Source organism: Homarus americanus, unplaced genomic scaffold (genome assembly GCF_018991925.1).
Source record: "Homarus americanus isolate GMGI-L3 unplaced genomic scaffold, GMGI_Hamer_2.0 scaffold25563, whole genome shotgun sequence".
NCBI lineage: Eukaryota > Metazoa > Arthropoda > Malacostraca > Decapoda > Nephropidae > Homarus > Homarus americanus.
In genome coordinates, this window is record NW_024721786.1 from 98714 (window position 1) to 170802 (window position 72089).

The following is a 72089-nucleotide window of genomic DNA, read 5'->3' on the forward strand; positions in this document are numbered from 1 at the left end:
CGTCGCCAGCAGCCATCAGGGATCCAGTGGCAGTGGGTAGCCAAGCTCACCTAAACATAAACAAACACAGACGGTGGAGGGGGTACGGGCTGGCTCCTGTGGCTATGATCATGCAACGTTGACAGAACGATTAATGATCCAAGTGCCAGGTATACAAGTCCTGAATCAGTTAATAAGAATTTTAAATGTAATAATGTTAATTAGGTTCGTTTTAGTATAGGTTGTTACTCTTGAAACTGAATGTCCCAATCACCCCAGACTAACCTATTAATGCCATTCCTCCTTGGCTGGATATATCAGTTCCTATTAATTACATTCCTGTTGGTAGTAAGCAAATGTTAAACACCGATGTGGTGAGATGTGTCACACTAGAAACTATTAACAGACACATAGAGAGTATTAAATCAAGTGAATGTTATGCTTTTACTGATGGTTCTGTGCAGACAAACACAGGTAGAACAGGCTGTGCAATTGTAATATATAAAGAAAAAAAGATGATAGTGTCAAACAAACAAAGGCTGAACAACTGGGCCAGCACAACACAAACTGAACTAACTGGAATCTACTTAGCCACAGACTACCTCAAAGAAAATGGAGGTGGGGTGATATTCTGTGATTCTCAAAGTGCTTTGGAATCAATGAACAGCCCGTCAGGCTCTATGTCTAAAGTTGCATGTGATATTAAAAGGAATGTGATAACTGCCAATGAGAACAACTTTCGTATCGAATTTGTGTGGATTCCGTCCCATGTTGGAATCAGGTATCATGACCGTGCTGATAGACTGGCCAATGAGGCATGTAAGAAAGAAAATGTTGACCGTGACCTTGGCCTGTCCAATGCTGTAATTAAAAACATTCAAGTCAGAATCATGAACTCTGATCTAGAAGAAGTGAGAAATGCAGAGAGACCTGACAGTTGTAGCATTAGTAAATATGACAAATTTTGTGACAAGAGGTACCGGTATGGCCAGCATAAGGACAGAACCAGACAATGTGATGTAGTCGTGGCCAGAATTAGATTAGGATACAGACACATCTGGCAAATTAGTAACACTGTACCCATACCGGAACACTCAGCATGTAAACTTTGTGATAAACCTCTAAAGCAGTGGTTCTCAACCTTGTTTGCCCCATGCACCCCTTTCACCATATGTCAGAATGTCATTCCCCCCTCCTTTCCAAGATTGTCTGCCTCAAAAAGTGCATTCCAAATAATATGCATATAATACTGAAAATCCTTTATTTTTTTCCATATTAGTATCAGTTCCCCCCCCCTGGTTGAGAACCCCTGGGGTATGAGATGTTTGGTTCACACTCAGGATGGAATGGAGAAAGGAAACTCACAATGTGCTCTCTATATACATGTTGTATTGGATGTACAATGCAGCTTGGTGCTGGGTCATAGGCTCGCCAGCGGGAGAGAGGACCGCCAGGCAGGCGGAGGAGCGAGGAAGGCCGCCAGGCAGGCGGAGGAGGAGGTGTTGCTGGCTGGTTGGTGTAGGTAGAAAGAGAGAGATCACCACGAGGTCAGGTCTTAAATAGCGGGGGTAGGCGTGGCTTAGCAGTTGACCCCCGCTCCGTGGTGTATGGCGGCGCTGGTTGACCCAGACCACGAGGCATACACTGGGGAATTGGTGGGGTCGGCTAGGCAGCGACAAACAGCGTTTGTAGGGGAGAATTCCATACAACCCTGCTCTAAAGCATACACTTGAACACTATATTATTGAATGTGACACTGTTAAAGACTTCAGGCCACCTGACTTATTGTATCTTGAACTATGTAATTACTACATTGAATCAGGGGTGCTTGAGGACATTCTTGCTGTTTATCCCAAATTTGCTAGCCCACACTGATTAGTCTTCAATTAGAATATGACTTCAATGTATGTGATCCATTGACCTATATATACTGCTAATGAATATGATGTATTTCCTTCTTTGTGTACGAACCTCTGTCCTGTATGGCAGTGAAGAGTGACATTACCCACATGAATCTGACCTACGTATATGTATGTATGTGTGTGTATGTGTGTATGTATATGTGTATATATGTGTATATGTATATATGTATATGTATATATATGTGCATGTGTGTGTATATATATGTATATGTACTGTCAATGAATATGATGCATCTCTTTGTGTACGAACCTCTGTCCTGCATGGCAGTGAACAGTGACATTACCCACATGAATCTGACCTCTATACATTTATAGCTGTTAATGAATATGATGTATTTCTTTGTGCATGAACCTCTGTCCTGCGTGGCAGTGAGAAGTGATACCACCCTCAGTGTCAAGACCTGACTGAATTACTCAGAATAGGCAAACTGTACTACAAGCTTTGCCAATAAATTTGTTAAACTAAAAAAAACCCCGCAAAATAACGTAATTAAACGAAGCCAAAACAAACCTGGCATTCAGCATCACATAGCCGAAGTTTGTGTTAAGTTTAAGAAGTCGGCATCACTAAAGATGAAAAAAAAGGGGGGATTTTAATTTATAACGCAATATGTGTGTGTGTCTTTATATGTGTATGTGTAGTGAACTCTTGGAACAATTTGCCAGAGAGTGTTTTGACGACACCGTGTGTGAGCTATTACAAGACCAGGAGACTTGACCAACACTGGAGCAGGTTCAGACCGTTCAGATACATTCAAGAGCCAGTGCATGCCCATTATTTGCCAACAATGCGAGACGTGACCGACCGCCCAAGCGGCTAACGAGCCGATCAGTAGCGAAGAGGATAAAAGTAAAAAGTAAGTAAAAGTGTGTGTGTGTGTGTGTGTGTGTGTGTGTGTGTGTGTGTGTGTTGGAAGTGGAATAAAGGAAAGAAAGGAGGATATAAGGATATAAGGAAGGAAGGAATGAGGGGAGGGGGGATAGAGGGAAGGAAGTAAGGGAGGATAAAGGAGAGATCACAAGGAAAGGAGGATAGAAAGAAGGAAGGAACGAAATAATAAGCGGAAAAGGGGAAGAGCAAAGTGAAGAAAGGTAGGAACAGATAAAGGAAAAATAGAAGGAATAAGGTATGGATAGAAGGGAGGAGAAAGAGGTGGAGGGAATGGAAGAAGAAAGAATAACGGGAAGGAAAATATGAAGGTAGGAGAAAATAAAAAAAGGAAAGAGTGAAACATTAATGTAAAGGAAAAAGAATGAGGAGAGGAGTGCAAGAGAGGGAGAGAAAAAATGAGTGAACGAAGGAAGGAATGGGTTACATTGGGAAAAGAAGGAGGAGGGAAATGAAGAAATATTAGCGAAAGAGAGTTTAAGAAAGGAAAAGAAAAAACACAGTGACACAAACAAATACGTCTCGTACATTCACACGCATACACGCCATACTTGTATGTTTAGAAAAGCAGTTCATAGAATTACTCCAGCAATTTAGAGACTCATTCCAGCAACCACAGAGGAAAAAAATAGTTTATTTCTTTCATAATCATTTTTCTTTTAATCTGGAATATTATTTGAAATCACTTGGTCTGTGATGTACGGTTGCGGCTAAAATTAACTCGACACATACAAAGATTCTTTAAATTTTGCTCGAGACTTGACATTTGACATTTATTTTCACTATGAAAAGTAATTTTGCAGTTATGGTACTTCATTACAAAATATTTATAGATGTTTACCATTGAAATAAAAAAAAATATTGCCGTGTTGATATACTGCGATTAACTCGAACTGTGTTTATACCCTGTACCTCACGTACAAGACTCGAGTAAAAGTCACGGCCTCAGAACTATTTCAGAAACAAGTTCAATACTGACTGAATAGTTTGTTATTTTCACCTGTTACTGTTTTCCTCGAGAACTTACGAAAGTTCAACAATTTTATCTGACCAATCGACACAAGCAGAGGGTGTTCAGCCCACTCACACTCTCACACAGGCTGGTGAGTTCAGGTCGAACCTAAGGGCAGCTCTGGGTTAATACTTTAATTTTTTTTACTTTTGTCTATTTTTTTGTTTTACTTTTGTCCTCTTCACCATTCATCGGCTCGTTATCTGCTTGGGTGGTCGGTCACGTCTCAGTTACGGACTGTTGGCAACTTTGACAAGTACTGTACTGGGCATAAGCAACTTGTTTGGGGCAACTGGTAAGTATAGGCATATCAGGTGAGCTATGTCATGCAACTTGCCTCCTTTGTCCTCGTGATTTTTTTTGTATTTAAGAGTTTTTGAACTGATATGTTGTTTCTAAGTTCCTCTATAATCTATGAATTAAAAGAATGCATACGAGAAATCTCGCCTGGACATATTCTTACCCAACCGATCATTTATTTCTTGATTGTCAGCATTGTACTTCATTGCAACTTCTTACCTCCTGTGTGTTAGTCCGCCTGGGTGTCTGATACTGCACTGTACCTCTACAACTATTACAGACATAATATTACTCATTTTACTGAATATTAACTTTCTATAAAATCTATTAAAAGAGCTCCACTGTATATGTCACTGCTGCATTATAACTACTACAGTATATCACCAGGATACTATATTTCCGAATGGTACATCTACCACAGCATTTTTAAGTTTATCTGTAATGTCTTTCTCCACCATGTGAATGTCTTTGTTACTGTACATTGAAAATAAAATTCCCGAGGTTTAATGTATGAGGTGTTGAAGTGATTTTTGGGCATTATAATGACAAATGTGAGATATAACTACGTTTTTCCAATGCTGGTATTTTTCCGGATTCTCGTGAAATTTAGATGCTCTGGGAAAATTTGGGCATGTGGAGTCTAAGAAAATAGATGAGACTGTGGGGGTACGAGATATTTCTCCTCCATCCTGTGTGAGTGCGTCACTCCGGGGTCACCATTTGTGGGGGTACGAGATATTTCTCCTCCATCCTGTGTGAGTGCGTCACTTCGGGGTCACCATTTGTGGGGTACATGATATTGGTTCACACTCAGGATGGGATGGAGAAAGGAAACTCACAATGTGCTCTCTGTATACATATTGTATTGGATGTACAATGCAGCTTGGTGCTGGGAAGGCAGCATGGTTTCAAGCATTGAGTAGGGAGAGCTGGTTGGTGAGGGTGACCAGAGGAGGACCAGCTTGTGGGTCGCCATGGTCGCCGGCTGGAGCAGGAGCCGGCAGGCAGGAGCGGAGGAGGAGGTTGTGTCGCTGGTGGCTGTAGGTAGAAAGAGGTAGGTCACCACGAGGTGAGGTCTTATATAGCAGGGGTAGGCGTGGCTTAATAGTTGACCTCAGTCATGTAAGGCGGCGCTGGTTGCTGACCTTGGACACGAGGGCAGGCTGGTGAATTCGTGGGTCAGCTAGTCAGCGACACACGGCGTTTGTAGGGGAGGAATCCACTACAATACTCCCCCTTCCTTCCAGGCGGTGTAGGAGACTTGTTGTCTGCAGGGTTGTATGTCACATGTGAGACAACGGCGAGGGTTTGGATGAGTCGGCCGCTAGGGGAGACAACTTTGTCTAGATACACGAGATGTGTGGGAGAAGAGAGGGAGAAAGAGGGTTGTGGAGGCGATGAATGTTGTGCTTCTCTCGCAGCAGGTACAGAGTCCTCAGATGTGCCTGCTGGGGTGTGTGGGTCTGGGTCAGGAGCAGGGGCTGCGTCAGGAAGAGGGTCCATGACAGCAGCAGGGTTCACGACAGCAGCAGGGTGCAGGACAGTAGCAGGGAGTACCTGAGGGAGAGAAGAGGGGTGTGTGGGGCCGCATCAGGAGCAGGGGCTGCCAGGCAGGAGCGGAGGAGGGTCCAGGACAGTGGCAGGGGGTACTGCTGGGCCGGGGGCGGCGTCTGAGGCAGGACGGGTGTGCTGGGGTCGGTAGGACATGGTGCTTGGGGCAGGAAGAGGAGCTGGTGTCTGCTTAGAGAAGCAGTGCTGCTCTAGGGTGTCTAACCTGCAGTGTAGAGACAGTAGCTGTAGAGCCGATGAGAGCTGCCTCTGTGTGGATAAGCCAGTCTTCCATGTTGCTTGAAGACTGGGTTTCTCCTCCAGAGTGCGTGATCAGTTTCTCCTCCATCCTGTGTGAGTGCGTCACTCCGGGGTCACCATTTGTGGGGTACGTGATATTGGTTCACACTCAGGATGGGATGGAGAAAGGAAACTCACAATGTGCTCTCTGTATACATATTGTATTGGATGTACAATGCAGCTTGGTGCTGGGAAGGCAGCATGGTTACAAGCGTTGAGTAGGGAGAGCTGGTTGGTGAGGGTGACCAGAGGAGGACCAGCTTGTGGGTCGCCATGGTCGCCGGCTGGAGTGGGAGCCGGCAGGCAGGAGCGGAGGAGGAGGTTGTGTTGCTGGTGGCTGTAGGTAGAAAGAGGTAGGTCACCACGAGGTGAGGTCTTATATAGCAGGGGTAGGCGTGGCTTAATAGTTGACCTCAGTCATGTAAGGTGGCGCTGGTTGCTGACCTTGGACACGAGGGCAGGCTGGTGAATTCGTGGGTCGGCTAGTCAGCGACACACGGCTTTTGTAGGGGAGGAATCCACTATAAGATCAATTGCATCAAGATGTGCAGAAACCTAAATGTGGAGGGGAGGAGAGCCTGGGATAGGCCAAGAATGACTTGAGGAGGGATTGTCATATAAAAATAATTAGATGATTTTAAATGAGTAGGTAAAAATAAGGAAAAAATTGAAATCTCCAGATATCTGCATCTTTATTACTTCATCTCAGGAAATTAATGGAATTGTGTCCATATGTGTGGCAGGACTAACCTTGCATCTCTGTAGTGGTCCAGCAGCAACATGCAAGCATTGTTGACCATACTGGCAGTGGCAGTGAGGGTGGAGATGTGCAACCATCTTAATGCCACATCAGTAGAGCTGTACATCAGCCAAGGCCGTATCTCAGGGGAACAGAAGCACACTGATGATGGTCATGTCTACTACGCCTTCAAGGGGATACCTTATGCCCAGCCGCCTGTTGGGGAGCTCAGGTTCAGGGTAGGTACTAACTTACTGACTGTTTTACTTATCCACTTGTAGTTCACTAGCCAGTTGGGACTTGGGAGGTTGTTCTCCATAAAAAGTTGAGGAATTATTCCTCAATTCTCCACGATGAAACTCAAGCTGTGACTAATATTACAAGTACTGTACAGTATGATGAAAAGTATTCTACCAGATACAATATTAATATTCAAGTCACATAAACAGCCCGACAACGTATAAAATATTTGAGGACCGAAATAATATTTGAATTTTATAATAAGTCATTTCTTTTACAACGCGTGTTTTGTCAACGCGAATTGGCTATAACACGATTGATGAATAGAAGAACAATATTTGTAAAACGCAAACGCGTGTTGGCTGTAACGCGATTCCACTCAAACGTTTTAAGTGTACTGTCGCGGGGTTATGCAGTGTTTACAGTTTACGTTCGACATCACATGTTCAATTGATTCATGTGTTTTGTGATAGGAACAATATAAATTTCATCCATTTTTTGCAAATTTAGCTGTTCCCATAAATACTGCATGAAAAAAATAAATAAAAATAATGTTTCGCAGTGCGGACTAATAGCGTTTTACACCTGCGCTCTCTGTTTCCATCACATGATCAGTTGAAACACGTGGGTTGTTTTGAAGCGTCCTCAGTGATTTTTGCTTACTATTTCTCCAATTTTGTGGTATTAACTGTGAATATGGAAAAGAAGAATATCTCCAAAAAGCGTTCTAGTGATCGCATTCCCGGCGGTGATCATAAAAGAAAGGCTATAACACTTGAAGAGAAGCTTGATGTTATCAACCTCAAAATCACCCTTCTCCCCCATCAAGTTATATTCATATTTTTTCAAGGTAAAGTGTTACATTTACTGTATGATTTCATTATTAGATATGAATGTAACAATTATTTAGACTGTGCTATCCTTTGTGCTAGGCTAACTACTAAATTTTTTCGATTTCGAGTAATCTGCACCTAACCCTATTTTCTCCATAAGCCCTGTTATTTCTATTGTGCGAATTTCTACAACGCTAGGTTCTACAAGAACACAACTCTCGCATTGTAGCAGAACTGACTGTATCCCTTTTTTGTCAGATTGTTAGTTTGCAAAATATGTTCCATTGTAGAATTACGTCTACTGCCCAAAACAAAAAATAAGCAAAGAATATATTGGCGTGACTATTTTCCCTCAGGACCCTGTACCCCTGGAGCAATGGTCTGGTGTCAGGGATGGGTCAAAGTCACCACCCAAGTGTCCTCAGGTTCCCTTTTCATTTAATGCCTCCCATGAGGTAGAGGGCAAGGAAGACTGTCTGTACCTCAATGTGTTTACTCCACAGGTGAGTTTTTTCTTGGAAACGTCTCAATTTTCATTCTTCCATGACACAGTATTTGTAATGAATATACTGTACTGTAAAGCTCAGTGTAGGAAATTTGATGGTTTTGGTGGCATTTGTTCACTACATACACATCTTCTTTTCTTGTAGTTTGAGACAGCGAGTTTGCCTGTGATGGTGTTGATCCATGGCGGCGCCTTCCTTGCAGGGGACATGGCCTTTTTCCACCCTATGCCACTTATCACCCGGGGCGTGATAGTTGTCACCATCCACTACCGCCTTGGTGTGCTCGGTCAGTAATGTTTCTACATACTGTATATCCTGTATATAATCTCAAATAACCAGTTGTAGACAGAATTTCATAATGCTCACAATAAAAGTTCTTAGATATAACTGTAACTGTAGCAAGTACAGATACAGGCTGATCAGTGGTGAAGAAACTAAAGTAAAGTAAAGGAAAGTAATAATTCACATTTCATAGTTATTCAGATGATTGAATTGTTTTTTAGGAAAAAAAATATTCATAACAACACTATAATCTGGAGAAATGCGTCTCTTCAGGTTTTCTTTCCACGGAGGATGAGGTACTACCAGGAAACCTGGGGCTAAAGGATCAGACACTGGCCCTCCAGTGGGTGCAGAACAACATCATGTACTTAGGGGGAGACCCAAATAGGGTTACTATCTTTGGCGGGAATACTGGAGCTGCCTCCGTCCACTTCCAAATGCTGACCCCTTTTGCCAAGGGTAAGTAGCCCCCCCTCTAGGTAGAAATATTGTACATACCATAAATTATTTAACTGTAGTCAGGAGATGAAACTGTTTTCTGTGGTACAGTATTGCATTTCTTCTATAATATAATTAACAATATTCTTGCTCTTATTTAAATTATGGCATTGTATATAAGTTTGATAAAAACTTTTGCACCTCCAGATGTTGTCACCTTAGGCAACCACCTACTTGCAGAGCCCTTGTGAAAAGTGCCGACCTGTGTGTAAGCTCCTCTATAACATTCCCATAGATTGGTTAACACACTGTAGAAAGGGGACTCTGAATTTCAAGAAGTTAGAGATAATGGGAACATGTTTCACCATTGTAAATGTCTGAACTGTATAAGTAATGTTTGCAAATCATCTATTAATTGTTTCATAGTTCATTTAAGGTAAATTGTCATTGGTGAAGTAATTATCATTTACTGCCCTTCCTTTTTCTTTCCCCACTCCCCAGTCTTTGATATTCCATACCTGTTTGTCTCTTTGTGAGACTACCACATCTTGGCATTTCAGTACTTGTATACCGTATTTGTGAGAATATCTTGTATGTTACTGTGGTGTCTAAGTTAATGAAGGGACCTAATCAGTACAGAAAATTACAGTACCAAGTCTGTACACTTAGTGGGGCAGGCAGTGTGTGTTCCTGTGACCCGGGATTAGAAGAAGATCCTAATTATTTACTTCCTATTAAGCTTCATGTCCAAATCCACAAATAGTATCCTGAATAATCCATCCATTTGCTGAACATGTAAACACTTATAACAGTTATATTTTCTCTCCTTAGGTCTATTCTCACGGGCTATCATGCAGTCTGGGTCAGCATTGGCTCCCTGGGCAATGTGGAGAAAGCACAAGGAAGTAGCTGAGAGTATCGGATATATGTTCAACTGTAACATTTCCACCTTGCCAGACATAAACTCTGCCAAAAATAGTGTCAGACTTTTGCAGTGTTTACAAAAGGTCTCAATTAAGCACCTTATACCAGCTATTAATAAGTTTCATGTAAGTGTTGAGCCGTGGTAATTTACTTTCTTGTTCTGTAACTAAAGTTTTATTTGAGCCATGGTATACCCGGTAATATGAAATAATAACCTCTGCAAATGAATTATGTAAATCAGAAGACACAGGCAGCTTTTCTTATTCTCCAGGTGTTTATTAATCTGCCATTGATAATGACACCCCGAGTGGATGGGAACTACCTGCCTGAAGATCCAGCATTGCTCATGATGAAGGGAAAGTTTCACCAAGTGGACATCATGACTGGTATCAATACACATGATGGAGCTATCATAACACAAGGTGACCTTTTTTTTAATTATTCTCAGTTAGGTCAGTATTATGATTGAAACTTTTCTCACAGCCAGAAACTAAACACATTCATTTTCACACAGAACAGCTAATGTGTCCAGACTCTTAATCCATTTTCCTCCTTCATCCACAGTCTTATATGGTATCCCAAAAGAGCGATTAAAATTTCTACAGAACTTCAACACTCTTGGCCCAAAAGGAGTCATGGCCTTCCAAGAGGGAGATGAGTTTCCACTTTTCCTGACCCATTTGGCATTTCAGTGTTATGTGGGCGGCATCCACATCAGGGAGGAGGACGAACCATCAATTACACAGGTGGGTGGGAAGATAAAGTATACCATTCCCAGGTGAGGTCTGGCCATAAGATATCCTGTCCTTACCAGTCACTGCTCTTTTAGTTCCCCCAAGTTATGAGGAACTATGCACAGTAGACATAAACTGGAGGGGGTGGAAGCCTCTTTGAATTAATTTGTTAAAGTTTAGAAATATTGATTTTCTTTTAAGGCTTTATTCTTAGCAACATTTAATAATGTACGATATTTAAATAAGACTTATGGTAATTCTTCTAGCTCACTTTATATAATGGTCACATTACTAACATTAACACCCACCCCCAAACCTGTACTTCAACAGTTACTCACTGACCGTTTATTTGCTGTGAGCAATGATGAGACATGGCGGTTAGCTGAAATGGGCCTGACCAATAAGAGTGTGTTTTCCTATGAGTTCAAGTATCGTGGAAAACATTCCTTCCACCACATCACCAACTTCACTGTCAAAGAAAACTGTGAGTACAGAGGTTAAACAGGATTTGTAGCCTTTGTTATTCCGACTCCCATATGTTTAGGGATTAAGGATTTACTAAAATATCATCCATTTAACTTTATTAGATGGTGAATCAACCCTTTGGTATATTTGCATGAAGCCAATAAGGTGGCGTGATCCACTAGCTGCTGAATGCTAAGAAACAAATCACCATTTCCCCAATTTCATGGCAGGAAAAGCTTATATTGTATGGAGTGAAAAAGTAGTATGGTTTATCTAACTAATTACAGTCAATCCTCAAAATACACTTATTTTTTGTACACAGTGTGGATTTGCCTATATTGTACCGTACTAAGATTTTGCATGTCCATCACTTAGGCTCGAGAAGTGCACTCCTTTTGTTTTGCATGTGTATTAATAATTATACCTGTAGTATGAAGTAAATCTAAGTTAAAATAGTGATTTTTTTTCCACACAGTAGAGGTAGCCACAGGTTTGTATTTTGCAGTTTAAGGGTTAATATAATTGAAAAGGAATTAAAGTGTACAATACAATGGCTGCACATCTATGTGCTTGTCATTATGGACCATACACCTTACAGCCATTTCACATGGCAAATAATTTTTTGTAATGATAACCAGCTTTATCTGATTTTGATTCCAATTTCTGTGTTACCAGCTGAATATAGTACTCAATACACATTCACCTTTATCACTGTATACCAACAAAACTAAGTTCACTGGTAACTATTATACAGTAGTTAACTTTAATGTACTTTCATATTTCTAAAAATTGTTTTATCATGAAATATAGATCTGTCCTATGTTCACTTGAGCAATACATACTGTACACTACATAGCAAGCATATTATAAGTGGATGTAAGACTGATTTACAAACAGTATAAAACACCTCCTTCATTCTGGGTCGTCAGGGGTTAGTCATGGAGATGAGTTCCAGTACCTGACCTGCTTACAAGATAGGCCACTGCTGGAGGGAGATGATCTAAACATGAGTCACATCATGGTTGATCTCTGGACCAACTTTGCTTATACTGGGTGAACTATGTCTTGTTTCTTCATAATACCCTATACATATACCATAATAGAACTAGTTGTTTGTATAAGCTGTAATAGCATACAATTAAGGTCCTTTGTTCAGTTTTTATAAGAATTAGCCTTATAGTATTCTCCAAAGTACTGTATATGTGGGTTGTAAGAGTTAGCCTTTAAGTATGTGTAGGTTACTTTTAAATACTGTACTTTTGGCTGCATAAGTACAAGCCAAAAAGTTGAGTCAGATTATGACGTCTAAAAGAACCTCTGTAACTTTTAAAGATTCAAGGGAAATTTTTGCCCCAGTGTAATTAAATTTTCTACTGTGAATCATTTCTATAACTTTTTTTAAATACGGTAATTTCCTGAGAGTTTAATTTCAACAATTTGTAATACTGTACAAGTATACTTTACGCAAATCAGTACATGAGTAATTTTTGTTTTACATAATTTTTAATTCTCAAATTCCCCTTTGTCTGTTTCCCATTGGAGAGTTAAGCATGTAAATTGTCTATTTCATGACCCTTATACCCCTCTTGATATTTGTTTAATATACTGTAATACAGGCTAATTTTTTTATTAAAAACCCTAAATGATTACAGTACACTATATTTTAGGATGTGCAATAAACAGAAAACCTAAAATCTAATAATTGTGAAGAACAATTATCTGTATGTTCTTCACAATGGTCAGACTATAGTCCTACTGATTTTTAGGTTCATGTTTATTACACATCCTAAAATATAGTGTACTGTAATCATTTAGGGTTTTTTAATAAAAAAAATTAGCCTGTATTACAGTATATTAAACAAATATCAAGAAGGGTATAAGGGTCATGAAGTACATGGAGTTAACTAAAAAAACATAACTACTGTATTATTAATATTTCTAAAATTATTTAATTGGTCATTATTTTACCTAACGAACTAATCTGAATATGGCTTTTGGTGTAGCGACCCTACTCCAGACAACACACTTGGATTCAAGTGGAGGTCTGTCATCAGCCAATCTCCTCAACACCTGGAACTCACTCTCTCTCCAACCATGTCTCCTGATATTCAAAACATGGTAAGTCTTTTCAGTTTAAGGACTTTGATCTATAACATACTTCATTATGAAACTGAACATTATGTCTGTGTAAAAAAGGATTCATAAAGAAATGAGATATATTACGACAGTATCTGTGTCTGTGATTTGGAAGTATAATAGCAAGATGAGCCAGATGTGACAACATTAACATGTTAAACATCTGACAATGCTGCTTTGACCTTGATCATCAATGGAGATGAAATGAAGAGATGGAGTTTGAAATTAATTTTATGTCCAAGAGGAAAAACCTGTAAGATCTGTACTGATATAATCTTTCCCTGGCAGAGCCTTCCTTTCTCAGAGGGTGGCGAAATGTTGAATGGTAGCAGCTCCTCTCCCCCAGTTGAATCAAGGCCAATACTGTACAAAGATTTAAGTCAGTGAGGCTTCAAGTCAGAGGTTGAAATCCATAATAGATGCACAATTCAGGCTCCTTTAACCTTGATTTATTGGTAACCAGGTTAAAAAATACTGCTAACCATTCAGCATATCAAGGCCCTCAGGCAAAGACAGGTTCTATCAGTGGGCAATTTAGCAGTATGGATTTTACAGGTCTTTAATCCATAACATATAGATCATAAATATGAATTTTACAAGTTGCAGGTTATTTAAAATAGTAGGACAGTTGAAATATTAAAAGTAGAGTATTTGTATATACAGTATACCTGTATATACATGTACAGTATATATAAAGATGGACTTGATAGGATGTGTGAAGTATTGTACACCAATGGAAGTAGTAGTGGAATTGGTGAAGATGTGGGATGATAGGGTAGAGAGGCTGTTGGATCTCTTACTGGAAATACGGAAAGATGAGAAGATACTGGAAGCCTGGAGGAAGTGTGTGATACTGTACCTGTAGTGACATTATCAAAATACATTCAAGTGGAAGGGTGGGAAGTGCTGGGGGCAAGATATGAAAGCAGTGAGGAGGACAGTGACCCAGAGGTTATGGGTTATTCAGAGATGGCTTGTTCATGTGATCCTATAAGAAGCTAATCCTTAACTTTTTGGAATAGCTCAAGGAAGAGGAACTGTGTAAATCTAAGTTTTGATATTTAACCACAGGAAAGAGCTTGGCAATTATATCCTATGGTGTAAGATATACTGGTAACTCTTTTCATTCCATTTTAAAGCTAGGATTCCATATATGCATTTGCAGTGCGGTATGCATTTGCAGTATGCGTTAAATTGCCCTGAAAAATGAACACCCCTATTTCCATATGCATGCAGCTGTCTTTCTAGCGGGAACAGGACAGAAAAGATGGCGCCTAGTGCATCGAAGCTATGATGCTATTAAACATCCTGGGTTTGTATAAGATCAGGCAACAAGCAAAGGAAAATGGACAAGGAAACATAGATACCCCCTGTAGTGGGTTCATAGATTGCAGCTGAATCAGACCAAATATGGACCTTACAGTACTCTGGTAAAAGACCTAAGCTTGGATGAAGGAAATTCAAAGAATATTTTCGTCTGAGCAGACAACAGTTCGCACATGTTCTTTTCCCTGGTTGAGGAGGATTTGGTGAAATACTGTAGGAACAGAGAAGTCATTTGCCCAAGGCAGCGACTTGCAATCTGTATAAGGTGAGTCATGCGTATAAATAAGAAATAATAGGACCCGTAGATAAATATTAAGCGACACAAAAATTAGTATTCCAGTGAACCTTTTATTGAGACCACAAACCTTCATTTTAGAACAGTTGTGTCAAAATTGTATGCATCCCGTAAAATTATATATAAAGGCTTTTAAATGTATTATATAAATGCATTACAAAAATAAGTTGGGATATATTCTGAGTGAAATCAACTTCACAGTCTCCTCGACAGAAAACTGTTTTTTTCCTCGAGGTATTTTGCTGGGTGAGGAGAGCAAACACAGGGATAGTGATGTCACAGTGGGATTCCCATGTCCGTTTCTTTGTGGTAGCATTTTCAATTGCTACAGTGTGTGATTGGAATGTACTGCAAACGCATAATGCTAATGCAACTGTGCCAATGGAAACAACCGTGCACATTTCAATGTGATCTATTTTTGGCACTAACACTACCATTGCCATGTAAATGGAATCCTTGCTTTAATGAGAAACACAGTATTTGATGTGTTGCAATAATTAGTAAAGTGAAATGCTGAAATCACCTAAACTCACATCATATTTTCAGAGACGGTTGTTCTGGACATCAATCCCCACACACCAAAACAAGATCCTTCATAAAAAAGCTGTGAGACGCTTCCAAAAATTTTTTGGTATAAATAATTCACCTAAATAATGTATAAAAGTGTGTTAAATTCTGATATATGTGTTGGTTGTAACATGTTCTTTGGATTTATTTCATTCTTTCATAGAATATTTACACATTAATTATTACTGTAACATTTCTCTTGTCTGTGCCAGGAACACCTTCACTCACTCACTGTTTAGTGAACAGAGAAGCTTTATTTACTGACTTGGGTTCATTCTGGATGAAAGCATCAGACCCGAGTCTTGTTCTAAACCTGTTTAACACTAATCAGTTGTAAAACAAGTGGCCTTATTACATATGCTCGGAACTCTGTAATTGTACATGACAGCTTGATGTGCTTTATGTTTGTGCCATCATCTCGCATAAATCAACACATTTAAGACCTGGTCTTTTATTTTTCAACATTTGAACCCCTACTTTTTATTGTAAAAAATAATTCTGAGGTTCATCTACAAGAATAGGCAATAAAACTAAACTGAAGTGTAAGTTTTAAAGTAATGACTTAAAAATATAAAAACAATTTCTTGTATGTAAGCATCGATTAGGGAAAATGTAAGAGACTTAAGAGTCGAGCAAATGTTCTGAGTCACAAGATTTGATATTAAAGAACTTAATTGATTTCTCTCACAATGAATTACAAATATTAGAAATGCCTCTTCAGTTGTCATTGTGAAAAACAGGCAGTGATAAAAAGTATCACTGAGGTAAGATTGACCATGGTAGAAAATCATGCCATTCTGACTTACCTAATATACATAGAAAATTCTGATCCTTTTATACACAACTCCTGCAGACATTATAAAAATTTTTATGAAGATATTTCTAAACTCATTTCTTTTGTGAGTTAAGCCAGTTAAGGATGGTGGTGGAATAAGACTTCACCCAACGGATGTTCAAACGGATGGATTCAAGCGCTTGCTGCCGGTTCAACTCCCCTGCACCAGCATCTGGATACTGAGTAAAGAACTTCTCCATCTGAAAAATAATTAATGGAGTTGGCAAAAACTCTACAGTATTCACAGTACAGTATTAGAAAGGCAACAGGTCTACATCGAAAATGCCTAAGATAAATGTATTAATAAGGTGTCATATTTGTTTGAACACTTGTATGACTAAAATAAGATGGATTATGTAAATAACATGTAAAAAAACTTATGCAGCAACTACAATACAGTATACTACATATGTTTATGTCACAAAGCAGATTAATATAGTGTTGACACAAACACTGTATGAACAGGTTACTTATAACAAAACAGGAAGGATAAAACCCGGGTGATAATCATCATGCTCCCATGAAATATATATTGAGTTTCAAGGACCAGGACATCATAATGAGGAATAAACTGTATCAACAAATGGAGATACCAGTGGCGTGTCGTGAGAAAATGCTAGGGTAAGCAAATGACGCTTTCGTACTTGTAAAGTCACGAGATCTAAAAGAATTCTTTAGTAGATCACATACAGTCTGTGATCTAAAGATACATATAATTGCAGTGTATAGTTAGTACATGTAGATAGTTCAGATGTTCTGTAATGGGAAGTTTCTCTACTACTTTTACCAAGACAAATTAATGGTGGGTGTGAACACCAGTAGGATTACCTGAGTCAGCTTTTCTGATGTGGAGAAATATTTGGATATGTTGAAGATGAGTTGGCCAAGATACCTGTCGTTTAGGGTATAACGGTTGACCAACCATTCCCAATTTGACCTATAGAGATACAAATCCATTTAGTCACAAATTCACATTCTAAAATTGTTCAGAAGAAATGATGTCCTCAAAATTTCATCAACTAAATATAATACTTTACTCACCTAACCCAATCCCAGACTAGGTCAGTACCAGCAGGGTTATCCGAGATGTATAACAGCACACTGTACAAGTTTTGGCTGCGTACATTCTTTTCATCTTGGGCTAGTTCTATGTACCTTTGAGGGAGATGAAAATAATAAGAAAATATTGGAGATGTTTAATACACCTTTGAGGGAGAAAAAAATAAGACAAAGTATAAGGATGTTTTGGATAAATAGGATTCATACACTGACAGTTTTTCATTAGGTAATAACCCTTTATTGCATCTGCTAAACTGGGGCTACTTTAAGGTTATACTGCACTTAAAATATCTGTTGCAGCTCAATGCTGGAGTAGATACAGACATGGGATCTGGAATAAAAAGTTGAACAGAATGGACACCAGAGGGAGACAAGGTACTGAGTAGCAAGTACAGTACAGTGATCCCTCGGATAACGAACGCCTCGGTTAACGAAGTTTCGGTTAAAGAATTACCTTCCATAAGAATCTTCAATTCGGTTCACGAAAAAAATTAGGTTAACGAATTCCTTACAAATTCTTCTCAACATGTTTTCGCTTGCTCACCAGCTGGAGTATTAGTCCACCAATACAGTAATCGGTTCTAGGGTTTAAATTCGTTCCCATTTGAGTAAATATCAAGAAGGTTGTACTATTCAATAATTTTAAAAGTTTTATATTAAATTTTTTAGTCATTTTAACAATTATTGAACATAATTGAAGTACAGGAAACTAGTTTTTAGCGCGCCAAACAGCCACTTGACTCACCCAGCAGGCGTCAGTTTGTGTCTCTGCTCAGTGGAGAAAACATCTTGCTTGAGACTCTCTTGAACATAAACTATTTTTACATTTTTACAGTACCGTGTACAATTATTGGTCATTCTGAAATTTATTTTACATATTGACAATATATAGAGCAGTGCAATGTTGATTTAAAAAAAATAATCTTGAATTACACCTAGTGAACTTAAAATTTTATGGGTGAAATGGCAGCATGAAGCATGGGGTGATTTCTCTTCCACCCCCACTTCCTTCTCTTCTCCCTTCTCCTCCACCCCTACTTCTAATTCCAATCATCATCATCATCAACCAGGAGCCTTCTACATGCACACCTCAAAGTAAGTGTACTTTACTGCATTTATTTTTAGTTTGTATGTAATTTTCGGTGAGCTGGAACCAATTACCCAAAATCCCACTGAAACAATGGTTTCGTTTAACGAAATTTTCTGTTAACGAACGACCTTCTGGAACGAATTGTGTTCGTTAACCTAGGGACCAATGTAGACAATAAGGTGTAAAAAGGCTGGGTATTGAAATGATATAGGTATATAAAAAAAAAAAAGCTTTTCCGATTAAAGTAAGTAATAAATAAATTTACAGTATTGTTCAACCAAATAATAACTAAATGGCAAAAAGGCTTTACATTATACATGTAGTGAAACCATTAAGCTTAGCAACCAGCATTATTGTTCTATAAAAATACAGTACTGCAACTAAAAAAAACATTTAGACAATTGCCACACATGATTTTTACTTACCTCTGCAAAATATTTTTATCTTGAGCATTGGCTAAACCAAAGTAGAAATTGTCTTGTTCAGTGGCACACTGCTCGACCAGTGAACGCTGCCACATCACTTCCCAATTCTCCTGGGATCCTGACTGTACCATGCCCCACCGATACACCTTGTTCACAAACAAAATTTGTCAATTTATACATAGTGCAGAACCTCTATGGGAATTTTCTTTGCATTACATTCTACAGTTAGTGTTTGCTTATGGAGAAAAAGAAAAGAGGACCTAAGACATCTAAAATAGCAAGTACAGTAGATTATTTAATTTTTTGGGGGGAGGGGGAACAAAAGTTTTGTGGAGGGTAATCACAACAGGAATCTCAGACAAACATAAAACAAAGAGTACAAACTGTAAATCTATTGTCTTCACTCTTTCCTTATTCTTCAGTGTGGTAAATCAAAGGATAAAGAAACCTCATAGAGGATATTTAAGGTACATAAAAAATCCTTATCCTTCACACTGATTCACAAGGTTTCACATCAAATCAATCTTTACATCAAGTATAAAGGTAATTACAAAGGAGAAATATTATGACATGATAATGAAAAGCCAATTAAAAAACACAATAAAGAACTTCTTCTCTTCCTTCCTTCCTTCCTAATAAAATTATTCTGATATTTTTTTTTATCATTAATTAAATTTCAATTTTGTGAGCTTGGTGTGCGGAACTTACTTGTCTACGAGTGCCGGGAGGCAGAAAGTGTGAAACATCGGTGATCCATCTCTCTAGTTCAGTGGCAGCTTCCTCAAGACAAAGTTTGTTGCCATTTACACAGGCCAAGGACAGGACATCAACCCGTAGTAACCTGGTGGGTAGTGGAGTATGAATGTGAGTGAAATTTTAGGATCTGAACATAAATACAGGTACAGTATCCTATGATTTATGATCTCCCTATCTAAGATATTTTGCTTGAATGATGGTAATGTATGAAGACCACCCCACTATTTACGATAAAAAATTTGCATGAGCAATGGTCATCATCCAGGCAAAATATCGCTGCACTCATCAGCTGCGGTCTATCCATGCGCTGCCACGTGGCTACCTGGTGCACTACAGTCCAAGCTTTGTTCCATGATGATCGCACATGCCTGTGATCGTGTAGCTCAACAATTATTGGTCAGTATTGGTGTTGCTACTTATCATTGTTTTTTTACCTTACAGTGAGAGGATATCACTAACATTCTCATTTTATTCTGTTTTAGTAACTGTGAAGTGATATTTGCTATGTTTTTTGTGACTGTAAAGTGCTTTGCCTCTTTTGTTGTAAACATTATGTGAGCAGTGTCAGCCGCTATCATTGTTTTTACCTTATCGTGAAGTCTGTTTTTGTGACAAGTGCATTTGCTCTGTTTTTGTGACAAGTGCTTTCGTTCTGCTTTTGTAACAAGTGCTTTTGCTCTGTTTTTGTGACTGTGAAGTGAGTAGTGTAATTTTGAAAATGTTTGGCAAGGCCAAGGCACCCAGAAAAACTGTGTCTCTGGAGATGAAGCTTGACATTGTGAATCTGTGTGGGAGTCTGAGTGATGTCTCCACTCCAGTTTCAAGAGTCCCTTTAGCCTCGAAGGGGACATGTGATGATGACCAGGTTTGTTCTTAATGATGTGGTGAGTTTTGTTTGTGTTTTATGTCTATTATTATTATTGCAGGATTTTTTTTTTTTTGTGAATACATGTGGATGTGGGTGTTGGACTGGCTGGGAACATATCCCATTGAACCCCATGTTATAATGATCCCGATTCATGATATTTCGACTTATGATGGGTTTTTCAGTAACGTAACCCCATCGTAAATAGGGGGATACCTGTATGTACAATACTCCAGTCGCTGGGCACTTGTGTGGTGAGGAAAACATGTTAATAAAACATTTACAGCATGAACACCAATAAAAATTTCATTCACTTTACTTTTCTCACTGGTGCCATACTTCTATAGGGTCATTTTTTTTTTATTTGAGAACCCTAAATGACAACTAGATTTTTGGATGTACAATAAAAAGGAACATAAAAATCACTAGGAATAAAATCCAATTATATTGTGAAAAACATTTATGTTCTTCACAATGATCAGACTTTATTCCTACTAATTTTAGGGTCCTGTTTATTGCACATCCTAAAATATAGTAATCATTTAGGGTTCTTGAATAAAAAATGACGGTGTATTACATGTCTTTTCTCAATATTCACAAATCTACTCTCTCTAATCCTTCAACCAAGTGAATACTGTACAGCACAAAATTGGCTATCACTCTGTTATCTTTTCTTCTTTTTCACACCTATAAGGGGTGGATCAAGAGATGCGGGAACTTCAAGAAAGAGATAAATGGTAGAGGATGGTGGTGGTGGAAGACAAGTGGAGAGAGAAAGAGAGAGAGCAAGATTTGTAATACTGCAGAAAACTTTCAGTACACTTACTTCTGTAAATGGTCGCCTTTGTCTGCCCATCCAAGGCTAGTGTATATAGGCTTTACTAGGCTGGACACATACTCCTATGAGAGAGTTCAATAAAAATTATACCTGCAGTGATAGAATTTAATAATTTATTACATATACTTAAGACAACTGGGAGGGCATATAAAAAATCTTTTCTTCGGTAACAATTTCTAGATTTTCACGTGAAACACTAAACCTGTACAGTACTGCACACTTTACCTGTCAACACTATATTACAGGTATTTTGAAGCAAATTCCAGTTTAATCCTGTGAAACATTCTAAATTATCTTGGCTCATACTGCATAAAAACTGTGCCTATGGTATATGAGAAGCAATCATAAGCACCTGGCAGCTTCGTTGACTATCCTTGGTCAAATGCCTTACTGTTTACCATTGCTGTATACCTGCACTACCTAGGCACATAAGAAACTGTATACCCCCACAGCCCACGTACAGTGTACACCTACATTGTTTGTATTCATGCTGAACTGCATAACTGCATAGTTTATATACATGCATATTCAATTGTAAACCCGTGTGACAATTTTACTGAATATTATTATAATAATATTCATTATTATTTATACTACAGTGGAGAAAACTTGTTCATACTACCAAGTTATGCTTTTATCTTTCCTCTTCATCTCTATCTCTTGTGACCTTTATAATTATCTTTAAGATTAACAAAACAATGATAAACAGTATCTTTATGCATACATACTTGTACATATTTTATTCTCCATCAGTAAATTATGTTCCCAGCACAGAGAAAGATAAGTGTCCACCCTCAGAATATTCTTAACAAGTGAGAGCCAGTTTCTACTGTAGCTAGGTGTTCTTTTTTCCTTTAAGACTCAATATTTACACTGCATAAGATCCAATACGTTTAAGATAAAAAATTTGAAAAGAACAATACAAAAATACCTTACCTGGAATGGCTGACAGGCTTTTGTTTCTGCTAATAATCTTGTCATAACAATGAGGTGCGTGTATACCGAGTCCCAGGGCACGTAATCTGTTTCAGACGCCAGACCACGACTGAAGTTGAGAGCTACAGAATAATCCACCAAGGCAGCATCAGCGAGTGCAAAGACGTCATTGTAGAGGTTCGCTCGTTCTGCAGTGCCCACAACCTGCAAGAAGTTATATATGTGCGGTAGTGTTTAACTGTCACATAACTCTTCACAATATAAAAAATGACCGTGTGTTATCTTCTGTGATTGAGTGGAAGCACACTGTTTACATAACAAGCAATCAAATAATAACTACAAAATAAAGTACGTACCCTAGTATACAGTATAAGAATTGTATGAACAAGATTAAATGCACCAATGGACAAATACAGACACTAACAGACAAGACTAAATATGATAAACCAGTGGAAAAGCTCAAACATAATTGGACAAATAAAAAACAGCAAAAAACAAAATTAAAAGCCATTTATTTGGACTGAGGTCAACATAAGCCACTCTTATTACACAGCCAGAGAAGATATCCATATGAGTCAAAGTACTTTTAAGTGCATAAACTTATCCAACTCACCTTATCGGCACAAAGTTTTTCTAGCTGTTTCCACATGTTAGTCTCATAGTTGACACGGTAGTAGCCCTTCTGTTGAACATTCACCTTAACCCATGTTACTCCTGGATCTATTTTCAATGTCACTGAAAAAAAAAAATAAATAAATAAAAATAAATAAATAACAGCTGGTTATCTTATCTCTCACAAACTTTTTCATCCTGGGATATCATCTTATATTTTAGCTATGGGTAATGTCAAGAGTTTTTGGTAGGGGGAGTTACTGAAGAATTCTATAAGCTCACTTAGTTATGTTAGTTATAACAAAATAAAGAAAACTGATACTCAAACTTCAATCCATATTTGTTAACTTTATGTACAGTGAACTTGTGATTCAAAGCAGAGAAGCCATCACTTGGATTAACACAAGATATTACCCCATTACTGCACTAAAAAGAATGACGACCTTTATGTGTACCATTACCAAAGAAGATGAAGAAGTGAGAAGCGGAAAAAAAAGATAAAAAGAAAGAATGAAAATAAAGATCTGGGGAAAAAAATCTGTATTTTGGCTGTTACAATGTGGATAAGTTTAAGGGGAATAAAAATTTGTCACAAATTATATTCCCTCTGTAGACTAAACTGTACCTTTGTTTTTCCAAAGATACCACTTCTAAGTTTTTTTGTAGGGCTACTTACAACTGCCATCTTTCCGGTAGAGCCAAGCCCTCTGGGTAGTGGAGTCTGATGAGGTGAAGTAACTTATTGGGATGTCCCATTTGTACTCAAACTCTGAACATGATCGACTGTACGGAGAAATTATTAATATTTAGCACTTCAAGAAATTTGGCTTTCCTAACTACCTTTAATAAACAAATTTAAATGCAAGAATCCATTAATGAAAGAAGTACAAGTAAGATTGAGTTAACTGTAGACACACTGATGACAATATGTACTAGAAGCATGCTCATTTTATTTCTACTTTGATAAAAACTGGTGTTTAAGGTACCATTCGATATATTTTATGCAAGATTTTCCTCACTCATGTTTTGCCGTTGGGTCCTGGAGGAACCTCTTCTGGGTCAACACCAGAGTTTCAGGAGATGTTCGCACCATAGTGACTACAGGGTAACCCATCTGGCGTGTCCAGGTGTCCATTATCGCCCCTACATCACTCTAGGGAGGAAGAGTCATTCACATACATATGTGAACTTTGCTTTCAATTGTAATTTATCACATGCAAAATAAAGAGAGAGAGAGAGACTTTTCCTACTTTAACAATAAGTGGATGGGATTAATCAAGAAAAACAGAAACTCCCTCCCTTCACCTGCTGTTATTCAACCATTCTAAGTGCTCTAATACATGAGTTATGCTAAGGAGTTACTCTTACAAATCAGGGCCCCCAAATTTCCATTTATTTTACCCCTTGCACTTCAAATATTATAAAAAAGATTAACAAATAGATACCGGTACAGAAACTAAATAAGAAAATGCAAAAGGTTAAATATTCATATCTAATTGTTTTTTCATACTGCTTCCTGCCCACATCACAAGAGTTCTAACATAATACTGAGAATACTTTAGTACTAGAGCTTAATCCTCCTAGTAAGCTAGATAGTTATGGAACAAAACAATAATCATTAGTATAAATAAACACAACTGTTCCAACCTTCTGTCCATCAGGCACACAACTAGACCAAGCTGCGGTAAGTTCTGCCCACAGGTCCTGCGTCACTGCATTATCATAGGCATATTTTTTGAGGAACGAATTAATGCCCTTTTGGAAGGCAGCCTCCCCCATGAAGTTTTCCAGCATCCTCAACACAGATGACCCCTGCATGAAGAAAATGGAACATGTACTTTTATTAATTGGAAGAAGTTGACACACACAAAGGCTGAAACAAGAACATGATACCACAGACTAAATTATTTTCTACGCAAAGGATATACAGTCGTTTGCACTTATACTGTACCTAGTACAGTGGTAGGCACATTTTGTGAGATGTGGCTACTCTCTGCTTGTTTACATTGTATTAAAACTCCTGAAATGGTTCAATGGAACCACCCAATATTAGTCAGATTAAGGATGCTAGATAAACATTCCACAGAGGTGCCTCATCTCACAAAATGTGCCAGCCACTGTACCGAGTATAAGTTTAGGTGACTGTACCCTTTCAACTGACAATATTAAATCAATTACAAGTAAGTTATTAAACTAATTCTTTTTTTATATGTACACTCGCTCCAAGAAGTATCTTCACTGAGGGCCTGATGAATTTCAAAATGGGCCCCGCGACTCCTGTTGTCTCGGTAGGGTTTTCAAAATCCTTCGTCCTTTGTGACATGTTGTCTAATACAAAATCATAAGGATACTTTTGGGAGAGTGTGTACCTATATATTTCTATCGATTCTTGTAGTGAAGCTTATTACAGTACTGTATTAATTATGACTTTTTATTCTATTATACGTAATGTATTTCACATTCAGTATAAAAAGTCTTTGTTAAATCTACAACAGTAAATATAACTTCTCTACATTTGTAAATAAAGTTACCACAGTTATGGGACCATTTATCCAGCAAGCTTGGGTCCTCGGGCTTGCCGGATAGGGTTTTTCCAGAATCTGGAGAGCCAGACCTAAAATGTACAGCTTTAACTGTGTAAACTGTATACAGTAATTGAAACTAAACATTTTAGGCATATAAACATCAATAGTAAAACCAGAAAAATAATATAGCAAAAATGAAAGCAAAAAAAAGAAGAAAGATACAAGTTCGTGTACACACTGTCACAGTTGGTCGAAACTCGCCTGAGTAATGAAACAGTGTCCTTAGCAAAGGTGCTCCACTGTGGACCCTCCTACCTCTCCACACACGCACTCACCACACAGCTTCACAGATGTAAATTCGTAGATATGTAAAACTTTATACCTTATGACAATTATTATGTTTATTTTTTTTAACTTTGTATGCAAGATTGAGTGTGCATGTAACTGTGTAAAGAAAATGAAGAAAGTTAGATATACTGTATCTATCCAAAATTATGATTTGAAAAATAATCATAACATAACATATAGCTCACAGATAGGGAAGAGTTGGAAATATCCCCGCTTCGTCCAGGAATTACTTTTGGCCGAATAAATGGTCCCAAACTTGTACTCCACATTAGTAAAAAAGGTTACAAAGAATTTCATCATTATCTCAATCAGTACTGTATAAAACTCCTATACAGTACTAAAAAGATAAAGAATAAACATGGATATAAAATCTATGACTTATAAATAAACTTGTCCAAAGTGAAGAATGACAATCAAACTAGGGTAAACATTCTTTACTGAAACTTATGCCACAAGCTGGTGTAGTCCCTGAATATCACACTAAATATATAATACTGTGCAGTGTTAACAGACAACACGAACCTTTTTGTAAGATATGACATCAAACATGGCATTAATCTGATCAGTTGTATCCACACACTTGACAATTGGGTGAGAACTGAGGCAAGAGTCACTTTTCATCACCACCTGCAGATTCCTGGTCAGGAACTGAGATTCCTGTGTCACATCAAATACTTGGTTAAATTATTATATTTCTACAAATAAAACTGTTCTGTCATGAGCCGCCTGGGCAAGTAGCACTATAATAACATATAATTATAAATGAAGAAATCCAGTCGTCCACAAAAGTCCTGTCACTTCTTCTGCTGTTCCATGAACCCTGAGATTCAGACTCGTGAACCCAAAGCAATCAACACTAATGCATTATTCTGTCCATAAATGCTTGAGATCCATGAGTCTGAATCTTGGAGTTCATGGAACAACAGGAGAGGCGACGGGACGTTTGTCGGTGACTATACAAGATTAAGGAGAGACAAACAAAATCAAAATCCATATAACTTTGTAGCTGCTTATGAAACTATACACACGAGGTCTGTTATTGCCTTATCCTTATTGCTCATGTATATTTTTCATATAAAATTGTATTTTTTCATATCACAAAGCACTTTCAGTAAAATGCAATTCACAGTCTTTACTTCTGATCAGTTAAAACATTGTACAGGTACTGTTCTAAAAATATGCAAAAATAAATCTAATTTAAAGCTTTCAAACATCATGGATTCTGTGTTAGCATAAAAGGAAACCTGAGTACCTGGAGAAAACCTGCCATGTCTGGTAGGGTCACACTGGACAACACCATTCCCACATTCAAGCTGGGATGTAATGATGATGGCCTAGCACATAAGAGTTGTACTGCCAACAATACATAAATGTGAAACTAGACCCACATTATCTGCTTTCTTTTTTGAATTGTACTTTTAAGTTTTCATGCAACATTACATGTTATATCCACAGTACAGTACTGTGCTGGAAGTGACATGTCTTACTTCACACAGCACAAAGGACAGGTTCTAGTCAGAGGCTGGACTCCCATCTTTGGAAGAATTAATTTCTCTCTCTCTCTCTCTCTAGGTACAATAAATTACTTCAAGAAATGTGTCAGCATTGGCCATTAGCAGTTGACCAATTTCCTTGTACCATTGACTACTGGTCTTTATTCCCAGGGGTCTTTCTGCATAAACACAGTTACCATATCACAGCACATTCAATTAGCTATGACAGTGACTATAGCCAGAAATTACTTTCATTGCAGTTGCAATATCTAAATCCATGGACTATGGACTACACACCCTAAGTCACACATCATAATTAATATTTGGAATTTGCATAAAAACACCTGCCAGTGAGTAAAATGAGTCGTTATTTTTCTATTACCGGCATATACCAATTCAAACATTATCATCAACACCACCACTGTTTTACAGCCTTCCAAATTTACAAAAGTTAGCCAAAACACACAAAAAACTAATCACCATAAAAGATTGAGGTACAATAATTACATAAAACATAAAGTATCAGCACCAAAAAAATCGAGTGAATACAGAAATCGAACTCACAAGTACCAGTATAATACAATTAAAAAGAGACACCAAAAATTATGTGAATAAATTACGGCTCAGTAACTGGTTCAGTTTATCAAAAAATTAGTGATGGTCATTCATCTTGGACAAGCTTCCAGATGCAGGAAAAAGATAAAGTCAAACCTTATCATATGATATGGAATCAAACATTGCATTGATCTCATCAGCAGTCTCTACTTTTTGGACGATTGGGTGTGAGCACAACTTTGAGTCATCGATGAGCACGTCTTGCAAGTTGCTTATACAAAACTGTGAATCCTGTGTGTCATGAACAGAACTTTATTAACACTAAAATGAGCCAGCTATTCAAAAACTCTCAAGCTAAAATTTATGACTTATATACTATGCATCTAAATGCATAAGAGAGAGGTATTGGGAAGTAATTAAGATGAAGGAAAATTTTTGGACTTTGTGATTCAGACAGATAGATGCTAAGGTTGGAAAACTAGAGATGTGTGAAAGAGAGACAATCACAGTAAGACAGGGAATGTTAAATGGATAATACAACAGTAAGAAAGAAAACTATGAACAGTTAGATATGAAGAGCCACCAGGGAGACACAAGGGGTTGTCTTGTCTGAACATTTAAGACAGCAAGAAAGAGAAAGGAAATAAAGCTGACAACTACATAACATTAATGAGATCTGCTGAGTAGTAAATAGAAGGTTGTAATGCTACACTAACTTGATGGAACATGAGAAAACAAAAGATGTAATGTAAATGACATTAACAGGATATGGAAGGAATGATCTAAAAAAAAGTTCTATAATGAATCTAACAAGAAGGCATGAGGAAATGAGAAAATGATTAAGGTAGACTAAAGAGGCAATGAAAACAGTAAACAGGATGAATTATGGCTGTGTCTCTGGCATGATCAAGTGAACATACAAGTGCTGAGAGAACAATATGGGTACACAACTCTGGTCATGCATTATGTGAGATTTGATAGCCTGGCATGGTGATGGATTACATGATTGGATGGATGTGATGACAGAATCTTTATACAACAATACCTAGTGTCCTCAATGACTAATATACAGGGTGTCTTCGAAAAATTAATACCTGTACACACACTGCCTTATAGATATACGTGGAAATCATGTGAATGCTTGTACTGTATTACAACAGCAACATTCTCCTCGCTTGTTAATGTACAAAGTCTCTAAAAAGTGAGAAAAATATTGCTGTTGCAATACTGTAAAGGCATTCACGTGATCTCCATGGAGATCAGTAAGGCAGCATATACTGTATACACCAGACACCCCGTATATAAGTACAGATTGCAGGAGGTTGAAGATGTCAAATATTTAGAGGACAAATTTTGGTGAAACTGAGAAAGTATGTTGTACACTTACCATGTCCCAATCTGGGTGAATGTGGTCAACTCCTTTGAACTCCACATAGCTTGCAAAACCTTCATTGAGCCATAGATCATTCCACCAATCAAGTGTCACTGTAAAGAAAATAAATCAACCACAATACCAAAACAAATAATGTGTTCAATATCAGTAGCTCTTTTATCTCAGTTTTCTAAACACCAAGTTGATTTTCAGACCTAACTTGACAGCCAATACCAAAAAATCTATCTGTATCTCACATGATTGAAGAGTTTATTATAATACCAATGTTAAAATAGTTCAACCTAACTCCGATACTGTAAACAGCACAATTAAGACTTGCTTAGCATCCTTATTACACAAGTACACAGTGTGACATTTTACTTATTTTCAACTTCTTTTAGTGGATTTTGATATAAATTATGCACTGTATTACCTACTAAAACTTCAAATTATATAATAACATTCTATCAAGCAATCCACTGTGCCTTTCTCTCTATTGATTTGTCACTCCCATCATAAGAAACAGTAAATCTCTCCCTCTTTTAAAACATTGTAATAAACTGACAATAAAGCTAAAAAGAAAACTTACTGAGGTTACCAAACCACTGATGTGCCAGCTCATGCGCTATGACAGATGCCACTCGCTGCTTGTTGGATGCCGAGCTCTGGCTCTTGTTGTAAAAGATGGCTGTCTCTCGGAAAGTTATGATCCCCCAGTGTTCAGTCGCTCCAGATGAGTAGTCGGGAATGGCTGCCATGTCTGCAGAAACAGTGACAAAATAAGTTCGTCTAAGTGGGTCATTATTCACATACCTAGCGGTTGTACTGTACTGTAACCCTAACTAGAAAATACAGACCACAAACATAAACTATATAGAATGGGCACTGACTGACTCACCACTCTTTGGGAGAGGAAAGGGAAGATCAAACATGGTCTCGTACATCTGCAGAATACTTGCACCGGTGTCGAGAGCGTACTGGGAGTTCTCTAGCCTACCTGAAGGAGCATACACGCGGAAAGGCATGCCACTCGACATAACTTTCTGAAACAGGAGCAAAAATATGTAAATCAAACTTGTAAAGTATAGGAACACAAAACACACTAAAATTTTTCTTCACTATGACATAGTTAACTTCCATGCTATAAGTAAGTTAGTTAGTTCTATATATATATATATATATATATATATATATATATATATATATATATATATATATATATATATATATATATATATATATATATATATATATATATATATATATATATATATATATATATATCATGTAAAACCTATAAACACATTTAATTTTTTTTCATTTGAACAATATCCACAAGAAAGTCAAAATATGTGATGGTTTATTCCTTGTGAGAGCTCCCTTTGTCTACCATAACAATTATTTTTACTATCTTAAAAGTGTTTCTTTCCCTTTGGTAAATTGGTATACTGTATTAGTATTGCTTTCCTCAATAACTCGGGTCAACTGGCCCACAAGAAAATAATTCTAAAGGAATTAAAAAACAGATTTTAAAAATTGTTATTTCTTACTTCTTTATATGTGAAGTCACACACAATAAAGCACACAAGGTAAGTCACCATTGGTACAGACTTGTTAAACACGACTTCTGTGAGGCCTCTTGCTGGTGTTCCTTCCACTTCTTCCTGTACATATATAGAGAAGGTATTTGGGACTATGAATAAAATTCATGGTGTGTGTATATATATATATATATATACAGTATATATATATGTGTGGGTGTGTGTGTGGGTGTGCGTGTAAAAATCAAATCAATTATAAAAATTTCGTCTAACTTCATAATACTGTACTGTAGTGTACTGTATTTCTATAATTAGACAGCTCTCAAATAACAATCTACTCTACTGTGCTTACCTTACACAAGATTGACTGTAAAATATATTCAAAGATAAAAAATACTCAAATACAAATAAACAACTTACTTTGTCAACAAAATTAGTAGAGACTAAAAAATATGATAAAGGATTACAGTACAGGTCTCTAAAATGGTATAAGTATCAACCTTCACAGGAACTATGAAATCAATTCATGTACAGTAAATAACAAAAACAAATATGGTACAGTAACTTAAAGCAAGTGATGAATTAAATCCACATTATAGCTCTAAATGTAAGCTATTTATACAGTATTATTAAAAGTTTTCAACAATATATCTGCATTTGTCACTCTGCATTAATTATGGAAAAAGACATGGCATTAAAGATGTGTAAAATACATATAAAAAGTGAGGTTCATCTTACCATAACTGGCATGTTAGAGAGAGCAATGTATCCATCTGAGGGTCTGACTATGGTGATCTTGTAAGTGGACTTGAAACTCGGTTCATCAAAGCATGGGAAGGCACGGCGAGCGTATGTGGGCTCAAACTTTGTCGTGGCTAAACCTCTGCAAGACAGATTTCCACATGTACAATTCAGCAAGTTTTGTACGACTCATTCCAGGATATCTAACCACACTTCATGGTTCATATCCTTTTTAGTTTCACTACTCTCTTTCCACTTCCAACTGTCTACTCAACTTCCAAACCAGTTCATATTAAAGGAGGTTTGTGAAGATATGAACAACATAGGTAAGAACAATTATCATTTCAGTGCCAATATTATAAGACTATTATTACCTTCGATTTCCAGACTGATCAGTATATTCAGAGTAGTAGAACCCCACAATGCCTTTCTGGAGGGACCCTGAGAAATTCATTGTGACCCTGAAAGTGCCTGATTCCACCAGAGAAGCAGTTCTGATGACCCAGAACTCATTGGGTTCATATTCAAAGGCCTCAGTAAGTGGTACATCCTGAAATAGTATGAAAATGTGATCACATAAACAAAAAGTCTCTCCTTCGCAGACATTTACACTACTTTTTTTTGCTCACTCCTTTATATATTACCAAACTCAATCAAAAATCTATACGTATACACAGTTAAACTTCATGAATAGTGTATAAACTGTACAGTATGAACTTAGAATACACACTTAAAGGCCTCAGTGACCATGCCTTTTAGAGATCAGTCTTTTCTCAGTGTACCTGTGTCACACATTTTGTCTAAGTGTAAATGCCATACACATGTTTGTCAAAGAAACAACTACATAACAAATATCTTACCTGAGTTTGGTTTCCATTTACTCTGACAAGTTTAGTCTGGGTAATACTGAGCCATTTTGTGTGCACGAGGAAGTGGTCCAGTGCCTCTGAAGTTGTGACGTCAATGCTTACTTTGCCAGAGAATGTCTTGGTTGACAAGTCTGGATGTAAGTACACAGAATAATGGTCTGGCTGAACAGACTTTGGGAGACGGAAACTGTCCTCCCACGGGTTGCAGCCAGTTTTCAGCTTTTTGGGAGTTTGTTCTGGCATGATACCTGTAACTGGAAAAAATGTACTTTCAAAACACACATTCAACTACAATACTGTACAGTATTGTATTGCAATTGCATTTTTGTCCATATATGGAGCTGCATAAGCCTGCCCCACTAGAAACCACAAGTTAAAAAAATTGTCAGGGAAATATTTTTCGGAGTGAGGGTTGTGAACTCTTGGAACAATCTGCCAGAAAGCGTTTGATGACACAGAGTTTGAGCTCATTCAAGACAAGACTTAACCAACACTGGCAGGTACAGATACATCCTGGAACCACTACCCCATGCCCAGTACTTGCCAACAGTGCGTAACAGAGACGTAACTGACCACCCAAGCTGCTAACAAGCCAATCAGTGGCGAAAAGGATAAATTTAAAGTATAATCTAACCTAACACCCTCAGGCAGTCTCAAAGCATTTAATCATCAGCTGAAATAAGTTGAGATGCCTAATTTTTATGTGTTTCCCACAGTCTTTTAAAACAAATGGAAATACAGTAGGGTATGCTATAACGAACGGATCCTACTATGAATATTCCTATAACGAACGGTTTTACCTATAAAATTGAGAATGCTATAATGAACGAAACTCCTACAACGAACATTATTTAAAAAAAAAAATTTTTTTTTTTTTTTTACTAATTTATTGTTTTTTTATTACAAGTATTAATGATATTCTTTATTTCAGGGGTTTAGATGCATATTTATGCACTTTTTTAAAATTTTTACAATTTTATATTATATTTTTCAGTGTTAAGTGGTTGTATTTGGGGGCCTGGAACGGATTAATCCTATAACGAACGAATGCTATAACGAACAAGGTTCTAGAACCAATTAGATTCGTTATAGCATACCCCACTGTACGATAATGGTGGAGTAGATGGTTAGCATCAGGATTTTATGGAATTACACCAAATTTTCAGGAGGTGTTGTTTGGATGATACTAATAAAATATAAATTATAATGCACAGAATCTATTAGAACCTTACCTAACCTACCTAGCCTCACCTCACTTCCTAACCTATGCATTTTTTTTTTTACTTTCTTCAGAAAAAATGAGTGAATTCAATCCAATATAAATGGTAATAATGCCTGATGAGATTGTAGTATAGCAGATACTCCCGTAAAGCAGACGATGTGAACCAAAACGTGGTCGCCACAGGAGATCCGATGGTGCCATAATTATGGTACATAATCTATTTCTTCACCTACAAAGCACAGAGATGTGAAATTACTACCATATGGTCAATGTTCAATGTTTTTACCCTGTTATTTCCCTCTTCTTTCTTGCCCTAACTACAAAGAAGTAATTTATGATTGAAGGATAGACTAAAAGAAAAAAACAAAATAGTACAACATTGTCATTTCAATTTAGTTACTCAATATGAACAAAATATATAAAATGCATTCGGGTGCTAACTGTCTGCTTTTGATATATAAATGTGGATAAAGATTCGTTTTAGGTCGATCACAGAAACTACTAACAAAAATGCTTTCCTAGTGTATTTTATGCTGTTTAAAGCAAATCTGACTTTCATTTCCACTGCAATTGAGCAGTTATGGAGATATGACCCCCCCCCCCCCACCCAATTACCAACAATATTGGTTGTTCAAAGTGGTCAGGGCTTTGAAGTAGAGGGAAAATGTGGGATAAAATACTAAAAAGAACACCCAACAAACCTTTGAAAACCTAGCAGTTTCCACAGTCAAACTAAAACGAATATTGATCTAAATGTGACACGGGAAGCTCCCAATAGAGAACAGTAGGTTAGGTGTCATCCTTTACTGTACTATTACCAAGAGTCTCACAAAGAATATCAGGGACCTGCCAGTGTGGCATACCCCGGTGTCACTCCATCTGAATGACTGTTTAATGCGCTCTTTGCCATCCCACTTAGATGATTAGTTTAAGTTATATTAAATAATCTATGTTGGGAACAATCCTCTATGTGGGAAATGTTAACGTGACCTGTACTCTTCCCTTAACAGTATTTCAAACCTTAGACAAACTTCAAAGTTATAATCCTAATAAAAATACAATTATGTATTCCACTGTTTTTGTCATTATCATCAGGACCTCAATGGAAGTAAAAAAAACTTTAAGTATATTTTGTGGGTTATACCGGGTACCTGTACTGTCTATATACTAAACCAATATGAAGGTAGCTGACAACTTCACTGAATAAATATTTATCTGGTAAAAATTTGCTTTTATTCCTATTGGGATAAAAACAAAGGGGTAATTATATACTGTAGGACTAATCCGTGAGCAAAACTGATTGAAAACAATTATAGAGACGCCGGATTTTCATTGTTATATTACAGTGGACACTGTTGCAGTTTGTGGAAATATGTTAAAAAATGGATACCTGTATTTTCAAAATAAAAGCTACTTAACATTTGTGGTTATGAAGAGCAGACCTAACCAACCAAACCTACCTAACCTGACCTAACTTCCCCAGTATATTAAACACAGAACTCACTATGATATGGTGAAATTTGAGGCATTTTCTGGACGTGATATGATACGGCCGCATCGGCGCTATGCAGCCCTGGCGGGTTAGTCCTATATATTAAACCAATGAAGGTAATATCGTTTCATCATCCAGCGAATGTTAGGGGTTCTCCGGTTAGTTTAGGTATAGGTTAGGTAAGGATGGTTTGGTTTGGTTAGCTTAGGTTAGGTTAGGTTAGGTTAGTTTGGATATCTTAATATAGGGATGACCGAAACTATAATTTTACCAAAATGAATATTAACTGGGCGACTTAACCTAACCTACTATTGCCATAGAAGAAAATTGATTCCTAACTAAAAAGAAAAAAAAATCCTAGTGATTGTAGTGGATTCCTCCCCTACAAACGCTTTTCGCTGAGTAGCTGACCCCGCGACCTCGTGGTCTAGGTCAACCAGCGCCACCTTACATGACAGAGGTCAACTATTAAGCCACGCCTACCTCCATTATATAAGATCTCACCTCGTGGTGACCTACCTCTCTTTCTATCTACAGCCAGTCTTCAAGCTACACCTCCTCCTCCACTCCTGCCTGGCGGCCCTCGCTCCAGCTGGCGACCATGGTGACCCACAAGCTGGTCCTCCTCTGAGCACCCTCACCAACCAGCTCTCTCTACATCACGCTTGTAACCATGCTGCCTTCCCAGCACCAAGCTGCACTGTACATCCAATACAATAGTAGACAGTGAGCACACTGTGAGTTTCCTTTCTCCATCCCATCCTGAGTGTGAACCAATATCACATAACCCCACATGATAATGGTAAAAAATCCGAAACACCTATTAGGAAAAATACGATTAACCATCTATCTTTATATCTATTCCATAAATTCATTAAATCCACAGAAACAAAGATATTCAGTAAAACTGTAATACACTTGTAATTTATCATATTTTAAGAATTAACATACAGAAAGTTCTCTAAACACATAAGATACCTTAGTTACACAAAAAATGGCAGATCCTCTATTAGTTATAACTAGTGATTCATTCAGAGAAACATGTCATATTCACCTAAAGATAAAGGGTAACACCTAATACTACCAGTCAGTACCGGAGGCTCCCACAGGTGCCACCACATACAAACAATGATAACTCATACCCCAAAGTTGGAGCAAATAAATAATACCCACATCAATATAAATAATATAAAGTGTAATAAGTAATGATTTACTATTATATAAAGGGTATAATAATGCTAAAATAACATAATAAAGGTAGAAGTGTTCGTTTATATACAGCTGAGTCAGTGGCAGCGACTTACACTTCAAGATGAACCAGTTAATAAAACATGCCATATATTCCACTTCCCAGTACATAGTGTTATATGATGAGTAATACAAAATTAAGACTGATGTTAGAATTCTGGTGCCTAGGGTCTTTCTTGTGTTAGAATTTGATACGCGATAGAGCAAACTGGTTCCCTGTTGTACATGGACCGAAGACCGAAGAACAACAGGTACAAACTGGTGAATGATATACAGTTTTACTTTTTACTTCTATCCTCCTCACCACTGATATTAATACTATAAAAGCAATACAGTACAGCTAGAAAGTGCGGCGACCTCATTCAACCCAGTTATAGAATGGGTGTTTTATGTGAGGAAATGTAAAACAATACAGGTGAAAAGTTGTGATGGTTATATTATTTCTGTGTATCTAGGAATTTTAGTTCTCATTGTGCTGTATCCAACCGCTTGCATTATTTTTTCGTATAATTTTCACTACAAATGTTTAATACTTCAATAATACCATAGTTGCCACAACCTGTTTAATGCAACACTAACACAGACGTATCATATTATGTAGCCATCTTACAAACCACCATGAATTTGTAGAAAAAAATTCCACGATGGCCTTTTATAGATAATAGCAGTTTATTGAGCTGATATGTATTTAGGCTTAATTCTTGTTTTTTTTTCTATTTCGATGCATATCTATTCAGTTCAATCAGTTGTCTAATGCCTGTTTCAGTTACTCTACAGAGCCTTCATTTTGGCTGGAACACTGCGTAGATTTTTACATATGTAAGCTTTGTACTTTTCCGTATATGAACATACTTTTTTTAAAATAAATTTCATGACAATTTTGAAAATATTAGCAGATCTCAATAAGTAGATTTTGTAGTAAAATAAAAACTCCTCAGTGATGGATCTCGCTTGACTACTGAAGACGAGATCCTAGAGTACAGTTGGCGGGAGGAAGAGTTCGGCGGTGTCTCATAATTTATTTTCGATTATGTGGTGTATCATTGAATCATTCATATTAGACATCCCACGTCATCATAGAATATTAAATGTGCAGTACTAGGTAAGTACGTGATTGTAATTTTGTAAGGGCGAGTGTTTGAGTTTATTCACTCCTATGAAACACGTTAACGAAGATAATACTTATGTCGGTACATCGTATAGCAAATTGATTACAGCAAAATTACATATTCAAGTACACGATGGTTAATTTTATGCGATAATTGGGAGTATTTATTTCAGTGTGTTAGGGTGTGTTGCTTATTAGAGGGTCAAACATGACCTCCAACTTTACAAAGTGTCCACCATCTTTTTTCCAGCCTGGCGGTGCGATGCAGGAAGACTACTGATGCATGTCAGTGTTAAAGGCATCGTTACCCCAGGGCAACCTGTTGTTTAACTTTCACTTTTAACATTTACGTCGAAGGTAGAGCAAACGGTTAGCACCAGAACGCGTTTATATATTTTGTTCATATTTTCCACAATTGTACGGTTATGTGGCGAGGCTTATCATGGCTCTATGCGGGAAACAAAATTAAACCGCGAGTGATAAGCAATTGTGGTGTATTCATTGACCATGATGAAGTCGAGGTCTTGTAATATATGGTTGGGTCTGTATTCCGAAGTGAAGCGCCATCGCCAGTATGATATTGTAAGTTTTTAATTCTTGTATCCAGTATCTGATTATAGTATGTGCAGTTTACAATGTGCAAGTTGGATAGGCTATATTCTTTCCGTGGAGATGACCACGAAAATCTTAAGAGAGCGATCTTCCTCTTTTGAATCTCATATGTAGCTTAGTGTAGACAGCTCATTTGTGTAGTGTACACAAACGAGCTGTAAGGGTTAAGTCATTTATATGGTTTAGGTAGGCGACGTAGTGGGGACTCAAGTGAAAACAAATTTAATGATATTTATAAAGTTACCAAAGATACAAATGCAATATTGATAACAGTATACAGTACCAGGTATTGGGTGCCTCGTGGTAAGTGCCAGGTACAAGGTGCTAGGTGAGGTGGATATTAACAAGTGGCACATCATTATAACACTAGACGGGATTAATTTCGTCTTATTAAACTGGTCCAGTGGTGTTTCCTGGTCAGTGGTTTTGGGAGGCGAGCGCTACCTTCGTCAACTCTCACAAGTCGCAACTCGACCATTGTACATCGTAAGGGAGAGTATTTTTCGTCCTCTGAAGAGTTTTATTGACCAAGCGAGGGGGGTGCAGTACCATTATTAGCCTGACGACACATTCCATCAAGGGGAGGGAAGAGAGTATTTTCCTCTCCTATAAAACCACCAGGTGCAACGGCCGAGTGGGTACAACACACGCCTTCTGTCCAAAGAATCACTGGTTCTCACCGGAGTATCCCCAGTTCATACATCCGCGAGTTAGTACCTAACTTTATACTTTGGAAAGTAAAGATAATCGAGTGCAGTGCCAGTTACATTGCCTCTATGTGGATCGAAAAAAATATATAATTCAGTTCCCTCTGTGTTGCTAATATCAAATATATATTTGCTAAACCCCCGTACATCAGTCCGGGCCAAAACTTGGAGTACCATAGTGGCCTTAACGTTTTCTTCTTTTTCTTCTATTTTTTCAGTATATTGTTTAATTTCTATCAAAATTTATGTCGTATAGAATTACTAAAACAAAGTCTTATTAATCTGAAACAACACTAGCAAATTTACTAATAGTTTAAATTGCTCTGGATTTCAATGGAAAGTTGTGGGCGAGGATCGGGGAAGGGGAGAACAAACGATTGCACAGTAAGAAAAATAATGGACGGGTTGAACTTCAGGAAATTAAAATTTCTTCTATGGTAATCAACATGCTTGTTTTCCACGCGATTCTGTCTATTAGTTTTTGTGCCATCCCCTTAAAGTAAAAGTGATGCTCACTTTTTTTAACATGTCATCGCTTTTATTGAGTCCGTTTTATCAAATGAATCTGTTATAGAGCAATAAAACTTTGGCTTTGATACCTCTCTCTCCCTCCAATTGCGTTTATTTATTTTATATGCGTGTGTTGTTTTGAACCAATATGTGTGAATATTTCAATATACTCGTATTTTGGACATAGAAAGTACTATATATTTATAATTCTGCGTACCAGACAGCATGTGTATCCATTTCAGGTAACGTCCTTCATGTGAGCTTATAAATTTGCCGAACCTCTCTTTTTAAATAATAATAATAATATTGCATGCTTATAAGGGATACATATATGTTACTATTCGTCTATTACTACTTTCGAAATAAGAAAGATGGTAATTGTGTATAATCATTGGGCAACAGAAAGACTATCAAGCTGATGTAAATATGTCCAGGTTCTGATTTATATACTCTAGTTCATTTGCAACACACTGTATGGATATTCATGAAAAACATAATATTTACCAGCTCCCATCAGTAATGATTCTTCGGATGAAACATTTATATGTCATATCAATACTCGTGAAACTAATTGCGCTTCGCCAAAATGACTAAAAAGAACGCATTTTTGTATTCAGTACCTCAAAGGTAGGTGGTGATAATTCGTAATGATTAGCCCAGATTACTAATAGATCGAATTAAAAGTCACTCCCTTCATCATCCCTCCCCTCCCTCTCTCCCTTTGCAGATTCATTACCGCTCTAATGTTGCGTAAATTACATTAAAGAGAAAAGTTGCCTTCGATTAAACACCAAGTTGTTATTCCGGATGTTTGTTTACGTGAAATAAAGTTTCCATGGGAACTGGATTAAAGCGCATCGTGTAAATAAAGGAGACTAACGTTACGCTTTGAAATATTAACGAGGGTGACTGATGGGTAACCTAATCTAGCCTCGGCTTTCACAACTTTAACCTTCAGGACGATAATTATTTCATAATGTTGAACATTTTGTATTGTATACATAATTAAAAAAATATGAATACAAAGGAGTCATCTCCGTCCATCACACATCAACCGTGAGAAGAAGAGGTGGACAGAGAACAAGACACCTTGTTCTGGGAGAGGTCGCTAAGGCGTCATTTGAGAGGACAATTGGGGTCAAGTAGCAAGGAGTGGGTCATCTGGGGAGCCCTGGGATCAGGTTGCCTAGTCCGGTACGTGACTGCAAGGTTTTTAGCATGGTTGCAGGGACTCGGTTGTGCGTATATTTATATGTAAATATTGACACGTGTCCTTTTTGTAATAATTAACTTAACTTTGCTAGTGCAAATATTAACATATACCATTCTCTAATATTAAGCCTAGACACGTCTTCATGCATCGAGTGTCTAGCTGGTTGTACGTGAACAATGTTCATTCTCATTCCGAGCTTTCTCATAAAATATTTAATTCTTACCTCTTCAGTTACGGGGAATGTTACGGGGCGGTCCATCATGATGGTGTTGTACCTACACTCAGTTCTGCGACAACCTCCATTAACTAAGCGGAGTATTTATAACAAACCGAACTGAGTGTACGAGTATATAAGCTTGTAGCCATGGTCATGCTGGCGTGTAACATTAGGCTCCAAAATCCAAAACAGAAATTCAGTATTAGCATTTTTGTGATTGGAATGTTGTGATGAAGAACTGACTAGACGAGGTGGTTAATGTTACAGTATCAAGCACTTTGAACAATAGCAATAACTAGCAAGAGTAGTTTTTAGTTTTGCTTCGTTATACAGTAATCCATTAGTCGTCACACACACACACACACACACACAATATCTCAACTCACGGTACACATATTAAATCCGTCTATTGTTCCACTCCCAATTTAGGACGTAATGATTAGGCTAAACGAGCAGTAAATAAGTAATTTGACCTGCATTAATCCTCAACCCCCACCTTACCATTCCACAATAGATATAAACTATCTAGAACACTAATTACAACTCAAATTGTCTTATTAGTACATAAATACAAGAGGCGAGGCCGCGAGCGTCGCCATGGTGACTGGTCACTGACTACTGTGGACACAATCGTTATCCTTTGAATTTAAATATCGTATCATGATTTGATTTTTTTACATGTGTGGCATTACTCGATTAGTTTTAATAAATTGGACATTAGCGCGTGAAAGAGAGACTCTGAATTTGTATAAAAAAATGAATTAATGGTGTTATGGAAAAAAAACCCCTGCTTTCATGGAAGGTCATTTTGATAATTTTTTTCTCGGAGCCTCATCCAGTAATTGCCCATGGCCATAAGTGTCAGTTTGTATTATACTGTCGAGGTTTACTGCCATTTGAAGCAAGATTAATATACATATACATATATATATACATATATATATATATATATATATATATATATATATATATATATATATATATATATATATATATATATATATATATATATATATATGATAGTGATGACCTAGTATATATGCTAACACATACGGTAAAACCTCGCAATATTCAGGATTACTGTAAGGAAGCAGATAATTGAGTTTTTACATTTTGCTGTACCCATGCAGAGAGAGATCACTTGTGCAATTATGTAAGTGTAGTACACGTTATTGTTAAAGTGTGGCACAAAGTGTGGCACAAAGCCAAAAACCATCGTCCTTAAGAGTGTAGATGTGTTCTGTTAAAGTTAAGGACATTGAATGCTAACACATTAAATCAGTATTCTAATAACAATAGCCACAAAGAAAGTTAACTGAAGGATGTGTTTCAAGTCCGAGTTAACACGACTTGAGAACTCCTTGGCAAACTCACCACCATCGCCAAACTTTGGTCAGCGTAAACGAATTAACTTATTAGACTGTGTATCACGTTACTTCATGCCTGTGCCCCTGGCTTAACAAGAGCATCCCGTACGTTGCCAGATCAATGCTAACAGGGCTATTAATGGTTATAAATACAGTGCACTGGACACGACACAGGCCCAAATTCACAGTGGTTCCGGCAATAGATGTTCCCCATATTATTGAAAAAGAGAGATTGGATGTAAGACGGGAGATGCCAATAAATGTTTATTCGCTTAGAAACGGAACATTAACCATTAACCACTTAGAAGATACCTGACCTAACCTAACCTAACCTGACGGAACTTAACCTGACCTGATCTAATTAACCATTTGAGGATGCCTAACCTAACAGTCTAGCCTAACTTAATTCAACCTAACTTAATTCAACCTAACTTAGCCTAACCTAACGCTTACCTATAACTTTCTCACGCCTTTTTATGTATCCACTCATAATTTGTTCCAAGTTTTCTCTGTTAAAAATTTCTGCCGTTTTCTTTACTTATCTATAACAGAAATTCCTACATTCGTTTTTTTCTTCCCCGCCCCCTTATTTCCCGTTTTCTGTACTTACACAAATTGCTAGTCCTTCAATTTTCTATTTCTTGTTTTCTTTATTCCCGTTTTTTCCTATTTCCTGTGGCCTTTGCCTATATGTCCTCTAAGTCACCTTGCCGCTATTCTTCCTCACCCCGCCTTTGACGCATTTCCCCCTCCTCCTCTATTCACCTCCTCTGATTGCCAATTGGTATCTTTTCTCTCACCCTTTATCAAGTGCCGCTTTGATAGAAATCTGTGAAGCAGCGAGTGAGTTGTCATCCATCCGTACACGAGCTCGACCCCGAAGAATCAAGTATTTTTTTTTCTTCTTTTCTCGAGGTAGTTAACGTGTCGGTACCGTTGAGATGGTCCCTGCCTGACAAAGTGGTTTTGTTTCAAGGTATTAGAAATGTTTAGGTTTATAACTTCAAAGCGCTTAAAGGGTTTTTCCAAAATACCCAAGGTATTTAAATGTTTCCATGACGCCAAGGCATTTAAGTGTTTCTATATCTACAAGGCATTTAATGTTTATATCTATTATAAGGCATTTAAATGTTTACATCTAGAGGCACTTCAATGTTTATAGCTACAAGGCATTTAAATGTATTATATCACCATGGCATTTAAATGTTTACAGTATATCTACAAGGCATTTAAATATTTCTATCTCCAATGCATTAAAATGTTCCAACATCTTCATCAAATAGTGAATGTTCTGATATCGTAAAAAGTTCGTTGGTTCGTTCGGCGTTTTTTGGTACTGTTATATTGCTGCTGAAGTGAACCATTTAAAGTTATTATAATCCACCAATGGGGATGAAGTTTATAACATGAATCTCTTAAAAAACACAGCAATTCTCTCTCTCTCTCTCGTAACGCATTACTGGTCGCACATTTATTTGTCTTGGAATCATTTATATCTTTATTCAACAAGTACAACTTAAAAAACAATATAACATGCCATAATTATCCATAAACAGAAGTTAACAACAACAAACATCTTGAGACATCCTTAAACAAGGAGTAACCGTAAACAAGGAGTAACCGTAAACAAGGAGTAACCGTAAACAAGGAGTAACCGTAAACAAGGAGTAACCGTAAACAAGGAGTAACCGTAAACAAAGTAAAAAAAGGCAGTTGAAGACAAGTACACCAGGAGGGACAGGTGAGGCTGGGTAATACTATTGTACCGGTCCGACTAATTACCCAAATGTACCCAAATGTACCCAAATGTAGCCAAATATAGCCGGAATGAAGTCAAATAATGGTCCTACATGAATAAATCGGACTGCTAATCACTTCTCAACTAGTAATTGGTGTCAGAAAGTCACAAAAAATTGGAAAACTTACTTTAATCTGAGTTAATAGATCGCGTGCATGTACCGACGGAGCGACTACATTTGGGTATATTTGGGTAATTCCTCGCTCCGTCGGTACATGCACGCGATCTATTAACTCAGATTAAAGTAAGTTTTCCAATTTTTTGTGACTTTCTGACACCAATTACTAGTTGAGAAGTGATTAGCAGTCCGATTTATTCATCTAGGACCATTATTTGACTTCATTCCGGCTATATTTGGGTACATTTGGGTACATTTGGGTAATTAGTAGGACCCCTATTGTACTGTCACTTCAGAAGAGTATGAGAGAGTGTCAAACGGACACACACACACACACACACAGCGCTCAAGTGGTCCCTTCCGTAAACCCGTTGTGATTGCCATGCTGCTTAAGGCGAGTATTTGACGATACACGAGAAGTCCCTCTAATCTGTGCGTCTGTTTGGCACCACATTCTTCAACATTTCGTACGGTTATTTTTACTTCTTAATCTTCCCCTGAGTACGATGACACCCTTTGAGTACAACTACTTCACCTGGTGAGTACAATGATCTAACTTCTTGAGAGTAATGACAAGCCTTTGAGTGAGATGACCTAGCCTCGTCCTCAAACAAATGGACAGCTGATAGAAAGATTAGAGTCGTAAATGGTCAGATTGATATAACCGTTGAGGCATAATCGATTGATATTTTTGTTGTATTTAAGGCCAATAGTTCAGCCAGTGTCTCGGAAGAAATAAGTGTTCAAGCGTCCCTTTTGCTACAGAACAATAACATTTGGTTTGTTCCTATGTTTTAAAATTTCCATCCTTCAGCGACAGATTTTATTTAAGGATATACAGTATGTGTTATAAGTTTGTTGATGTTGTGGAGATGAAGTTCACACACACACACACACACACACAGACACACACACACACACACAGACACACACACACACACACACACACACACACACACACACACACACACACACACACACACACACACACACACACACACACACACACACAGACACACACACACACACACACACACACACACACACACAGACACACAGGACACACCCACACACACACACACACACACACACACACACACACACACACACACACACACACACACACACACACACACACACAGACACACACACACACACACACACACACACACACACACACACACAGACACACACACACACACACACAGACACACACACACACACACACAGACACACACACACACCCACACACACACACACACACAGACACACACACACACACACAGACACACACACACAACACACACACACACACACACACACACAGACACACACACACACACACACACACACACACACACACACACACACAGACACACACACACACACACACACACACACACACACACACACACACACACAGACACACACACACACACACACACACACACAGACACACACACACACACACACACACACACACACACACACACACACACACACACACACACACACACACACACACAGACACACACACACACACACACACACACACACACACACACACACACACACACACACACACACACACACACACACACACACACACACACACACACACACACAGAGCTAGATCCTTATATATACTGTATACTACATCAATACAAAGAAACATCAGCAATGGTTCAGATGGCAATGATGGTTGGAGAAATAATATCTAAGATCTCTTTGTGTGTCTCTCTCTTCCTCAGGGCCCAGCGTCTCCACACTATACATCAACACCGGCCTACTTAACATTCTACAGTTCATAAGCATTAAACACTCTCGTTAGTCATGAACAACGAAGGGGATTCACGTGATCTTAATGAGGCCCTGATCGAATGTCTGACTAGACGGAAATGCCGACCTATCATCAGCTTTTTAAGCGAGAGGCATAGAGACCCACCGAGGAGGAACATCGTAAGTGAGGAAGATGGGGTGAATCCCTACGTGGGGCACATCAAGCAGCGGCGCGGTGCACAGTTCCCCAATGAGTCCACTAAGGCTGTTCTAGAGCGGACAAAAGTTTTCATCAAGAACTCTGAAAATATGGAAAGTTACCCGCCCAGGAGTGAAAAACTTCACCAGCCCGTGCTCCTGCCCAAGACCAAATGCCAGGCCGAGTCCCAGCCTAAGCTCGAGCCTATGACCCTGATAAGCCCAAGAAAGAGCCTCAGCCTAAGAAAGAGCCCAAACCCAAGAGAGTCCCAGCAAGAGCCTAAGAGAAAAGCCCAGGCCAAGAAAGAGCCCAGAGAACTCCAAAATCAAGCAAAGAGCCCAAGAAAAGCCCAGGCCTACAGAAAGAGAGGGAGAACCCAAAATCAAGCAAGAAAGAGCCCCTAAGCCTGGGCCTAAGAAAGAGCCCAAAACCCAAGAGAGAACCCAGATCAAGCAAGAGCCTAAGCCCAAGAAAGAGCCCAGGCCTAAGAAAGAGCCCAAACCCAAGAGAGAACCCAAAATCAAGCAAGAGCCTAAGCCCAAGAAAGAGCCCAGGCCTAAGAAAGAGCCCGGGCCTAAGAAAGAGCCCAAACCCAAGAGAGAAAGAGCCCAAGAAAGATTCCAGGCTTAAGCAAAGATCCAAACCCAAGGAGAACCCAAAATCAAGCAAGAGCCTAAGCCCAAGAGCCTCCGGGCCTAAGAGATTTCCCAAACCCAGGCCTAAGAAAAAGAGCCTAAGAAAGAGCCCGGCCCAAGAAAGCAGCCCAAGAGAGAAATGAAGCAAACCCAAAGAGAGAACCCAAAATCAAGCAGAGCCTAAGCAGAAGAGAGCCCAGGCCTAAGAAAGGAGCCCAAACCAAAGAGAACCCAAAATCAAAAGAGCCCAGCCAGGCCTAAAGAAGGGCCAGGGCCCAAGAAAGAGCCCAAGGGAAACCAAGTCAAGAGAGCCTAACCTGAAAAGAGCCCATAAGAAAGAGCCCAAACCCGAGCAAAATCAAGCAAGAGCCTAAGCTATTTGAGAAAGAGCCCAGACCTAAGAAAAGAGAAGAGAGAACCCCCAGCCAGAGGGGACGAAATCAAGCAAGAGCCTGGCAAGAAAGAGCCCAGGCCTAAGAAAGAGCCGGGGCCCAAGGAGAAGCAAGAGCCCAAGCCAAAGAAAGCCCGGAGCCTGAAAGAGGAGAGACCCCAAAAAGTCAAAGAGCCTAAGCCCAAGAGCCCAAGGCCTAAGAAAGAGCCCCCAGAATGAAGCCAAGCCCAAAATCAAGAAAGAGCCTAAGCCGGAAAACCCAAGAGAGAACCCAAAATCAAGCAAGAGCCTAAGTCAAGAAGAAAGAGCCCAGGCCTAAGAAAGAGCCCAGGCTTCAAGAAAGCCCAAACCCAAGAGAGAACCTCCAAAATCAAGCAAGAGCCTAAGCCCAAGAAAGAGCCCAGGCCTAAGTAAGAGCCTAAACCTGAGTTGGAGAACCCAAATCAAGCAAGAGCCTAAGCCAAGAAAGAGCCCAGGTCTACAAGAGCCCAAACCCAAGGAGAACCCAAAATCAAGCAAGAGCCTAAGCCCAAGAAAGAGCCCAGCCCAAGAGAGAACCCAAAATCAAGCAAGAGCCTAACCAAGAAAGAGCCCAGACCCTCAAGAAAGAGCCTCCAGGCCTAAGAAAGAGCCCAAACCCAAGGAGAACCCAAAATCGCAAGCAAGGCCTAAGCTCCAAGAAAGAGCCCAGGCCCAAGAAAGAGCCCAGGCCTAAGAAAGAGTTTCCAAACCCAGAGAGAACCTGTAATCAAGCAAGAGCCTAAGCCCAAGAAAGAGCCCAGGCCTAAGAAAGAGCCCAAACCCAAGGAGAACCCAGGATCAAGCAAGGCTCCAAGCCCAAGAAAGAGCCCAGGCTCTAAGCAAGAGCCCAAACCCAAGGGAGAACTCCAAACAAGCAGCCCAGCCCAAGAAAGAGCCCAGGCCCAAGAAAGAGCCCAGGCTCAAGAAAGAGCCCAGGCCTAAGAAAGAGCCCAAACTCAAGAGAGAACCCAAATCACAAGAGCCTAAGCCCAAGAAAGAACACAGTCCTAAAACAAGAGTGCAGTTCTGAGTCCCAGCCCGAGTTTCAGCCAAACACCGAGTTACAGCCTGAACTTCAGCCTAAGACAAACTCCCAGCCCTACAGCCTAAGACAAACTCCCAGCCTAGCCTGGGCAAAACACCAGCCTGACTTCAGCCAGACAAACCCAGCCCAGGCTTCAGCCAAAGACCGATTCCCAGCCAGACCTTCCCAGCCTGAGCTTTCAGACCGACTCCCAGCCTGAGCTTCAGCCAAAGACCAAAGACTCCCAGCGCCTGACCCTGCAGACCGAGCCTGAGCTTCAGCCTAAGACCCCCAGCCTGACCTTCAGCCTACTCCCAGCCTGACCTTCAGCCAAGACAAACTCCCAGCCTCCTTCAGCCTAAGACCGACTCCCAGCCTGACCTTCAGCCTAAGACTCCAGCCTGAGTTTGACTCCCAGCCTGACCTTCGGCCTAAGACCGACTCCCAGCCTGAGGACAAACTCCCAGCCTGACCTTCAGCCTGGGCCGACTCCCAGCTGAGCTTCAGCTTGGAAGGACTCCAGCCTCCACCTTCAGCCCTTCAGCCTAAGACCGACTCCCAGCCTGACCTTCAGCCAAAGACTACTCCCAGCCTGAGCTTCCAGGCAAAGACCGACTCCCCAGCCTGAGCTTCGGCGAAAAAGACAAACTCCTGAGACCGACTCTAAGACCGACTCCCAGCCTGAGCTTCAGCCTAAGACCGACTCCCAGCCTGACCTTCAGCCAAAGACCGACTCCCAGCCTGACCTTCAGCCTAAGACCGACTCCCAGCCTGAGCTTCAGCCTAAGACCGACTCCCAGCCTGACCTTCAGCCTAAGACCGACTCCCAGCCTGAGCTTCAGCCTAAGACCGACTCCCAGCCTGAGCTTCAGCCTAAGACCGACTCCCAGCCTGACCTTCAGCCTAAGACCGACCCCCAGCCTGAGCTTCAGCCTAAGACCGACTCCCAGCCTGAGCTTCAGCCTAAGACCGACTCCCAGCCTGAGCTTCAGCCAAAGGCCGACTCCCAGCCTAACCTTCAGCCTAAGACCGACTCCCAGCCTGACCTTCAGCCTAAGACCGACTCCCAGCCTGAGCTTCAGCATAAGACCAAGACCCAGCCTGAGTTTCAGCCAAAGATTGAGCCCAAACCCGAGTCCCAGCTTGAGCTCCACCCTAAGACCGAACCCAATTCCGAGTCCCAGCAAGAGCCTAAACCCAAGAAAGAACCCAAAATCAAGCAAGAGTCTAAGCCCAAGAAAGAGCCCAGGCCTAAGAAAGAGCCCAGGCCTAAGAAAGAGCCCAAGCCGAAGAGAGAACCTAAAATCAAGAAAGAGCCCAGGCCCAAGAAAGAGCCCAGGCCCAAGAAAGAGCCCAGGCCCAAGAAAGAGCCCAGGCCCAAGAAAGAACCCAAAATCAAGCAAGAGCCTAAGCCCAAGAAAGAACACAGTCCTAAACAAGAGTGCAAGTCTGAGTCCCAGTCTGAGCTTCAGCCAAACACCGAGTTACAGCCTGAGCGTCAGCCTAAGACTGAGACACAGCCTGAGCTTCAACCAAAGACCGACTCCCGGCGTGGGCTTCAGCCAAAGACCGTCTCCCAACCTGACCTTGACCCTAAGACCGAGTTACAGCCTGAGCTTCAGCCAAAGACCGACTCCCAACCTGACCTTGAGCCTAAGACCGAGTTACAGCCTGAGCTTCAACCAAAGACCGAGTCCCAGCCTGAGCTTCAACCTAAGACCGAGACCAAACTCAGGTTCCAACCTGAGCTTCAGCCAAAGACCGACTCCCAGCCTGAGCTTCAGCCAAAGACCGACTCCCAGCCTGACCTTCAGCCTAAGACCGACTCCCAGCCTGAGCTTCAACCAAAGACCGAGTCCCAGCCTGAGCTTCAACCAAAGACCGAGACCAAACCCACGTCCCAACCTGAGCTTCAGCCAAAGACTGAGTTACAGCCTGAGCTTCAGCCTAAGACCGACTCCCAGCCTGAGCTTCAGCCAAAGACCGACTCCCAGCCTGACCTTCAGCTTAAGACTGAGTTACAGCCTGAGCTTCAACCAAAGACCGAGTCCCAGCCTGAGCTTCAGCCAAAGACCGAGTTACAGCTTGAGCTTCAGCCAAAGTCCGAGTCCCAGCTTGAGCTTCAGCCAAAGTCCGAGTCCCAGCCTGAGCTTCAACCAAAGACCGAGTTACAGCCTGAGCTTCAACCAAAGACCGAGTTACAGCCTGAGCTAAGTAAAATAGCTTCAGTTCCTTTATAATTGGCTCATGTGAAGTAGAGCACCATGATTTATTGTAGCCTATGTGGAGTACCATGATTTATTGTGACCTATGTGGAGTACCATGATTTATTTTAACCTATGTGGAGTACCATGATTTATTTTAACCTATGTGGAGTACTATGATTTATTGTAACCTATGTGGAGTACCATGATTTATTTTAACCTATGTGGAGTACTATGATTTATTGTAACCTATGTGGAGTACCATGATTTATTGTAACTTATGTGGAGTACCATGATTTATTGTAACTTATGTGAAGTACCATGATTTATTGTAACTTATGTGGAGTACCATGATTTATTGTAACGTATGTGGAGTAGAGTACCATGATTTATTGTAATTTATGTGGAGTACCATGATTTATTGTAACTTATGTGGAGTACAGTACCATGATTTATTGTAACTTGTGTGGAGTACCATGATATATTGTAACATGTTGAGTACCATAATTTATTGTAACTTATGTGGAGTACAGTACCGTGATTTATTGTAATTTATGTGGAGTACAGTACCATGATTTATTGTAACTTATGTGGAGTACAGTACCATGATTTATGGTAACTTATGTGGAGTACAGTACCATGATTTATTGTAATTTATGTGGATTACAGTACCATGATTTATTGTAAATTATGTGGAGTACCATGATTTATTGTAACTTATGTGGAGTACCAAGATATATTGTAACATGTGGAGTACCATGATTTATTGTAACTTATGTGGAGTACAGTACCATGATTTATGGTAACTTATGTGGAGTACAGTACCATGATTTATTGTACTTTATGTGGAGTACAGTACCATGATTTATTGTAGTTTATGTGGAGTATCATGATTTATTGTAACTTGTGTGGGGTACCATGATTTATTGTAACTTATGTGGAGTACCATGATTTATTGTAACTTATGTGGAGTACCATGATTTATTGTAACTTGTGTGGGGTACCATGATTTATTGTAACTTATGTGGAGTACCATGATTTATTGGAACTTATGTGGAGTACCATGATTTATTGGAACTTATGTGGAGTACCATGATTTATTGTAACCTATGTGGAGTACCATGATTTATTCTAATTAATGTGAAATACCATTATGATTTTCTGGAATAAATGTGGGTAATACTTAATTAGTCTTTCACACCTAAATCAATAATTACTCTATAAGTAGTGCACTAAGGACATATTTCTCACCTCAAGAAGGAATTCCAGGTTTTCTTTTGTTTTTTCAGTTATTTTCTTTCTATAAATACAACCAATAATTTATATGTTATCCCCAGTAAATGTTTATATATTGTTTTTATCCAAGGCATATATATATATATATATATATATATATATATATATATATATATATATATATATATATATATATATATATATATATATATATATATCAATTAAACTCGAATCTCATCCATCAACTCAAGTTCTTTCATTTTATTTTTCATAAATAATTTGTTCCCGTTTTCTGTGGTGAGGAATGAGCCATGTGTTCCTTTTTATTATTATGTAAAAGTTCAATTCGTCTTGTTTTTATAAAGTGAGTTGTTGTGTTGGTTTTGTTGTCACTTACTCAGGTGGGTGTTTTTTAGCTACACATTACTGTATAAGAATTAATGGATACTACACACATTCACTCATACATACATACACAGACATGCAAGTACATACGCACTCACACATCAACAGACGCACACTCAATCATACACAAACCTGCACATACAGTACACACACATACATACACACAGACACGTATAATGTGAGGGATGCCTCATGGGTCTTTATCAAAGCCTTCGTTCGTGGTGTCATTTTGTTTGCACAAGAGTACATACACACACGCACATTTTCTCCCCCTCTCTCATTCCTACGAGTTTCACATTCATTTGTCTTCCTCGTCGTCTTCCTCCTACCTCATCCTCATCACCAACCATCACTCCGTCGTCTCTCTCTTCCCCAAGTTTCAATGCCTCTTTCCCCTCCTTTCTCTTCCTTTCCCATTCCTCCAACTTTCTCCGCCATTCTCACAATGATCTCTCTCTCTCTCTCTCTCTCTCTCTTTGCAGATTTTTAAGTTTTGCCATATTCTTATCACCGATGTTAATTTGTTTTTTCCCCAATTGTCTTGTATGTGTTTGTATTTGTGTCTATTTATGATCAAAGTGTGTGTGTGTATTTAAAGGAAGAGAGAGAGAGAGAGAGAGAGAGAGAGAGAGAGAGAGAGAGAGAGAGAGCTTAATTCACCATCGATGAGGAATAATTAATATCATACGTATCTGTAAATTGTAAAGTAATAAAGCAACAGATGTAGCCGTATCTCTTGCTCTTTGATATAATGAAGGTAATTTAATTATATTGATGTTAATTATATATATATTTTTAAGATAATTTATAAAGGAAATTTATTGTACAAACTTTTGTAATTAGAGGTGGGGAAGGAGGGGGATACCCGAGGTAGTAGGGGAAGGGGAGGGGGTGTGTTTGAGATGTGGGAGTGAAGGGAGTTGGGTGGTCTAAGGTGTGGGAAGAGAGGGAAGGTGGGGGAGGGGATGGAAGGTAGGGGGAGAGGGTCTGGAGAGGAAAGTTTGGCGGGTGTAGTTTCCTTTATACTTTAAGTCTTCCTCCAGGGTGGGAACTTGGGGCCCCTGTTGTGTTGCTGAGCGAAACTGTAAGCCACCACCTGTTTTTTTTTTCTGGTACCCCGTAGAGACTGTATTTCTTATCGTTTCGTTCATTATGTTGACATATTGATAAATTTTAGCTGGAAATATTATCATTGTAGTGGGATTTTTTATTAAATTTTTTTGCTGTAGATATATAATTTTACTCAGTGGAGAGGCTGATGTTTTAATCGTTTCGTCAGGCATGTTGAAATATATCGTTGTGGTGGGATATTAGCTGGAATATATCCTTTTATTGGAATTTTAGCTGAACTATATCGTTTTAGTGACACTTCTCATATATATATATATATATATATATATATATATATATATATATATATATATATATATGCTGTTCACTCAAATTCAACATGAATTTGAGTAACGGCATGTACAAACCGACAATTTGTAATTAAGAAGATTTGTAACCAGGTGAGAAGGTTAAATACCTTACCTCTGACCTGACTATGACCGTTGTGTGCTATTTAAAGATTAGTAGGGTCATTACCTAATACCTGACCATTAGGACCTGGTCTCACCTCCTCTGTATATATACACCTTGTTCTGTACTCCTCTTTAGTCTGTACTCACCCCTGAAGATGTGAATTACACGAAAGCGCTTGGGAACTTCGTGTTTTCTTCTTTCCTTGTGGTTATCAGCATATATATATATATATATTGGAACAAACAAATAATCTATGGTACAAACAAATAATATAACAAACAAAAACAATGGTACAATTAAATGGAACAAGAAAGTGTGACGCAGGTGGAAATGTTGAGCAATAACTGGATAGACTGGACACTTGTAGGCCAGGGTCGAGTTAAGCAGTGGTTAGCTTCCTATAATTTGGTCGTTTTAATTTCTTGTGTTTTATTTGCTTGTTCTGGGAAGAGACTGTGTGTGTGTGTGTGTGCTCCTAGGGATGTATACGGTATAGGTGGGTTGTCACGTTAGTGTTCTTGAGGGGTACTCGGCAGCTTGCTTTAGGCCGTCTTGGTTATCCCCCCCCCCCACCCCCGACTCCTTCCTCCTAACTATACAAACAAAGAATTATCAAACATAAATGTAATGTTCATTTCTTATGGCGTTCATTTCTCAAGACTAATGGCATTCATTGCTCATGGCGTTATCTTCTCATGGCGTTCATTTCTCGGTGTTCACTTCTCATGGTGTTCATTGCTCATGGCGTTCATTTCTCATGGCGTTCATTTCTCATGGCGTTAGCTTCTCATGGAGTTCACTTCTCATGGTGTTCATTGCTCGTGGCGTTCATTTCTCAGGGTATTCATTTCTCATGGTGTTCATTTCTTATGGCGTTCATTTCTTAAGACTTTATTTCTCAGGGTGTTCACTTCTCATGGTGTTCATTGCTCGTGGCGTTCATTTCTCAGGGTATTCATTTCTCATGGCGTTCACTTCTCATGCCGTTCATATAATAATGAAGAACAAACATATTTCAAACAAGCTGGAGGCAGTAACACTTTAAAAGCGTTTCACAATAAGGCTCTATATAATGTCGAGGAAAATCGAAATTAGTAAAAGATTCTTTGTACTGTGAGTGAAATAGTCATCAGTCTCATCATTGTGTCAGAAGTGCCTTAATTAAAACAAGTTATGACCCATCAACGAGATTGGACTGTTAGGAAAAAAGATGAAATGACTCCTGATGTTTTGATGTTGAGTTTGGTGAAGTGTGTGTGTGGTGGAAGTACTGTATAGTGAACTGGTTTATGTATTGTTATAATTGTGGGGTTGTGTTGTGGTGCCTGTGTTGTGATGTGGTGTTATTGAGTGTTATGTTGTGTTTACTTAAAAGAGATTGTATAGTGCCTGTTTGTTATGCACTATTGTTGCTACTGTTGAGAGTAATAGTGCACTATGAGGCACAAGTACTATACCGACTCCATAAAGCAAGTGACTCATTGATACACTTGTCCTCGTCTTAGTCTCCCTCTTAACATTACCAGTCTAATCTTGTTTAAATGTTTCTTTTCACCCTTAATGTACTTTACTTCTTATTACAATGTTATCCTGGTTGAATATATGTGTGGTGGTGGTGGGTGTCGGCGCAGGAGTGTGGCGGGTGTGGTGGTGGTGGTGGTAGGGGGAGCAGTGTGTGGTGTGCCGGGCAGCTGTGAGGGCCCACAGACACACACCTCCAACCAACTCTCTTCACTCACTCGCACGCACGCCCCTTCGCCATCCAGGCACCCAAACCAACCAACCTCCTGCTGCTGCCCCGTGTGTGTGTGTGTGTGTGTATGTGTTAACTAGTATTGGTGGACACTGGCTTTGATCTGCACCGAGACTTAACGAGTCTAAAACGACGTCCCAAGAAAAGACTGACAACAAAGGCTTGATAAACTCTAAAGCGAAAACCACATAAAAGTTATTCATTTTCTCCGTGTTTGTCAAGGCTCCTGGAAAGTTGAACGTGTGGTATTAACGAACTGAACATATCTGAGAAAATAAAAAAAACTAAGACATCAATTAAAATTTTTACCAAGAGTGTTTTGAGAGAAAGTTTACCATATATAAATGATTATAAGAGACAAGATCATAACATAAAGAGAGAACGGAACGCAAGGGTAACAGTAGCTCGTCCCACCCATACACACACACACCTGAGATAATCTTAATGAGGAGACAGGTGTAAACAGTATAGACTAGATGGTGTGTCCTTCCCTCAATGTACACACCTGACAGTTTGGTGCCGCTAAAACCATAACAATAATACATCACCATAACACTATCATCGTCGTCTTCTTTACATGGTGACTTTATGGTGATTTTTGATGATAAAGTTCCCCTACATCATCCTGCTCTGGTGATCTTCGTTATACCTACCCTTAATTGGTTTTGGACACCTATACCCCTCTATCTCTGTCCCTATACCTGGGTGTCCTGATCTGTCGTTATACTCACCTGGGATATACCAATTACAGGTAAGGGTTATATTTTAATTTCCTTTTTTTTTTAGCCTTAATTTATATGCTACTCCGATGGTAAGTACTCCTGTTTATTTAGGTCGTGAGATAATAAAATGTTTTCGTCTTTCTCTCGGTGAGTTAGGATGGTTTAGTAGGTGTGAGTTGTCCTGCGTCCATTCAAGGTGGTTAGTTTATGTTGTATGTTGAATATTTTTCCCCTAATCTAATCTTACCCAATCCTAACTTAAATTAACTTAACCTATCTAACCCAACTCAGCTAAATCTAACCTAATCTAACCTAAAACTATGTTAACCTAGCCTAACCTAACTCTAACCCAACCCTATCATAATCTAACCTAACTCAATCCTAACCTATATTTAAACCCACCCTAACCTAACCTAACCCACCCTAACCTAACTTATCCGTAAATTCTCAGTTCCTGGCACTGATAGAGAAGGGTATCGACCAGGGGTCCCCGTGGAACTATAGGAAGCCAAGGAGCAACAGGTTATCGGAAGGGAACCCAAGTCTCTCTCTCCTACTCTCTTTTTTATCTATCTATCTATCAATCACGCTTTCTCTCTATCTGTCTGTCTGTCTGTCTATGTGCGTGCGTGCATTTTTGTGTGTGTTTGTGTGAGTGCATGTCTACACGCATGCTTGTGCGTGAATACGTACTCTGTGTGTGTGTGTGTGTGTGTGTATGCTTGCATGTGTGTATGTGTTTGTTTGCGTGAATATCTGTGTGTGTATGCGTGCGCGTGTGTATGTTTGCTGTGTGTGTATGCATATGTGTGTGTATGTATACGTGAGTGGATGCATGTGTGTTATGTAATGATTCACAATTATTCTTACAACTGACTTACTAAACATTACCCCAAGGCCAAGGTGGAAATAACGTCACTCATACATTGAAATATACGTCACCAAAACTGTGACCTACATATGAGAGCGAGAGAGAGAGAGAGAGAGAGAGAGAGAGAGAGAGAGAGACTTTTTTACAAAGACATAATTATCTGGTTTATCATTCACTAATTTTACAGTCATCATCATAAGGTTAATAAAACATCGCAATAACGGAGATACAACGGAAGTAACAGGAACAGGGAAGGAATAACGTGGCAACAGGGTAGAGTATTACGGGGCAACGGGAGGATGGGGTAACAGAACAAAGGGGTAATGAAACAATAAGATAACGGGTCATTTGGACAACGGGGCAACAGGACAACGGATCAACAGGGCAACGGGGCAGCAGCACAATGGATCAACAGGATAAAGATACACCAGGATAAAGGAGCAACAGGATAACGGATCACTAGAACAACGGGGCAGCAGGACAACTGATAAACAGGATAACGGATCACCAGGATAACGGGTTACTAGGATAAAGGGGCAGCAGGATAACCAATCAGCAGGACAACGGGGCGATGGGGTAACAGGACAACGGATCAACGGGCGATGGGGTAACAGGACAATGGATCAACAGGTCGATGGGTAACAGGACAACGGATCAACAGGACAATGGATCAACAGGTCGATGGGGTAACAGGACAATGGATCAACGGGTCGATGGGGTAACAGGACAACGGATCAACGGGCGATGGGGCAACAGGACAATGGATCAACGGGTCGATGGGTAACAGGACAACGGATCAACAGGACAATGGATCAACAGGTCGATGGGGTAACAGGACAACGGATCAACGGGCGATGGGTAACAGGACAATGGATCAACGGATCGATAGGGTAACAGGACAACGGGGACGATGGTTTAACAGGACAACGGATCAACAGGACAACGGGGTCGATGGGGTAAGAGGACAACGGATCAACGGGAGAACGGGGCAGGGGTAACAGGACAACGGATCAACAAGACAACGGGGTCGATGGGGTAAGAGGACAACGGATCAACGGGAGAACGGGGCAGGGGTAACAGGACAACGGATCAACAGGACAACGGGGTCGATGGGGTAAGAGGACAACGGGGCAGGGGTAACAGGACAACGGATCAACGGGAGAACGGGGCAGGGGTAACAGGACAACGGGGCAGGGGTGTGGGTAGGGGCGAGGGTCATAATGCGGCCGACCATCCTGTGTAGGTGTTGACATCCGTTGTGGGGACCGGACACAACCCCTGCCCCTCTCCCTCACCTCTCATCTCTCCCTCACCTCTCATCTCTCTCACCTCTCTTACCTCACCTCTCACTTCTTACCTTTTACCTCTCCTTTATCTCCCCCCTCTTCACTTTTTACCTCTCCTTCATTCTCTCACCTCCCTCCTTCATCTCTTCTCCCTCCTCCATGTCTCACCTCTCTTCCTCATCTCTCACTCCTCCTCCATGTCTCACCTCTCTTCCTCATCTCTTCTCCCTCCTCCATGTCTCACCTCTCTTCCTCATCTCTCACTCCTCCTCAGAAACCAAGGAGTCAGTCTGGTCGATACTGTACTCAACAAACTTCAGATCCTCAAGTGCAAAATTAGGTACCTATTTACAGCTGGGTGGACTAGGGGGTGCCTGGGGATCGAACCAACGACACAATAGAGAGAGCTCTATCCACTCAGCCACCAAAAATCTTCTTATAAAAGTGTTAGATGTTAAATGATGGTGGCATAAGTGTGTTGCAATGTTGACTGATATTGTAATACAATTTGTCTAAACCTTTGTCTGTGTGTGTGATATTTTCTTCTGGTATTGCAATATTGAAGGTATGAAACATTTCTGAACATATATTGACGTTGGTTGGTATGTAGAGAATTATTGAAGTTAGTTATAAGGCGTCAAATATATGTGTTTATTGTTTGTTGGTTTTGCCTAACCTGGAAAATCATTTGTAAATATTTTTGGAAGTATCATTGTTGTTGTTGTTGTTTATGTGTCTTTGTTTTTACGATGGGTTCTGTTAGTGATATGAATTTATTTCCCTCTTTCCACACGTCAAATTTCTCTCCTCTCTTTCCCTTCTTCCCTCCTCCTCCTCCTTCTCTTCTCCAAGCCTCTCTCTCTCTCTCTCTCTGTTCACACCTCTACTCTCCCTTCCTTCCCTCCCTCCCTCTCTTCCTCTCACAACCCCACTCCTAGCATTATTCCAACATCTTTCTCCCCTCTTTTTCCCTCCTCACACCCCTCTCTTTCCTTTCTCCCCTCTTCTCTGATTTTCCCTCTCCTCACTTGTCCTTCCAATTTTTTTTCTTTTTTTATACTACTCCCTGAGCCTGAGCACACACACACACACACACACACACACACACACACACACACACACACACACACACACACACACACAGAAGAGATACGTGCACATACAAGGACAGAGAGAGAGAGAGAGAGAGAGAGAGAGAGAGAGAGAGAGAGAGACAGAGAGAGATTACTTGCACCACCAGAAGCAAGACACCAGGTTACAGTCTCTCTCTACGATGGATATATGGGTCGGTGACGTTAATCTCCTCTACCAGCCTTTATCCAGGTAGAGTCATACAGGTAGATAGGTCAGGTAGATGAATCAGGTAGAGTCAAACAAGGTAGATGAATCAGGTAGAGTCAAACAAGGTAGATGAATCAGGTAGAGTCAAACAAGGTAGATGAATCAGGTAGAGTCAAACAAGGTAGATGAATCAGGTAGAGTCAAACAAGGTAGATGAATCAGGTAGAGTCAAACAAGGTAGATGAATCAGGTAGAGTCAAACAAGGTAGATGAATCAGGTAGAGTCAAACAAGGTAGATGAATCAGGTAGAGTCAGCCAAGGTAGATGAATCAGGTAGAGTCAAACAAGGTATATTAATAACTACGAATCATGTCATTAAATGTGAACATTAAGATGATATATGAGGAAATTAATATAAATTCCTTTGTATATTTGCAATGCTTATAATACACACTATCACTACTACCACTACCACCACCACCACCACCACACCACCACCCACCACCACCACCACCACCATCATCACCACCACTACCCCCACCACTACCACCACCACCACCACCACTACCACCACCACCACCACCATCCACCACTACCACCACCACCACCACCACCACCACACCACCATCACCACTACCACTACCATCATCACTACCACCACCCCACCAACCACCACCACCACTCATCACCACCACCACCACCACTCATCACCTCACCACCATCACTAATACCACCACCACCACCACCACCATCACTCACCACCCCATCCACCTCATCACCACCACCACCACCACCACCATCACTACCACCACTCCACCACACCACTCACCACCACCACATCACCACCAACACCACCACCATCACTACCACCATCACCACCACCACCACCACCCTCACCACCACACCATCACCTCTCACCACCATCACTACTACCACCTCACCACCACCACTCACTCACCACACACTACCACCACCACCACTACATCACTCACCACCACCACTACTCATCACTCACCACCATCACCACACCACCACCACCACCACTACCATCACTATCACCACCACCACACCACTAACACCACCACTACCACCACCACCACCACTACCATCACTACCACCATCACTACTACCCACACTCACCACCACACTATCACCACCACCACACTACCACCACCACCACCACCACCATCACCACCACCACCACCACCATCACCACCACCACCACCACCATCACCACCACCACCCACCACCATCACCACCACCACCACTACCATCACTCACCACCATCACTACTACCACTACCACCACCACCACTATCACCTCACCACCACCACTACCACCACCACCACTACTCATCACCACCACCACCACCACTATCATTACCACCCCACCACTACTATCACACCACCACCACTACTATCACCACCACCACCACTACCATCACTACCACCACCACTACCATCACCACCACCACCACTACTATCACTACCACCACCACCACCATCACTACCACCACAATCATCATTACCACACCACTATCATTACCACCACCACCACCACCGCCACCTCAACACTACACCACCACCACACACCAATACCATTACCACCACCACCACACCAATACCATTACCACCACCACCACTACCACATCACCATCATTATCACCACCTCACTACCACCATTATCACCACCACACCAATACCATTACCACCACCACTACCACATCACCATCATTATCACCACCACTACCACCATTACCACCACCACACCAATACCATTACCACCACCCACTACCATCACCATCATTATCACCACCTCACTACCACCATTATCACCACCACACCAATACCATTACCACCACCACTACCACATCACCATCATTATCACCACACCTCACTACCACCATTACCACCACCACAACATCAATACCCATTACCACTACCACCACCACCACCATTACCACCACACCACACCAATACCACCATTACCACTACCACCACCACACATTATCACCACACACACCAATACCATTACTACCACCACTACACATCACCATCATTATCACCACCTCACTACCACCACCACCACCACCACACCATCAGCAAAAGCGCCAAGAGGGTGTTGTGTCATCATCGGCTGCTGGTAATTTGTCACGTGGGTCGCTGGGTCCTGATACTACACACATATACTGGGAGAGAGAGAGAGAGAGGGGGAGGGGAGGAGGAGGAGTGAGAGAGAGAGGAGAGAGGGGAGGAGAGAGAGGGGGTAGAGTGAGGAGGAGGAGAGAGAGGAGAGGGGGGGAGGAGAGGAGTGAGAGAGTGGGGGGAGAGAGGAGGAGGAGAGAGAGAGAGAGAGGAGGAGTGAGAGAGAGAGGGAGGAGAGAGAGAGAGGGGGTAGAGGAGGAGGAGAGAGAGAGGGGAGAGAGAGAGGGGGGTAGAGGAGGAGGAGAGAGAGGAGGGGTAGAGGAGGAGGAGAGAGAGGAGGGGGAGGAGAGAGAGAGGGGGAGAGGAGAGAGAGGGGAGAGAGAGAGGGGGAGAGAGAGAGAGAGAGGGAGGAGAGAGAGAGAGAGAGGGAGGAGGAGAGAGAGAGAGAGAGGGGGGGAGGAGAGAGAGAGGGGGGGAGGAGAGAGAGAGAGAGGAGAGAGAGGGAGGAGTGAGAGAGAGGGAGGAGAGAGAGGAGAATAGGGGAGAGAGAGAGAGAGAGAAATAGGGGGGAGAGAGAGGGAGAGAGAGGGAAGGAGAGGAGAGAGAGGGGAGGAAAGAGAGAGAGAGAGGGAGGAAAGAGAGAGAGAGAGAGGGGGGAGGAGAAAAAAGATTGCAGAAGTGAGTAGCAAAGAAAGAGATACAGACAGAGAGACAGACATATACAGAGAGAGAGAGAGAGAGAGAGAGAGAGAGATCCTTACATTGTTGTCAGGTAACATAAATACATAATCCAATTAATTAATAATCAAGGTTTAATTACCCCAATAAAACAACATATTCCACACCTGTTTTAATACCTTTAATAAACCTGTAATTAATAAACCACATTTAAAAAAGTAAACCAGAAAATTAGTCAGTGTCATTATCTATATCTATCTATCTATCAATCTATCTATCTATCAATCTATCTATCTATCTGTCTATCTATCACAACATTCTCCGGTAGGTTACATCACGAGATTACAGAATTAACAGATAAAGTTCTACTGTAATATTCTTTCAGTAATTAGTATTGTTCCGTGATTACCTGTTAGTAATTATCACCACAAGTAATTATTTATAAATGTAGAATAATAACAAAAGCTGACATAATCTTCACTACATCACTAACAATAATAACAATAGCTGACATAATCTTCACTACATCACTAACAATAATAACAATACGACATAACTTCACTACATCACTAACAATAATAACAATAGCTGACATAATCTTCACTACATCACTAATAATAATAACAATAGCTGACATAATCTTCACTACATCACTAATAATAATAACAATAGCTGACATAATCTTCACTACATCACTCATAATACTAACAAAAGCTGAAATAATCTTCACTACATCACTAACAATAATAACAATAGCTGACATAATCTTCACTACATCACTAACAATAATAATAATAGCTGACATAATCTTCACTACATCACTAATAATAATAACAATAGCTGACATAATCTTCACTACATCACTAACAATAATAACAATAGCTGACATAATCTTCACTACATCACTAACAATAATAACAAAAGCTGACATAATCTTCACTACATCACTAACAATAATAACAAAAGCTGACATAATCTTCACTACATCACTAACAATAATAACAATAGCTGACATAATCTTCACTACATCACTAACAATAATAACAATAGCTGACATAATCTTCACTATATCACTAACAATAATAACAATAGCTGACATAATCTTCACTACATCACTAATAATAATAATAGCTGACATAATCTTCACTATATCACTAACAATAATAACAATAGCTGACATAATCTTCACTACATCACTAACAATAATAACAATAGCTGACATAATCTTCACTATATCACTAACAATAATAACAATAGCTGACATAATCTTCACTATATCACTAACAATAATAACAATAGCTGACATAATCTTCACTATATCACTAACAATAATAACAACAGCTGACATAATCTTCACTACATCACTAATAATAATAACAATAGCTGACATAATCTTCACTATATCACTAACAATAATAACAAAAACCTTCAGAATAATTTTTGATTCTTACGCATTTATTTCTTCCACCTGACAGTAATTTACCTCCTGGGGATAGACACTTTTATTTATTTTTATTTATTTTTATTATCTGTATTTATTTATTATTTATGTATTTATTTATTAATTATATATTTATTTTTATTGTCTGTATATATTTATTTTTTATTATCATTATTTATTTATTTATTTATTTATTTTTATTTATTTTTTACTCAGCTAAGCGTCGGCCAGACTATACGAGGCTGGCTGACTGAGGTAGTATCAGGCTAAGTACTGTATGACTCCCACTGATACCTCACTCCACGCCCTTCCCTCCCTGACCTACTCGCCGACACGAACACTAACCAATGACATCACACTTTCTTGATATAATTATGATTGGCACTATTCCTGGTATGACTATGACGCACTGTTTCGGGTAATTATATCTGAAATTGTTTCTGGTAATTATATCTGGCACTGTTTCTGATAACTATATCTGGCAATGTTTCTGGTAACTATATCTGGCACTATTCCTAGTATGACTAGCAATGTTCCTGGTATAACTGTACCTGGCACTATTCCTGGTATGACAAGTAATGTTCCTGGTATAACTAAGACTGGCACTGTTCCTGGTATAAGTATGACTGGCACTGTTCCTGGTATAACTATGACTGGCACTGTTCCTGGTATAACCATGACTGGCACTGTTCCTGGTATAACTATGACTGGCACTGTTCCTGGTATAACTAAGACTGGCACTGTTCCTGGTATAAGTATGACTGGCACTGTTCCTGGTATAACTAAGGCTGGCACTGTTCCTGGTATAACTATGACTGGCACTGTTCCTGGTATAACTATGACTGGCACTGTTCCTGGTATAACCATGACTGGCACTGTTCCTGGTATAACTAAGACTGGCACTGTTCCTGGTATAAGTATGACTGGCACTGTTCCTGGTATAACCATGACTGGCACTGTTCCTGGTATAACTATGACTGGCACTGTTCCTGGTATAAGTATGACTGGCACTGTTCCTGGTATAACCATGACTGGCACTGTTCCTGGTATAACTATGACTGGCACTGTTCCTGGTATAAGTATGACTGGCACTGTTCCTGGTGTAACTATGACTAGCTGTTCCTGGTGCCAACTATGACTGGCACTTTGTTCCTGGTATAAGTATGACTGGCACTGTTCCTGGTATAACTATGACTGGCACTGTTCCTGGTATAACTATGACTGGCACTGTTCCTGGTATAACTATGACTGGCACTGTTCCTGGTATAACTATGACTGGCACTGTTCCTGGTATAACTATGACTGGCACTGTTCCTGGTATAACTATGACTGGCACTCTTCCTGGTATAACTATGACTGACACTCTTCCTGGTATAATTCTAACTGTGACTAGCACTTTTCCTGGTACCCAAGCTTTGAGAAATTCCTTCACATCTTCAATCCGGATAAATAAACATGGGACGAGATCAATTTCCCCCGAGAACCAAAGCCTTCATCTTCAATTCATTGGAACCACAATTGAGAAACATTGAGCCAGTTTATATATGGTGTCTGTGGGGAGTTGTGTACGTGGGAGGGAGAGGCGCCTGAGTGCTCGTTTTGTAGTGAGTTAAATTGTGTTTATGTGTAGTGAGGGGTTTAGCAAAGAGGTTAATAATGTGGTAAAGGCTTGAATTGTGTTTTGTGTGGAGGACTTAACAAGGGAGGTTAATACTGTAATGTTAAAAATATGTCTAGTGATGTGGTAAGGAGTTAAATTGTGTTCGTTGTAGAGAGATTTAACAATGTAGGTTAATGATGTAGTAAAGGGTTGAATTGTGCTTGTGTGAAAAGAGAAATGTAACAAGGGAGGTTAATGATGTGGTAGAGAGTTAAATTGTGTTTGTGAAAAATAGAGAGCCAACAAGATTGGTTAATACTGTAATGTTAATAATATATCTAGTAATGAATATATATATAAATATATATATATATATATATATATATATATATATATATATATATATATATATATATATATATATATATATATGCAAGTAAATCACTGTAGGTGTGCGTGATCTAGGTATATGCTGATAACCACAAGGAAAGAAGAAAACACGAAGTTCCCAAGCGCTTTCGTGTAATTCACATCTTCAGGGGTGAGTACAGACTAGAGAGAGTAATACAAATCAAGGTGTATATATACAGAGGAGGGTGAGACCAGGTCCACAATGGTCAGGTATTAGGTAATGACCCTACTAATCTTTAAATAGCACACAACGTTGTGTGCTGTTTAGGTAACAGAATGGAGTATAACTACCCACGACAATGAACTTCCCTATATATATATACGCAGCCCGTTGTATTATATACAGTAATAATTACAGCGCAAAACTAAATATTTCTTTCACTTAATGATTATCAGCACATATATATATATATATATATATATATATATATATATATATATATATATATATATATATATATATATATATATATATATAGATATATATAGATATATATATATATGTGTGTGTGTGTTAAATCAAAACAACTATTTCCTATATGATTCAACGTAATATATATTGTGTATAGTAATGCATATATCGTAAAATAATATAAATTACGTCCTTTATAAATTGTAAGTTAGGATTTTCTCTTTTGTGTGTGATATGTTAAAATGAATTTCGTTTTTATTATGGCGGGGGAAAATGTATGTGACTTGAGTCTTAAATGTCTCAGCTTAGAGGTAAACAAACCCGTCATTTATGTATAAAAACTCAGGTTACTCTTATTTCTTGTTTACGTTTCACAATTATTATTTTCCCTCCTCTCTCTATCGAACAAAATATTAAATATAAAATAGAATATCTTATTATGAGTACAGAATCTTAACCCTTATTCCGTGAAATAAAATACAAGTAAAAAATGTACTTACAGTCCCCTTCACTAGTGCGTTTACAGGAGCTAGTCATATAAACATTCCACAAATTATTATCTTTGAGTTATTTGTTTTAATATTGTTTTGAATTGATTCCATTGTATGTTTACTATTGCGAGTTTACCTTCTGTCAAATGTAAACAAACACAGCACTGCCTGACGAGCCCCTGTAAACGCACTAGTGAAGAGGACGAGGGCTGTACCTTCCCTCCCCCCTCCCTTTTCCCCAGTGTACTATAGTTCCCCGTGTCTCTGATCTCGTTCAAAATGGTTGACAGGAGAACCAGATCACCACACAGAGGCATGCTATTATTGCTCTCTCTCTCTCTCTCTGCATATAACGAAGTAAAGATTAGAGAGGATTTATGACTCGTGCAGGTAGAAAATGCTACAAGATCTAGAAGCCTTACTGTCTGCTTTTTCTTTTTTATCTTTTAATCTTGAAATCTTTTGAGCGAAGGGAAATAAAAGGGTTAGGAAGCATCAAAAGGCGACTGGTAACACACACACACACACACACACACACACACACACACACACACACACACACACACACACACACACACACACACGTATTTGATCAGTTGAAGATTAGCCTCCCAAGCGTATTCACCTGATGATCAAACACTGTATACCGTTACCTGAGGGGTTAGGTTAAATTATGTTCAATTGTATTAGGTTAGGTTAAATATGGTTAGGTGAAGGTTAAATGAGACTAGATTATATTAAGTTAGGTTAGAGTTAGAGATCTTTAAATCAAAAGATGAAATTAACTAGGGTGCTAATATTCACGTTAAATTAACTAGGGTGCTAATATTCACGTTAAATTAACTAGGGTGCCTAATCTTCACGTTAAATTAACTAGGGCGCCTCATCTTCATGTTAAATTAATTAGGGTGCGTAATCTTCACGTTAAATTAACTAAGGTGCGTAATCTTCACGTTAAATTAACTAGGGTGCGTAATCTTCACGTTAAATTAACTAGGGTGCGTAATCTTCACGTTAAATTAATTAGGGTGCCTAATCTTCACGTTAAATTAACTAGGGTGCCTAATCTTCACGTTAAATTAACTAGGGTACCTAATCTTCACGTTAAATTAACTAGGGTGCGTAATCTTCACGTTAAATTAACTAAGGTGCGTAATCTTCACGTTAAATTAACTAGGGTGCGTAATCTTCACGTTAAATTAACTAGGGTGCGTAATCTTCACGTTAAATTAATTAGGGTGCCTAATCTTCACGTTAAATTAACTAGGGTGCCTAATCTTCACGTTAAATTAACTAGGGTACCTAATCTTCACGTTAAATTAACTAGGGTGCGTAATCTTCACGTTAAATTAACTAGGGTGCCTAATCTTCACGTTAAATTAACTAGGGTGCGTAATGTTCACGTTATCCTCAATATCTCTGTCTATCAGCATCTGGTATAGTGAAGCTGACTAGTAACCATATTACTGAGTCGTTGTGTGTAGATCAACTCAAACGTGTAAAACCACAACAAAACCAAAAAATCAGCTGAAAAAATAATGGCTTTTAAATTTGCTTTCACCGCCATGACACCTCAGACATACAGACGCTAATGGCGGGAAAAAATAGCGACTTTTTTTTTTAAACTCTGTCATGTTGATAAAGATGGATAAATTTTATATTACCTTTTTTATGCTATTTTATGAAGTTCTGGGCATCTTTTTTTTTGTCTTTTTTGGTTCAAATTTTGTTTTTTGGTGTTTTGGGAAATAAAGTGAGGGACAGGTGTGATTTTATTTGATTTATTTATTTTAATCTTTGTCTTTGTTCGTGTTAACTAGAATGGATGAAAGAAAGAAAAAAAATATTGAAAGAAAGGAAAAAAATTCTTAAAGAAAGAAATAGAAAATAATTAAAGAAAGAAATAAAGGAATGAAAGAAAGAGAAAGAATGGAAAAGGAAAGAAAGAAAGGCAATACAGTCTCTCCCTTTCTCCCCTCCCGAACATAAAAATAATTGAGCGAGAAAAAAAGAGATAGAATATTAATTGCTTGGATTATCTTACAATACTTTCTCTGTTTTTATTGTTGTTGTTTTAGAGGGAGGACGACGCTAAATGATATAGAATTACACACAAACATGCATACATACATACATACACATAAACTCATACATCCACGCATATACACATACACACACGAGAGTACACATACCTGCATCACTATGATCTACACATAGCTGTCAAATACGTGTACATTGCACAGGCAGTTGCGCTCACACATACATGCACATACATACACCCATACACTTACATATACACACACACACACACACACATATACACATAACATTCACACGATATTACATTCACCTGCACACACATTCATATATAATAATAATAATAACAATAAGAATAAACCCTACACAAAATATAAGACCGTAAGGGGATTCAACTCTTTTATTTGTACACCAGGTAAACAACACAACAGTATTTGGCCTCATTCCCCGGCACACGAGTGGGTGGTTACCATACATGAGGCGAAATAACGAACCAGAAAAGCCTAATTGATCAAAGGGTTACCGTCGGATGGGTCAGCAATTTAATGAAAACGCAATTGGCTCAGGGTAGGTTAGATAGCTCGTTTTCTATAAGGAGGGGGAACTATAAAAATTTTACCTGGTTACTTTTGTTGGGCTTCTACTTATGGAGGGGGTTTCTACTTACCTATGGAGGAAGTTTCTACTTACCTATGGAGGGGTTTCTACTTACCTATGGAGGGGTTTCTACTTACCTATGGAGGGGTTTCTACTTTCCTATTGAGTGATATCTATTTTATACCATAGATTACCTAAATATGTGGATTGTGAGTTGGATATGGGATGGCTAGTGATTGGACTCACTCACTCACTCACTCACTCACTACTCACCACCACTCACTCACTCACCACCACTCACTCACTCACTCACTCACTCACTCTATGATTCAAGGGTTTTATTATACTGTGGGGCGTCTCTATAACAACTAGGGGACTGTGTGTGTGAGGTTTCGTCGATGTTGCGGATGTCATCATGGTGTGTTCTCTCCCAGGGGCTCAGCAGGATTTTGTTTTGGTGTGTTTGTGTTGGGATTTAGCTGGTTTTTTGGGTGGTGAATGAGACTGTATGTTGGTTAGGTTAGGTTAGGTTACGTTAGGTTACGTTAGGTTGGGTTGGGTTGGGTTAGGTTACGTTACGTTACGTTACGTTATGTTACGTTAGGTTGGGTTGGGTTAGGTTAGGTTAGGTTAAGTCAATGTTAGGTTTGGTAAAGATATATTAAAGTTTGGTTAGATTAAATCGAGATTAGGTTAAGTCAGTATTACGTCAGTTTAGGTTAAGTCAAGGTTAGGTTAGGTTAGGTCAAGATTATGTAAGCTTAGGTCAAGTTTTGGTCATAACTTCAGGCTGATCTCTGTTATGACTCGTACCTACAGAAACACAGTGTGAATATTAGATTGATTTCCCAGCAGACTGGGCTAAGCCGGAGCAATCTTGTGGACAACGTGGTGGTGGTGGTGCTGTTTGAGTGTCCAATAAGATACATACTTGTATATGTAAAATACAACATAATGTTTTCTTTTTTCGTTCTCTCTCTGTATTTATCAATCAAATATATATTGTACTTTTAATAAATCTCCTGCCATTATGAGTCAGTAGGTCAGTTTTAATAACAATGGGATATAAATCGGTGTCGTAAATTATCCGTGTCGTAAGTTATCAGTATCGTAAGTTATCCGTGTCGTAAGTTATCAGTATCGTAAGTTATCAGTGTGCTAAGTTATCCGTGTCTTAAGTTATCAATGTCCTAAGTTATCAATATCCTAAGTTATCAAAATCCTAAGTTATCAATGTCCTAAGTTATCAATATCCTAAGTTATCAATATCCTAAGTTATCAATATCCTAAGTTATCATTATCCCAAGTTATCAATGTCCTAAGTTATCAATGTCCTAATGTTATCAATATGCTAAGTTATCAATATCCTAAGTTATCATTATCCTAAGTTATCAATGTCCTAATGTTATCAATGCCCTAATGTTATCAATATGCTAAGTTATCAATATCCTAAGTTATCATTATCCTAAGTTATCAATGTCCTAATGTTATCAATGTCAAATTTAATTCATCACCAAGACATGTTCCCATCACCAGGTGTAAGTACGGTATTCAACACTCACAATGTCATCGCGTCAACTAAGTTAATAATACCTAAGACACTGATAAAAACAAAAATAATAAAAATCTTCCCACGTCAATGTACTTTTTTATTTTTAATTTTTTGTATGGACGCGAAGCCAATCTGGAAGAGTACAAACTATCCACTATTTCAGGATTTTTTCCAGAGACTCACCTAGAGTTGCTCTTATTTATACATATGTACATACATTTATATACAGTAGATATAAACATACATACATACATACACACCTACATACATAAATAATAATAATGGAAGCCGCTCAAAATCGAAGATGGCCGGCCCTAGGGTCACCTAGGCGTGAATTTGTTTAAGATGTAGAAGCTGTCGCCAACACAACAACCACACCCCAAGTTAACGAGTTGCATGACCCAGTGTCAAGGAATAGTCCGAGAAGACCGGACAACTCGCTAACTGCACTGGCTAACCACTACCCCAGAACACGATCTGCAAATGGATTAACATCCAGGTCCCCAATTACTGCTGGGTAGACAGAGGCAAATGGCGTAAAGAAACTTGCCTATAACTTCAAACTGCCCGGGGATAGAACCCAAGTCCGTTTGCTTGCGAGGGAAGCATGCTGACCATTACACCACAGGTCGCCATACATACATACATACCGTGTCATTTTGCACTTGAGTCTGGCTGGCTAAAATTGAACACCGCGCCGGGAGAGAGAGAAGGAGAGGGGGGTATTACAGTCACCTCATGTGTGTCTGTAAATAAAGGGCGAGATATTTTATAGAACACGAGGTACTTATTTTAATGGAACTTAAGCTGTGGGCTGGACAATGTTAAGGCTGTGGGCTGGACAATGTTAAGGCTGTGGGCTGACAATGTTAAGGCTGTGGGCTGGACAATGTTAAAGCTGTGGGCTGGACAATGTTAGGCTGTGGGCTGGACAATGTTAAGGCTGTGGGCTGGACAATGTTAGGCTGTGGGCTGGACAATGTTAAAGCTGTGGGCTGGACAATGTTAGAGCTGTGGGCTGGACAATGTTAAAGGCTGTGGGCTGGACAATGTTAACTGAGCTGGACAATTGGCTATGGGCTGGACAATGTTAAAGCTGTAGGCTGGACAATGTTAAGGCTGTGGGCTGGACAATGTTAAAACTGTGGGCTGGACAATGTTAAGGCTGTGGGCTGGACAATGTTAAGAAGCGTGGGCTGACAATGTTAAGCTGTGGGCTGGACAATGTTAAGCTGTGGCTGGACAATGTTAAAGCTGTGGGCTGGACAATGTTAAGCTGTGGGCTGGAATGTGGGCTGTGGGCTGGACAATGTTAAAGCTGTGGGCTGGACAATGTTTAAGCTGTGGGTGGACAATGTTAAAGCTGTGGGCTAGACAATGTTAAGGCTGTGGGCTGGACAATGTTAAAGCTGTGGGCTGGACAATGTTAAGGCTGTGGGCTGGACAATGTTAAAAGCTGTGGGCTGGACAACGTTAAGCTGTGGGCT

General features: G+C 39.4%; 5 protein-coding genes across 5 annotated transcripts in view; 3 read left to right on the forward strand and 2 right to left on the reverse strand.

The window, feature by feature from the left end:
* LOC121861850 (nuclear speckle splicing regulatory protein 1-like) overlaps nucleotides 1–113 on the reverse strand; it is an 8089-nt gene extending 7976 nt beyond the window's left edge. The window contains exon 1 of the mRNA XM_042359744.1: nucleotides 1–113. This exon is cut by the window's left edge and continues 7 nt beyond it. Within this exon, the coding sequence (XP_042215678.1) occupies nucleotides 1–16 (16 nt within the window). The 5' untranslated portion in view covers nucleotides 17–113.
* A 6617-nt stretch (nucleotides 114–6730) lies between these two features.
* LOC121861852 (juvenile hormone esterase-like) lies at nucleotides 6731–11842 on the forward strand. Its single transcript, XM_042359747.1, has 9 exons — nucleotides 6731–6928; nucleotides 8119–8265; nucleotides 8413–8554; nucleotides 8824–9009; nucleotides 9820–10037; nucleotides 10184–10334; nucleotides 10477–10658; nucleotides 10977–11130; nucleotides 11787–11842. The coding sequence occupies exons 1-9, from the start codon at nucleotides 6731–6733 to the stop codon at nucleotides 11840–11842; spliced, it is 1434 nt and encodes a 477-aa protein (XP_042215681.1).
* Nucleotides 11843–15971: 4129 nt separating this feature from the next.
* LOC121861851 (glutamyl aminopeptidase-like) lies at nucleotides 15972–36123 on the reverse strand. Its single transcript, XM_042359745.1, has 20 exons — nucleotides 36104–36123; nucleotides 32287–32549; nucleotides 31801–31976; nucleotides 31424–31568; nucleotides 30695–30808; nucleotides 30043–30187; nucleotides 29734–29904; nucleotides 29160–29257; nucleotides 26247–26381; nucleotides 24499–24663; nucleotides 23871–24004; nucleotides 23528–23634; nucleotides 22853–22974; nucleotides 22240–22443; nucleotides 21292–21365; nucleotides 19553–19685; nucleotides 18845–18990; nucleotides 17312–17425; nucleotides 17099–17207; nucleotides 15972–16470 (listed from the first exon to the last, which is right to left on the reverse strand). Exons 2-20 carry the CDS (start codon nucleotides 32536–32538, stop codon nucleotides 16324–16326), a joined length of 2691 nt encoding a protein of 896 aa, XP_042215679.1. The 5' UTR covers nucleotides 32539–32549; nucleotides 36104–36123; the 3' UTR covers nucleotides 15972–16323.
* A 9617-nt stretch (nucleotides 36124–45740) lies between these two features.
* On the forward strand, nucleotides 45741–47130 carry LOC121861853 (FK506-binding protein 4-like). The gene is made up of 2 exons (XM_042359748.1): nucleotides 45741–46271; nucleotides 46909–47130. The coding sequence occupies exons 1-2, from the start codon at nucleotides 45741–45743 to the stop codon at nucleotides 47128–47130; spliced, it is 753 nt and encodes a 250-aa protein (XP_042215682.1).
* LOC121861854 (proteoglycan 4-like) lies at nucleotides 47127–50196 on the forward strand. The gene is made up of 3 exons (XM_042359749.1): nucleotides 47127–47192; nucleotides 47647–47850; nucleotides 48580–50196. Exons 1-3 carry the CDS (start codon nucleotides 47127–47129, stop codon nucleotides 50194–50196), a joined length of 1887 nt encoding a protein of 628 aa, XP_042215683.1.
* Nucleotides 50197–72089: the final 21893 nt, after the last annotated feature.

What these genes read in the sequence shown, in the direction of transcription:
- LOC121861852 (XM_042359747.1), top strand. Translation starts at nt 6,731, where the DNA reads ATGCAAGCATTGTTGACCATACTGGCAGTGGCAGTGAGGGTGGAGATG. An exon ending in TCAATGTGTTTACTCCACAG is followed by an intron (nt 8,266 to 8,412) that starts GTGAGTTTTTTC and finishes CTTTTCTTGTAG; the next exon opens with TTTGAGACAGCGAGTTTGCC. An exon ending in GCTGACCCCTTTTGCCAAGG is followed by an intron (nt 9,010 to 9,819) that starts GTAAGTAGCCCC and finishes TTCTCTCCTTAG; the next exon opens with GTCTATTCTCACGGGCTATC.
- LOC121861851 (XM_042359745.1), bottom strand. Translation starts at nt 32,538, where the DNA reads ATGCCAGAACAAACTCCCAAAAAGCTGAAAACTGGCTGCAACCCGTGG. An exon ending in TTCACCCAGATTGGGACATG is followed by an intron (nt 26,382 to 29,159) that starts GTAAGTGTACAA and finishes GATGTGACACAG; the next exon opens with GAATCTCAGTTCCTGACCAG. An exon ending in AAAAACTTTGTGCCGATAAG is followed by an intron (nt 22,444 to 22,852) that starts GTGAGTTGGATA and finishes AACTTCTTGCAG; the next exon opens with GTTGTGGGCACTGCAGAACG.
- LOC121861853 (XM_042359748.1), top strand. Translation starts at nt 45,741, where the DNA reads ATGAACAACGAAGGGGATTCACGTGATCTTAATGAGGCCCTGATCGAA. An exon ending in GAGGGAGAACCCAAAATCAA is followed by an intron (nt 46,272 to 46,908) that starts GCAAGAAAGAGC and finishes TATTTGAGAAAG; the next exon opens with AGCCCAGACCTAAGAAAAGA.
- LOC121861854 (XM_042359749.1), top strand. Translation starts at nt 47,127, where the DNA reads ATGAAGCCAAGCCCAAAATCAAGAAAGAGCCTAAGCCGGAAAACCCAA. An exon ending in AAGAGAGAACCCAAAATCAA is followed by an intron (nt 47,193 to 47,646) that starts GCAAGAGCCTAA and finishes TTCCAAACCCAG; the next exon opens with AGAGAACCTGTAATCAAGCA. An exon ending in AGGCCCAAGAAAGAGCCCAG is followed by an intron (nt 47,851 to 48,579) that starts GCTCAAGAAAGA and finishes CCGACTCCCCAG; the next exon opens with CCTGAGCTTCGGCGAAAAAG.